The 72089-nt window shown below is 36.2% G+C and overlaps 1 protein-coding gene across 1 annotated transcript; it reads right to left on the bottom strand.

Annotated features, from left to right (window-relative positions):
- Positions 1 to 15354: 15354 nt before the first annotated feature.
- LOC129491644 (phospholipid scramblase 1-like) lies at positions 15355 to 42863 on the bottom strand. Its single transcript, XM_055296162.2, has 9 exons — positions 42767 to 42863; positions 37843 to 37997; positions 35070 to 35142; positions 33843 to 33879; positions 33224 to 33326; positions 31849 to 31891; positions 25244 to 25464; positions 19659 to 19820; positions 15355 to 15497 (listed from the first exon to the last, which is right to left on the bottom strand). Exons 1-9 carry the CDS (start codon positions 42861 to 42863, stop codon positions 15468 to 15470), a joined length of 921 nt encoding a protein of 306 aa, XP_055152137.2. The 3' UTR covers positions 15355 to 15467.
- Positions 42864 to 72089: the final 29226 nt, after the last annotated feature.

Below are 72089 nucleotides of genomic sequence, written 5' to 3'. Positions count from 1 at the left end.
AAAATCTTCCTCCACCTGCCCCAGAAGGAGACAGGTGACTCCCCTGCTTTTATTCTACAGTTCCCTCAGAATACATACCAATGTCATTATAATGACCTGCAGAGTTTGGCAGTTCAGACCTCATCTCTCATTCTCTCTAATTTCTTGCTTTCACTCTAGCCACCCTGGCCTCGTTTTGTTTTGTGAATATCTGCGGCATACTCCCACCTCAAGATCTTGGCAGATGCTACATCCTCTGATTGGAATGCTCTTCCCAGATGGCCACAAGTTTTGCTCTCTGATCTTTCTCAAATTTTTCCTTAAATATAAAACTTTTTCCTGATCATTCTACTTAAAATTTCAACCTCACAGTGTATGGGTTTTCCTAGTTTCTTGTTTTTTACCTAATGCACTTGTAAATTTTAAAAATACTTTTACAGATTGTCTTGTTACATGCTATATATCTTATTTCTTTAAAATTTGTTTGCTTACAAATGTATTTATTAAATTTGTCTTCCGCCTCCCCCAAGGAATACAAGCTTCAATAGTTCTAGAAAAGTAAACATAAAATAAAATAAAATAAAAATAAAAATTCATGCACTGGCAAGACAAATTTAGAATTTAAGAATAAACTTAAAAATAAAGATATTCATGAGAAAGTGAAATTTTAATGAATGTTTGAAATGTAACCAATGCTTTTGAATAGGATCACTAAAGAGAAAGTGAACTCATTTCAATTTAATGTATTAATTTAATACATAATAATCCCAGTTATGGGAGAAATAAGTTCCCCCACACAGGCAAGGAAAATATTGAAAATATAATTTAAATGATAATTCAAAGTAATGGAATCTGAATATCTTCCACATCAGTGATCCTGCACAAGAAGTGATTTTTCCAGTCCATTTCCATGAGTGATGCAGTCCATTTGATTAGCTTTCAAAGTGTAGCTTCTCAATGCTTTAGACTCACAAATACATGACAAGTGCTAAAAAGGTTTGCTAATCTATTTTATAGTCTTCTCTTGTTCAACCCACAGTGTATTTTTTTCAATCATAATTATACGGTGGTGTGTTGTGAATTTGAAGAACAAAGATTCAAAATATTTTGCATTTTAAAAATTGTCTGTAGGTCATAGAAATAAAGAGCAAAAATAATAGAATATTTTAAGATGTTTGATTATTTCCAGTGAAGATGTAGAATTTGATTCTATTTTTTAATTTTTTTTAGAATTATCATGTGTTACATGTGAGTTTATTGCTATCTGAATTGTTACAAAGAAAGAATCTCTGTCCATTTTCTATTTATTACATTTAGAATGTTAAATGTTTTTCTTAGTACCCCATCCCATCAATTTTTGTTTTGTTCATAATGTGTATTACTTTGGGTTCTCCAGAGAAACATAACGAATAGTATAAGTAGATAGATAGCTATAGAAAGATAGCTATGCAAATATATCTACCTTTAGTTTAGTCTATCTTTAGTTTATCTTTAGTCTCTCAGTTTCTAAGTTTTCCATATGCTTAGGAAATCCTCAGAATTAGGGCACATGGTGAGACTTATAGTTATTCTTTAACATTTTTCTGCAGCAAGGAAAAAGAAAGGAGAAATTTGGGGTTCTGAGAATAGACAAAGGTGGGTACTCAAGGAAGTGTGGAATCCAGGTGGCAGCTATTTCTTCTCCATTCAGATTATCTTGGTTACTTGAACATAGAAATGACAAAACTGGCACTTTGCCACTGAAAGGTTAATTTATCTTGAATGTTAGCATAATTTTAGAATTTATTATAATAAAAGAAAAGAAAAAGCATGTGAGGTGTTTTGTTTTCTTTTCCTATGACCTTCACGTGGTCAACTACTCTGTTATGCAAACCTAGGCTAGACTATCCAATTGCCTCCCACTGCCTGGTAATTTTTGTAAATTTAGAAATAATTATACATTTTCAGAAAAGTTGCAAGAATAGTACAAAAAATTTTCACACAATCCTCACCTACATTCCCCTATTTTTTCACATTTGCTTTATTATTCCCTTTAATACATACATACATACATATAAAATAATAATTTTAAATTGCAAACATGCTATTGCTGTACTCCTAAATACTTCAGTGTGCATTATCTCCACACAGGAACACTTCATTAATATTACCATAATTAACATATCAGGAAATTAACATTGATACAATATTTTACACAATCAATTGCTCCTTTCTGATTCCTTGGTTTATAATTTACTTTTAAACATTAGGACACACATACTATGAGGCAATTTTTTTTGTTGTTTTCACTTTAATAAGCACCAAATGTTATTTCAATTAAATTAAAATAGATCTATGTCATGGTTTTTATTCTTACATAATACTACACTATGAATTCACCAAAATTGGCCAATATGATCTCCAAAATTTTGTGGAGAAAATGCCCAAGAATATGCCACAAAATAGTAGCATACAATTAAAATGATAGTTGTTTTGCAATAGAGTCATATGAGATAGCCCATCTTCACTGGTAAACATTTTTATGAGTGCCATTAATCTCTACCTCTCTTGTGAAGCCACTTATTATACTGTATTGTTACTACACATTTATGCATCCTCAAATCCCACTAGACTGTTAGACTGCAAAATTAGTACAGGCAGAAACTGTGCCTCCTTCATTAACCAATGCATGGTGGATATTGAATCAACTGGTTGAATGAATAAGTGAATAGAAAGTATGACATAGAAGCGAATCTAGCTTGTTATGAAACCTTGTTATGAAACTGAAGGCCATCAGGAGTAATCCGCCTTACTCTCCTGTCTGACCTACCCAAACTGTTATCAACATGTATGTCTATACTAACTTTTCTTCTAATTGCAGAGGAGTAGGTGTGCCCTCCTCATGTCTCCTGCTTCTTATTCCATCCTTAGGTTCCAGACTCTTGCTCTGTTGGTCATACGTAGTATTCCTCTCCTGTATCTTCAACTATTTTTTTTGTTTGTTTTTTCTTGCCCATATCAAAAATGTAGGCTTTGCTCTCCCATCAAATAAAGCCATATCTTTTTTCTACTCCCTGTAGCCACCATCTAGTCTCTTACTTCCCCTTTTCCTGCTGAGCTTCCTAAAAGCATAGCTTGTTATATATTTCTGTTATCTTATCTCCCATTTATTTCTCAACTACACTTGATCTAGATTCATTTCTTAATACTTCTAAAGGTAGTTCTGGCTTAAACAATGACATGTATTTTCATATTTTGTGGACACAATTCCATCTTGTTTGACCCTCTGCTCCCTGACATCATTCTCTCTGGTTTCTATACTTTGGAATTTAGTTGGATTTAATGTTTCTTGAACGGACAAATGCATCTCCTGCATATATTTTACTAGAATTGAGTAGTCACCTAGAGAATGCCATGTAGATGACAGCAGAACAGGCCAAGACATATTGCTTGTTCCATTTTTTTTCATTTCATCTTGATATGGTTTGGTTCTGTGTTCCCACCCAAATCTCATCCCGAATCCCCACGTGTTGAGGGAGGGACCTGGTGGGAGATGATTGGATCACAGGAGCTGTTTCCTTAACGCTGTTCTCATGATGGTGAGAGAGTTCTCACAAGATCTGATGGTTAGAAGTGTGGCACTTCCCCTAATTCTCTCTCTCTCTCCTGCCGCTATGTAAGACGTGCCTTGCTTCCCCTTTGCCGTCTGCCATGATTATTTCCTGAGGCCTCCCCCCCCATGAGGAGCTGTGAGTTAATCTTCTTTTTTTTATAAATTACTCAGTCTCAGGTAGTTCTTTACCACAGTATGAAAATGGACTAATACACACCTCATTTTACTTTTATTAACATAAAGAACATTTTAAAATGCATTCTGAAAACTAATTAACAGCACAATGAGTGAATCATTGTTAAATTAAATGTTTCTATGTCGATTTATCTGGTAATTTTCTCTTCATTACTATGATAGCCATCCAAAGATAAGTTCCTTTTTATTTAACATGAGGAGGGCGCCAACAAAATTATAATGCTTTTGGACACAGAAAAATTTATGAGAAATGTTACCGTGTATACTGCAAAATAAGACTGAGCTTCGCCCATGAGCCAATGAAATCCATTATATAATATTTTCGTTTTGAATATTTCTTGTTTTCTGAATGTCTGAATAAATCTTAAATTGAGTAAATCAGGAGGTGACTAAGCTTCATGCTGGTAAGAAAAGAGGGAAGAAGTACTTAAGTCTACAAAATGTATGTGTTTAAAATAATTATAAATAATATTTTATAGAGAATAATTTGAAGAAAACATAATGATCTTATCACTAAATTCATAAAAGTATAAATTGCGGATTATATTTTTATATTTTTGATGACTTTGAATACCCAAGAATAGAAAAATAAAGTCCTTGCTTTCAGAAATAGGAGGTGTAGCATGACGCTTTTCAGATTAAGAAAAGTAGTATACTATTTCTGCCTCTCCCTTAGTTCTATTGTGCCTATATCTCATACTTCTGGCAGTGTTAATATCCATGGATTGGACATGTTACTTTACTGTCAGTCCTATACATCCCCAAGATATTGTGTTAACATTTAAGGACCTGTGAGTAATAGGTACACAGTTTAACGACTGAAACATTTGTAGTTTTATTCATATAGTCTATCTCAATCAAAACCAAAAAAGAGCCTCAAGATTACAAAAACTCCCAGTTAATACACGCATCTTGAATTAGCCTACATGCCAACTTGACCACTGATGAGGAGATTCTTCTCTTTCTCTTCCTCAACACCAACTGGTTATATGGCTCAGGAATAGTGATGTTTGGTTAGCTCTCCTAGCTCTGAGAAAGGGTTTCTAAGTCAGCATGTGAGTTTCAGTACAGCTACAAAAAAAGAGCATGAACTCTGGACGATTTAACCCCCCACTTTCCAACTCACTAACAGTAAGGTAACTTTGAGGAAGTTGCCAAACTTTCTTTTGCCTCAGTATTTTCCACTGTAAAAAAGGGGTCACATTATTACCTGAGAGGTTTATTGTAGGCTTAACTGTGTCAATAAATGTGAAGTACTCATGAAAGGAGCTGGTAGAAAGTAAATAATGTGCTAGCTTTTTTTTTTTTTTTTTTTCAGAGGCCTATGTCACTGATAATTTATCTTGGGATAGGAAGTTCAAGAGCCACATCAATGCTGATCATTAGATTTGTGACCTTGGGCATTTTACATGATCCATGTGACTTTATATTTTTCTCTAGTAAAATGAGATTAATAATTTCTGTCCCCATTATCCCACAATGACTTGATAGGTTTTCTCTTGTGAAGGCTCATAGTGGTGCAGAGTTTTTCTCGGCCTCTTTGTCAGGCTCACAACGGGGGTGCCCCATTTACTTGGCCAACTAGCTCAACCCCTTGAAGGAGGCAGCACATGAGTGGGTTTGTGAGGGATCGAGCCAGCCATTCTGGGCGCCAGCAGGAGCAAGCTCTGTGTGGCAGTGACCAGGTGGGGTGCCTGTGACCCTGAGGCCCCAGAAGACGTGAGGCAATGCTCCTTTAGTTCCGCTGGTTATGGATGGCTACGTGTTGACAGCTCAGTTGGCCCCCTGCCTCATTGTGTGGGGCAGCTTCCTTCCCCCAGAGAGGGCAAAGGGCTGGTGTGACAGACTTTTTTTGGGTACCTGCACTCGGTGGGTCCTGAGCAATTGTCTGCTGTCCAAGAAGAATGAGGTCGCATGGACACTTGAAGAATGCTGAACGTGAATAATTTTCTTGAGCAATGGGAATGGTTCTCAGTGGGAAGGAGAGCTGCAGAGGGAATGGGAAGGGCAGATAGCTCTCCCTGAAGTCCAGCCGTGTCTTCCCCAAAATCAAGCCATCTTTTCATCGCCAAAGTCCAGCCATCTTGTCTCCAAAGTCAAGCCATCTTGCTGAAGTCAAGCTGCCTCTCTCCCTTTACTGACCAAGTCTAGGGTCTTTATAGGCAAAGGATGGGAATGGGATGGGCCATAGGTAGTTTTGGAAAAGGCAACATTCGATTGGTAAAACTACATTATTCAGAAAGTACCAATCAGGAGAGAATGGGCAAACAAGGATAGAAATTCTCACTTTGGGCCACAGGTTTCAGGCTACTTTGGCTTGAATGTGGGATTTCACTGGACATCTGCCCCTATCTGCCTAGAATTTCTCTGTCTCTTGCCTCTACTAATGGTACACAACAGCAAACATCACACAACGCAGGTAGGAACTCACAGGCTAAGGCTGAGCAGGAACACACGTCTCTGGTTTTGCAATAGTCTGGAGAGATGTGCTTAGACCATGGGACTGGGTGCTGACAGAGGTCATCTGCTTTCCGCTGCTTTCTATTTTTAACTGAGTAAGTATAACAATGATGTTTCTTAGGGGAATAGATACTTTCAGGTTTGGAGCACGTTTTCTAATGATGTGCTGGAAAAAGCCAGCTCTCTAGCACTTGGAGATGGTGGAAGGAATTTGCCCGGCCACCCAGAGAGAATGCTCCAGCACTCCTTTTCTTCATATAATTAAAGGACAAAATATAAGTAACATATTGTTAAAATGGTAAAGCATTACATAAATTAATTAAGTCTATCTCTGAATACCAAAATGTAATAATGAATTACTAAAACGAAGAGTACGATTTTCTGTGTGGAGATTATAAAACACACATGAATATTATGTTCTTAATCTTCAATAGATGACTTCTATTTAAGTATTTTATTCATTTATTTTTAGAGATGAGGTCTCACTCTGTCGTGCAGGCTGGAGTACAGTGGTGCAATTATACCTGACTCTAATCTCAAACTCTTGGGCTCGTAGGATCCTGCTACCTCCTAAATCACTGGGATTACAAGAATAAGCCACTGCACTCAGCTATTTAAATACTTAAAAATCCAATCTTAAAATAATATTTTTAATGGTGAATCTTTAGCGCACAACTAGGGTGAGTGGTGAAATCAATCGCCAAGGAAATTAAAATAATAACTGAAAACGAACAAATTATTTAACTTTAATAAAATTACATTTCTAAAATCAGCAGCAATATTTGAAAGCCACTAATTTGGATACATTCTTTTTTAAATAATAAAATCAGTTTTTTGTATATTCAGCAGAAGAAAATTTACATGTATATTTGTATATAATATTGGAGCTTAAGTGGAAGTTTTAATTTGCATGGCCATATTTCAATGAGGAAGTAGAAAATTTTATAACTTGTTCAATATACAGTAGGTAATATGTGACAGAGCTAGAACTCAGATCTGCATTTGCTGTAGTTCAAAGCTATGGTTTCTCAGTCTAGAAATAGTTAGCTTGCTAGAATACACAAAGTGATACTGCCCTCTGGCGACTGCTGGCTTCATAGGCCTGATTGCCAGGTAGTCACATAGGGCCCTGTGCTTACATTAATATGCTGCTGTTTCCATCTTGAATTCTTAATAATATTTGAAGAAGGAACATCACATTTTAGTTTTCCCTGAGCTCAACAAATTATGTAGCTAGTCCTGCTTCTGGAAAATATCTTAACATCTCTTTAAATAGTCTCTGTGTTTGTAATGAATGTGATACAACCTATTCTAATTAATAAGAAAAATTGTCGCTGGACAACCACAAGACTGATCCATTTCTTTTCATTATTAGTAAAACAGCTTCACCTCTCGGATATCAGTTTCTCTTACCTATGACAATTGCACTTATTGACCCCAAATGTGCTTGCTTGTTGCTGAAGAGCTCTCCGCCCATAATGATGCTTTCTGAAAGTTCTCCAAAGGAAAATACTCTACTAAGCCCTTCTGTAGCTGCCTAGAATGCTCTTCATTTGGTTTATGCAAACCTCTTAGCAAACCACGGGGCAGTTGTAAATTCCTCTAGTTTACTGAGGGGATACTTTGGCCCTTCTTGCATCTGTCTTCAAAATACTAAGTCTATGGGAAAGACAGACAAAGAGGTGTTAAAACACTATCAATAGACTCTATCTCCCACCTGGAAAGAATGTGCAGTTTTGATCTCATTGTGTTTCTGAGGCACATTATGTAAATGTCTTTAATAGCCCTTATCACCTCGTAGAGTTGTTGTTGGTTTAATTCTGTTTCTCCTCCCCTACTAGGCTCCTTAAGTTGTAGGATACAGGCTTGATCGTCTAATTTTTTTTTTATCTTTAGAGCCTGAAATTTAGCCCAAACTTTGATGGAGTATTTATTAAAATGAAATGAAATAAAATGCCAAAGGTCCCCCTTTATTCAATGACTTTGGCAATACATATTTCAATGACAATTATGCATTTTTTCAGGTGAGCTATGTAGAAACTTCCCCAAACTAAAACTAATGAATCCTCAAAACAGATATGTAAGTGCTTCATTACCTAAAAGCAATGTTTCCAATTAGTTTCTGCTTGAGTTTTATTTTCCCAATGTGATTTAGCTAATGTTTTAGCTAAAGAGAAAGTGATCCACTTATTAGTGTCCTAGCATAAGATAAAGTGAATCACTATTACCATAAATCTCATGTAATTACATGAGATTGAACAACTAATGAAGATAATGTTTTTATGACATTTAAAACATTGGTGATTCTTTATTAAATTTTTTTTTCCAAATTTAAGAAATTTTTGTTCTCTCAAATTATTTGAACTTTACAGAAATTTGGTAAAATATACTTTTGAAAACAAAGATAGAAGAATTTGCTTTTTCTCCCTCTTTGACTCCACCAAAATTCAAAAATGTTCATGATTATTCTCATGACAGTATGGTTATTTGCATAAATCCAGTAAAAATCTGCTATCTCTGTATAGCAGGATACAATTGGAAACATTGATTATATTACCAAGTCTTTGACTGAAATATCACATTTGAGAATGCCTGGTTTCAAGGGTTCCTTACAGTACAGCCTTTTTATCTTCCTAGCAGATAAAAATGGTTACTTCTTGGCAGGCCCAGAAACCTTAAAGAGTATATGTAAAATCTAAAGTCTGCCTTCGTTTGGCTTCCTAGCCTCAAGAGGTTTTCTGAGATTCCTTTATAATCAACATAAAGGAAAAAACATATTTCCAAAGAAAAGTCACAATATACCTATTATTAAACTGTATCCCTGTGCATTGTTTTCAAGTTCTTGTTATCTAACAATAGACTAGACTAGATCCTGAATTCTTTTACATTCTTCCAATCTTTCTTTCATGGAGTTATTAAAATTGGGAACTGCTGTGTTCTTAATGCCTTATATGCTAAAACTACAATAATTTTAAGGAGCAAGACTTGTACCTAATATATTGGCCACACACAAAGTTTACCAAACCCACCTGATACCATAACCAAGAGACACTCAAATTGCAAACCGGGACAAGAAGTTGACATTTTCATGCAGTAGACAGTTTTCCACAGATGCCAGAGCAAGACTCCCTGTCATAATGAGACTCTTACCCCTCTTAATGCCTACCTTTTTCACCTGGCAGGATAATAGATATCTGATTCACTCAATTATTTGCCTTTAAGTCTAGATTCATGGCTCTAAACCATTATGCAAATGGAGATTGTTATATGTCTATTAATTTTACTTTGTATTTTCCATTTTTAAACTTTGTATTTGCCACTTGTTAAAATTCTGCAGAAGTACAACTCTTAACAAAATAATACTGGCCCAGCTCTTTGAGATGATAGCAAAAGACTACAGAAGAGACAAAATTGAACTTAACAATGAACTCTAGGTAGGCTTAGCCTGAGAGCCACTTCCTTCAAACCACCATTGTTGTTCAAAGGCAGTTAAAAGAGTTCTGACACTGACTCCTACTCACCATTCTCCCAACATGGGACCAGACCAACAAACTGGAATAGGTTCATTCTGGCACCAAGAGATAACACAAACCTAACTATAGGATGATTGATCAATGATGTTTTCAGAGAAATAGCTTGATCAATAGGGGGAAATGAGAAAGTTGTCAGAATAAAAATAGAGTTGCTTGTGTTGAAAATGAAACCTTAAAAATTGAGCCAGGGAAGGCTACGAAGAGAGGGTTCTCATGTATAAATGCCTGATAAAAATGATCACAAAAGACTTCAAATTCTGCATCCTTGAACAAGGGCTATTACAACTTTATGCAAAAAATAATTCTGAAAAGACATCTGTCTGGCAATTGCCTATTCAACATCAAACTAGTGTCACTCTTGTTACTGATTCTTATAGCTAAAGATAATTATATAAGGATTATGTGATCATCTTCATTTTTTCTTTAAAAATCTTTGCCTTCCTTTACTTCCCTGAATATGCACATAGTTTACTATGCACACATATGCCCATATAATACCCTACTCCCAAACAAATATCTTTTTCTTTTTTTCTGTTTGTTATTTAGGTTGACAAAGGTAACAGTATTAGCCAATGTACAAAATCAATTGTATTTCCATATACTAGAAACAAAAAACTAGAAAATATAATTGAAAGATGCCGTGTCCAAAAGCATCAAAACATTAGATATCTGGTAATAAAAGTAATAAGAAATATATAAGGAACATTTTTTTTGTACTGTGCTAACTACAAAACTTAGATGACAGAAATTGAAGGAGCCCTAAATAAAAGAGAACTATATCACGTTTTCATATTAGATGTTTCAATATTGTCAAAATATCAGTTCTCCATAAATTTATCTAAAAATTCAATAAAAATCCAAACAAAAGTTCCAGCAGGTTTTTTTGTTTGTGTATGTGGAAAGTGGGCGGAGGGGAGTAGCCAGATGCTATTGACTGTGTAATAAGTCTTTTAGCAGTGTTTGGCATTTTAGACTATTCAAATGTTTTACTTTGATAAATAAAAATTAATTTTAAGTTTTTAATGTACCTTCAATTTCCCTGCTATGTGACAAGCTAGATAGTCCAGAAAAGATCCAAAGATACAACGTTGAGAAACATCAGCATTTAATGAATGGGTACACAAGAAGATTTAATAGACCATAAGGATGAGTGGCAAGAAATATAAAAATATTAGAGAATGGATTTTCTGTAGACCAATGAAAGAGTTTAGGAAGGAATGGTCAACAATGCTAAATGCTGTACAGAATCCAATTAAGGTAAAACTTAAAAGTATCCCTTGGTAAAAAATAGGGTCATGGTAGAAATGCAAGAGAAATCACAGTGGACTTGTGGTGAATAAGACGCGAGGAAGTAGAAAAAGAAAGTAGAGAAAATTGAAGAAGTTTAAAATGAAAAAAAAAAAGCCAACAAAAATATTAAAGAGAAAGGTAGCTATGAGATCAAAGGAAATTTTGTTTAAAATAAGGTCCTCAGCATGTTTAAATACTGATAAGCAAAACGTTGTTGGGATTAGTTCCCAAACTTGGCTGTGCACAAGAATCACCTGGAAAAGTTCAAAAACTCTTAGTGCCTGTATGTGACATGGGGATAGCGATATATAAGAAACCTTTGCACATTCCAGTCAATTTTGTTGTGAGCCTAAAACTACTCATTTAAAAATATCCAGTGCCCCAACTGTACTTTAGATAAATGAAATCATCATATGGGGGTAAGACCAAAGCATCAGTAGTTTTTTAAAGCTCCCAGGTGATTCCACTGTGTAGATAAGTCTGAGAAGCACTGCATTATTCTAATGTTTTTCACAATTAAAATTATCTTGAGAATTTGTTATTAATAAAAGACAGATTGCTGGGTCTCATCCTCAGAGTTACTGATTGACTAGGTCTAGGGTAGGACTCATTCGTTTGCCTTTTTGGAAGTTCCCAGATTATGCTAATGTTGCTGACTCAAAGCCACACTTAGAGTTTTCTTATATTCCAGAGAGGGAGACTGAAGATAAAAGAAAGAGGATATACCTGAAGATTCCCAGCCATGCTGCATAAAGATGGGGTGATTTGGATGATTCCAATGGTCCTCTAAAATGTTTCATAAGCCTTCAAAATTTTCTCAACTTGCTGCGTTTAGCAAGCAGCTCACAGAATTCTGGCTGAAGTCTGGTAGTTCGCTCAAGTGCCAAAATTTTCAAGTGTGGTTCCGATTAGTAGTAGCAGCAGCTTCACCTGGTAACTTGTTAAAATGTAAATTATCAGCACACCCAAGACATACTGAATCAAAGACTCTGGGGATGAGATGCAGCAACCTGTGTTTTGAAAGACCCTCCAGGTGATTTTGATACATGCTAAAGTTGAAAACCACTATTTCAGTGAACGGCATATTTTATGTGTTTTCAAAAGCCGGTCTGTACATCTAATTCCCCCTAATAGAGGCTGTCTTTGCTTCTTGTGCCCTTGCTTCCACTTAATCACCCCTAATGCCTATCAAGTCATCTGAAGAAACTTCACTTGTGCTGTGATTTGTTATGGGAATGTCACTGGGTATAAGTGCTGTCAAAGCTTCCAGTCCTTAGGGTGCTAGACGAGCATCAATTAATCTGCAATGTTAGAGGCAAACTTTGTCCCTGAAACAATTTCACCTGTGTCAGGAAGCCTACGTGGTTTCTTCTTGAGCAATGTAACCAACTTCTAATCCTCAATACTCAAAACACAAAGGATGAGACTAGACCCCATAGTATATACTTTCTTCTCGTCCTCCTGTAACTGTTTTGTTACATGAAATGTATTGGTATAATTGAGCTGAGGACAGCTTTATTTTTTTCAACACAGCCTACATAAATGGTTTAGAACTGTGTTCTGGAACGTGAACCATGAAATTTTAATGTTTTGTGCTTAGTGTTTGCAAGCTTGACCAAAAAACAAGCATAAAATGTTCCATTAAAAAATTCTGTTAACAACTTCAACCAAACTTTTCTTCCTCTAAAAAAAGTTTTAATCTGTGTGAATGGGGGCAAACAAACAAGAAAACAGTGTGTGAAAATTTCTAACTTTCTTCATATGCAAATGTCCTGTGTGAGCACAGAATATCTGAACTACCAGCATTCAGCTGAACATGACTGTAACAGTACTGTCTAATATATACTAAGCATTCAGTATGTATCATGCATTGTAATGAAAATTCCCTAATTTTATATTCCAAACCCTGATTCTGTCAGATCTGCATAGAGAGGGAAAAGTTGGTCTGTCTTCCAGGGGATGTAGGCAGGGAAATTTCGTAAAAGAAATTGTGAACAAGACGTATAATTTGGAAATGAGATTGCTTCCCAGAATTCTGTAGCAGAAAATATCATGTTATTTATGTTCTTGTTTAAATTAATTTTGTTTCCAGTTTCTTTTCACTCATTTATGAGAAATTCCATTTTATGATTTTTTATTTTTCTTGAGAAAAAGTGGTGTGTGCCGTTTTCCCAATAAAATGTCCTAAAAGATTCCTAAGAAATGTTACAAACCATAGAGAACTGGGGTAAGCTTATAGGCTAGGGTCTTTTAGTCCCCTGGAAGGCAGGAATTTCCACTTCCTCCTGGCCACCCCAGAGTATGAGGTTCTTTATGTGAGTCTACCAGGACAGTGCACCTAATAAACATCTTCAGGCATACATGTGGGTCCATTTGCCTCTGGATCTCTGAAGAGGAGTAAGGGACAGATCCCTGGGCCTTGGCAATATGCGCCTCAAGTCTGTTCCCTCTCCCTTTGAGTAAGCCACTTCTGATGGCTTTAAATTTTTGATCCCATGTCTTTCTAGAATGACCTAGACTATACTCTTTTAAGCATAAATTTTTGCAAACAAAAATCTGTTTTGTTCTGTGGACAGAAATCCTAACCACAAGGGGAGGATTTATCCAAAACATTACATGGTAACCCTTATATAATTAGGGCTGCTCTATCCAGATACTTTTATAAGAAAGAAGAGTAGCTTTTCTGTGGAAGCATCCAGGACTCATTTTATTATATTTCACCAAGTCTTTATCTCTCTTGATCTTTAAGAGAGTGTCTGTGTAGTTCCGATGTAGGATGACCTGGTCTTCTGATATTATCATTCATTGAAACCAATAATACCTAGGCATTATCATAAATATTTTAATTAATTCAATAATGATATATAATTGAAAATATCCCAAATTCAAAGGTATTTCATAGGTAATATGAATAAAAAAATCACCTGTTAAATAGCATGCTAGATTGTTAAAAAAAAGAAAAAAGTCCACAATATTTTACAGATCTTCTCATCAAGAAGTGGGATCTCTTTCAACATACCTTGAATGGGGATTTAGCCATCTTACTTGATTTGGCCAATGGGGCATTAACAGACATGATGCAGAGGTTTGAAATGTGCTTGTTCATTAAGGATGTGTTCTCTGGCTCCCTGTGCAACCCACCTGTCATATAAAGAAGCTAAGCTAGATGTCAATAAGTCCAGAGAAAGAAATAAAATGAACAGTGGATGTGACTTTTTTCCAATGAAGTGGACTAAATCTGATAAGTAGAAATCCACAGTTTTTAAGGGAATTGTATAACATAAACTAAAAGAGACTAAGACATTTTAAAATGAAGAGACCTCTGTTTCCAATATTCGTAGACAGATAGAAGCCTACAAAAGCTACTCAGCTAAAAACATGGTAATTTCATTTAGAAAAGAAAAAAAAATGTTTCAGACGGCAGAGCCAAAATTCCAGAGACCAGAGTAGAACAATGGACTGGAAGGCCACTCCCAGGGAGCAGAATTTTCTCTGTCCCCAGAGTAAGGGGAACTAGAAACATATATCCCTTCTGATTCCTATAATTTCTATTGACCAGTGACTACTACATGAATTTTATTTGTTCGTTGTGGCTATTTTGACCTTTGCTCACTATTACATGTAGGGTGGGTCTTTTTTGTTTTCAAGGCTCTGAATCAAGAGAAGCTGCATCCAAGTATCCTCACTCACATTTACAAAAGGTAACAGATCACATTATACTGGACTTGAGCTTAATGCTATAATTGAAAGAGACTTGTTGGGAGTCCTGAGAGGGTTAAGGATATTTTGTGTTTGGGGAGAATGGAAATAATTGGAACCAGAGAGAAGGCAGTGATAAATTGTGTTGGGGGAAGAAAGGCAAAATTATTTTGCAGCAACTCTCATTAAAAAATTGAGTCTATTTTTCCACCCCTTGAATGTGGGCTTGGCTATGTGATTTGCTTTGGTCAATGGGATATTACTAAGCATAATAGAAGCAGAGGCTTGAAATGAGCTTGAACATTTGAACTTGCTTTCTTGTTGCTTTTGTAACACAGTCATGTGTAAAAGCTTTGGCTAGCCTCCTAGATGATGAAAAATATGCGACCTATTGCCCCCATTCCCCTAGCCAATAGCCCGATGTGTGAATGAAGCCATCTGGGATGAGACAGTCCCAACCAATCTGATAATTGACTCAAAATGCATGAGTGAGCCAGGTTCTGAACAGGAGAACTATACAACAGAATCCTAAGCTAAACACAATGATTATTTGAGGTTAAACATTTTTGATATCGTTTATTATGCAGAAAGAATATATATGAATAGTTTTAGTAAAATAAAACTTTATTTAGATATTTTCAGTGAAAGTTGCTTAGTTTTGTTGAGGGCTGGCAAAAATAAATGCCAGTAATATCTGACATATTCTTTCAGGGTAATTCTTATGGCCACAGTTCAAAATACATGTAGTCCTAGAATTAAAATGAAAAATAAATACAATTAGATTGGTTTAATAGTAGAAACAACTACAGGCATTAGACCTGAGAATGCTTTTTAAGGTCCCTGTATTATAGTAACATGATCACAAAACATATTAAAAAGCAGAAGTCTGAGGAGCAGACCCATGAGGAACCAACTTCCAAGGGTATAAGAATGACTGTTTGCCCTTAAATACATAAAAATAATAGATTTGTGCATCTCTAAAGGCCCTTAGAGATCAGCAACTAATTCTACCTCATTTTACTTATGTATGTTTTTTCATTCATCTACTCATTTTAGAAAACTGGAGGAAAAGAGAAGGAAAAAATTTATATTTTCAATAAATCCCAAAATCTACCGTAAGTGTTTTGGTACAAATTCCTCCAAGACATACATAATTGCTGTTATAATATGCTTATACCCTGGCTTTTTTCACTGCATAAAATATTCTGAGTATTTGTGTCATTAAAGGTCCTTAAAAGTATTTAGTTTTTTAGTTTGTTTTAATATCTGTTTATTACTCTATTCTAGAGATGTCTCATAATGCAGTTAGTAAGCCTCATACACATTTTATGTTGTTTTAATTTTTGCTGTTTGAGTGAAGTTTGCTACATAGAGTCTACACTGCTAGTTACTATGAAGATTGTACACAATTATTTGTCTGCATCTGAAAGAATATAAACATTAAATTTTTGACAAATGTTTTTAATTTATTCCTCTAAAAGTTGTACCTATAGCTCATGAGCACTTGATTCCTTAAATCTTCATCAGCATTCAGCATACATCATTAGAAATAAAAACTTTAATATATGATAAACAAAAAATGGTATTTTGTCCTTCATTTTTTGCTTCTCTTTTGTGTTTTTGGAAATGCTTTCTTAAGTTTAGTGGCTTTTATTCCCTCTTTGATAGTTATTTGAATTATTTTTCATAATATTTGTACATTTTCATTAAGTGCTTGATATTTTTCTTATTTAAATATCATTTTTATTAACGTAAGAACATTATTCCTTGGTCATATTTGTTGTGTATTTCCTTAATTTATTATTTTCCTGATTTCCTATATTTTCCTTAATTTATTATTTGCTTTTAAATATTTAATATTATGAGGTTTTATGGGGTACAGAAATTTAAACTATTTACATTTAGTAGTCTGTTACTTTATGATTTTCTTGCTTCGAAAGACCTATTTTGTCTGGAGTCTGAGTATGGGTACTGTTTATTTTTGTTTGCCTAATGGTTCAATATCTTCTTCATTATGCTTCTTTGGGTTTATTCTTTTTTTTTCCTAACTTTATAGCTTTAGCTAATTAATTTAGTTTATTAATTTTTCTCTTTTCTTCAATAATTATTTATAGCTATATATTTTAATATCTTTAGTTGCATACCAAGAGTTTTGACATGTAATATTTTATTACCTATTTTAAAGTATTTTAAATTTTTTGTTATGACTTTTTAAAAAATAATTGGGTTATTTACATTCCTTTTTTTTTTTTTTTTTTGAGACAGAGTCTCACTCTGTCGCCCAGGCTGATGTGCAGTGGCGCAATCTCAGCTCACTGCAAGCTCCGCCTCCCGGGTTCACGCCATTCTCCTGCCTCAGCCTCTCCGAGTAGCTGGGACTACAGGCGCCCGCCACCGCGCCCGGCTAATTTTTTGTATTTTCAGCAGAGACAGGGTTTCACCGTGTTAGTCAGGATGGTCTTGATCTCATGGCCTCGTGATCCACACGCCTCGGCCTCCCAAAGTGCTGAGATTACAGGCGTGAGCCACCATGCCTAGCCTACATTTCTATATGTATAAAACATTTAAAAATATGTATTAACTTCTAATTGAGTCTCGTTTGCTCATATGCTAAGGTCTAAATGATAGTGATTCTCTGTAATTTGTTGAGACTTGCTTCTTGGCCCACTGTTATATCAATTTTTGTAAACAATATTTATTTGAGAAAAATGTGTGTTGTCTAATTGGTAAAAAGTTCAGCCGGGCACAGTGGCTCACGCCTGTTATCCCAGTACTTTGGGAGGTGGAGACGGGCAGATCACGAGGTCAAGAGATTGAGACCATCCTGGCCAATATGGTGAAACCTCTTCTCTACTAAAACTACAAAAATTAGCTGGGCGTGGTGGCATGCACTTGTAGTCCCAGCTACTCGGGAGGCTGAGGCAGGAGAATCGCTTGAACCCGGGAGGCAGAGGTTGCAGTGAGCTGAGATTGTGCCACTGCACTCCAGCCTGGCGACAGAGACTCCGTCTCAAAAAAAAAAAATGTTCTAAATAAGACCATTAAATCAAGCTTATTCATTTTGTTGTTCAAATTTCAAATAACTTTACTAATGTTCTGTCTCTGAGATGTGAGTCAATTCCCCATTTTGATGATGGGTTTGTCATTCTAACTTTTTAACACTTGTCTCTATATTTTGAAGTTAATATTACATGCATACAAGTCTAGAATTATTACATCTTGTTTGAATAGAAGCTTTATCATCATAGTTACCCATTTTGTTTCTGTTTCTATTTTTTGGAGTCTTAATGTCTTTTTATGTTTTCCTGGTATTAATTTAGCTTTCCTAGCTTTCTTGTGGTTAGTATTTATCCATATTCTCTTTCTTTCAATTTTTTGGTCGTTAATTTAGGTTTGTCTTTTTAAAAGAGACTGCAGATACTTTAAAAATCCAATTTAACAATTTCTTTTCTTTTTTTTTTGAGACTGAGTTTCGCTCTTGTTGTCCAGGCTGGAGTGCAATGGTGCAATATCGGCTCACCGCAACCTCTGCCTCCTGGGTTCAAGCGATTCTCCTGCCTCAGCCTCCCGAGTAGCTCGGATTACAGGCATGTGCCACCTGCTCAGCTAATTTTGTATTTTTAGTAGGGACGGGGTTTCTCCATGTTGGTCAGGCTGGTCTAGAACTCCTGACCTCAGGTGACCTGCCCACCTCGCCCTCCTAAAGTGCTGGGATTAAAGGCGTCAGCCACCGTGCCCGGCCCAATTTAACAATTTCTATCTATCAACTGCTAATTACAGAAGGTTTACAAATAATGTCATTTTGTTAAATGTTGTTTTGTTATAATGTTGATGACAAAAATAATTTTATTCTATATCATTGTGCTTAAATTGCAGTTTCCAAGAACGTATTGATGACTGACATGGTTTGGCTCTGTGTCTCCACCCAAATCTTAACTTGAATTATAATCCCTATGTGTTGAGGCAGGGTCCTGTAATCCCCAAGTGGGGAGGGAGGGAAGTGATTGGATCATGGGGGCGGTTGCCCCCAGGCTGTTCTTGTGATAGCCAGTGAGTTCTCAGGAGATCTGATGATTTTATATGCATCTGGCATGTCCCGTGCTTGTCGCCTTGTGGAAAAGGTGCCTGCTTCCCCTTCACCTTCCACCATAATTGTAAGTTTCTTGAAGCCTCCCTAGCTATGTGTAACTGTGAGTCAATTAAACCTCTTTCCTCTATAAATTACCCAGTTTCGGGTATTTCTTTATAGCAGTGTGAAAATGAACTAATAAAATGACATTAAGTGAGGATTAGGAAAAAGGAACATAACCTTAGAGGGATCATCTAAAGTTCAATAAAATTTAAGAGCAAATAAAATGCTAAACATATCTGTGATTTTTTAAGAAAAATAATAGCAAATATTTAATCTGTGAATTTAAAAAGAAGCAAAACTAAAACACTAGTCAACAAAAGTATATAAGTTGTGAGAAAGAGATTAGAATTAAAATGTTTTTAAGGTCTTCGTATTGCTCAAGAGATAGAGCTAAATCAAATAGTATCTATAGTTTCCAAATTAACAATATATTACCATTTAAATAAAGTGTAACAAGCATATATTAATAAATTTTACATTGTAAGAGATAACTATAAGTCACACTGAATGAACCATATTTTTACTGTTTTCAGTGACAGTCTGATTTTTCATGAAGGCAAAGGATTTAAACCTGAATCATCATGTTTCTAGGACACTCTAATTTTTGCTTCCTTTGCAATGTGAATACTGAATCTATGATATCATTTGGGGACTGAGGATGGCCAGAAAGGCACAGTTTGCAGTTGATTCAGATGATTCAAGGGGAAATATTAGTAAAAGTGCAATGGTAATCTCAGAAAATATAATTTTCAGCTAAATAGAGTAAAAATAGACTCACAATGAGGAAAGTTGCTCCAAGCATCAATGCTTTAATTTTAACATCAAGATCAAATGGAAACTGGATCCCAAATTTCTCACCATTGGTTAATATTCCCCTTACAAATCCAGAGTACTGTTTTGAAATCTTTCCAATAACCATTTCCTCATCCAGAGTCAATAACTAAAATGGAAAAATATATAATCTTAGAAAAATCTATGAGATAAAAAGTTATTCATATACCAAATTTATTAATTATGACCTTGATAAGTTATAATCATACTGATTATACCCAACAATTTACAAAATATGCAACATGGACACATAATAGTCTGGTAAAATTTATAGGCAATTCCTATCTAAAAGTAGATTTTCAAATTGTATACAACGGATTATATCTATTTCTATGTCTATGTATATAGACATATATACTCAATTCATATAATTTGCTTTAATTTAATATAAGAATGAATTTCATTATAAAATGAAAACCACTAGCCTCTCAGCTCATTACACAGCTTCCCAACTCTTTCATAAGTGCTTTTATTTTCTGGTTCCCTTTACTTTTTCCTCATTTTTTTTTTCTCTGTTACTTATCTAAACCGCCTAGAGCATCATTTCTCATACCAACTCATACGAATTCCTTCAGAATAAGAGATACTCATGTAAATATAAAACAACAAACCTAAGATGAATCATATTACCTGCCTTGTAATGAAGGCCGTAAGGGAAGGGTAGGGTGCTATCATCTAGTACAACTGGGAGCTAATAAGCAGACTACACAGATGGTAAGGGCATGGTTTTAGAGTAAGCTGCTTGGGGACAGCATCGTTTAAGCTGAGACTTAGAGGACCAGAAGGAATTAGTGACAAGAGAAATAGGAAGACAGACAGAATTCCAGAGAAAGTTAACATGTGAAAAGGCCCCGAGTTACGAAGGAGCATAGCTGGAGTGAAGTGAGGGAGGGGGCTAATAGCAGAAAATTAGTGAGACCAGAGATGTTAACAGGGCTGCTCATACACAGCCTTGTAAGTAGTGCTAAGGAATCTGGGAAATGAGAGATATCAAAGTGTTTTAAATATGCCCAAAGTTCTTCACTCTTTTCAGAACTCTGAACCCACCATTCCCCCTCATTCTCAACAAAATATCTTATCCCTTCTGTTACAGAAAAAATAAAAGCTATGGAACAGGAATTCACACTCAGACACTAGCCCTACAAACCGAACATATTCATACCAACATTTCCTGCCTCCTTTCTGTTATGATGAATGCGCCATCTCTATATGAAGCTAATTCTCTACATGCGTCTTAGTCCCATACCAAATAAGAAACCGGGTTCATTAAGTATTCAGCCTCTGTTGTATCTCCATACTTTCTCTCATTCCGCTCTGTTCTTTTACAATCAAAGGGATAACGACATATTTTTCAGAAAAATACCTCCCCTTCCACCCTGTGCCTTCATCCAGCCAGAAACAGGATTTGGGTATTGCAGAGATATCAGTAATACAAGTACATGGTCAGTTCCTTTCTTAATTTTTTGGCATATTTCATAATAAAAATTTTTGCATTAATTTAAATTTTTTTAAAAAACAATGCAACGCATTCAGGTATCACTTACCTTTAATACTGAGATTTGTGTTGCTCCCTTAAATTTTGTACCTGAGATCAACACCTTAATTGCCTCACTCTAGTTCTGGCCCTGTAACTAGCTACTACTTTATCTCTTTCCTCTTACTCATAGCCAAAAGTATTAAAAGGATTGTCCACATTCATGGAAAAGATAACTTTCTTACAGAATCATGATTTCGGTTTCTTGCTCCTCTTACTTGGAGCTTACCCAAGAGTGCCAGCTTTAAAATTGTTTCACTTCAAACAGAAAAAATAGGAAGTGTATTATATAACTTTGACAAAGTTTTGAAGATATTACAATGAGTAGGATTTGCTGTATTATACCCTGAAATATAAAAAAATGCACAACAAGCATTTTATTATTTGGTGTCAGTAAAAATGGCTTTGGATTCCAGAGTTTTATGCACAGTCTACTCTGTTACTTTGGCTTTTAACTTAAAATAGAGTCCTATGTAGTCATATTGTTACTTTTCAAACCAACCATATTATTGACAATTAATTTGTAATGTATTAAGTATATTTTACTTAATCAGTATATGCAGATGCCAGTAAGAATCAGAATCACTAAAATGAATTGACATAATTCTAAGAAAGGAAGGAAAATCCGGTAGTATTTTAGTTAGGCTGTATCCACATTTCTTACTGGATATTTTAGATATTCAAACAAACAAACATGTTTTAGATGAAAGTTAGGGAAGTATGGCTTTTTGCACATCTACTATGATGTTAAACCAATACAATATTCTCTGTTGCTTAAGAATCTTCAGGTTTAGATAAATATAACAAGTTTTTTAATTTTATAAACTATATGAAGTATGTTTAGTAGCTAATTTCCCAAATTATTATCTGGATGTTGGCTACAATCTGAGAAGTAAATTAGTAAGCACACAAAAATTTTTAAAAATTGTGTTGAGTTTCAAAGTTTTATAAAAAGCAGAAACCGTGTCAATGAACATTAATATAACACATTATCTATAATTACACCAGATTAGGTCATTGTCCATTTAAATAAAGTTTAATTTTCTCTGTCAATATTCTTTGAGATATTAAATAACAAACTTTTAATACCTTTAAAACTTGCCTTATAAGCTACATAAACTTGCAGAGCTTTTAAATAAGGACACTGTGAATTAGTAATCCAATTTTTTTTAAAAAAGCAAATAGTTACAATATTTTCATAATATTCTTTTATTTTTCTTTAATTATATTCATTAATTATATGTATGATAAAAATCTAATAATTAACTAATTTTAATATGACATTAAAACATTATTAATTACATTAAAATTTAGATCCCTGAGACAGCTGAAGACCAACCATGGGCCTCTAATTTTCATTACCTCCTCCTTATTCTCATTTTTTATTTTGAACTTTGGCAAGAATGGGTGAAAGTATTGATAAACATATCCAATTGTTTCACCAGGAGGAGCTTCAACTTTTAGCTACAAAAGATTGAAAATATAATATTGATCCAACTGGATATGTTAGACTTGTTAGTAACACTTTATTTAGTTCCATACTACCTCTTAAATGAGCTTTTTGTATATTTTGACAGAACTTTCTGTATTTAAGGGATGCTTCATATTTGAGAATAAACATAGAAGCGAGAAGACCAGGATTTAGATGTTAGAGCCCCCTGAGCTAAGACCTGACTTCACTGCTTACTAACTGCTTGAAATGTGAAAAAAATCACTAAAGTCTCTGAAATTTACTTTCCATTTTCAAAAGAGGGATAATAATAATTTCCTTTTTAGGCATGTATGAGAATTACTTTTTAAATTGCCATGCCCAAGAAATACAACATAAACTCTAATCTCATCCAAAACTGCTTATTACTCAATATGCCAAGCACTTCCATAACTCTTTGCCATGGCAAATATAAATTTTGTCCCAATTTTTATTTAAAGCTCAGTTCATCAGACTCAACAGAGACTTGTTGAATAAATTATGGCATATCCATATAATGGGTTATTATTGCTGCCCTTTAAAGGAACAAAGAAGTTCTAAACACAGACGTAATCCTCAAATTATACTGTTATGTGTTTAAAAAGTAGAAGAATATGCTACTAATTATGTTAAAACACACACAGATATACACACATAGCATAAACATGCTATATTTATGTAATATACAAATATTCACAAAATAACTGTGGAATAATACATAAGAAACTTAGTAGTTGTATCTAAAAGGGGATGTAGGAGGCTTAGGAAGCAAGCATTTGAGAGAAATTGTTTCTCCTGAATATACTTCCATTATCTTCTGTCCTTTTCTTTTCTGAAAAGTAGAGAATTCTGGTCTTCCTTTCCTTCCTTTTCCTTCCTTTCCTCCCTCCCTCCCTCCCTCCCTTCCTCCCTTCTTTCCTTCCTTCCTTCCTTCCTTCCTCTCTCCCTTTCTCTGTCTCTCTTTTTCTTTCTTGCTTGCTTGCTTGCTTGCTTTCTTCTTTCTCTTTCTTTCCTCCTTCCTTCCTTCCTTCTTTCCTTCCTTTCCTTTCCTTTTTCTTACCACACAGTAGTATTACCCATTAAAAGGTAAAGGAAGACTGCTAAGTCAATATGATGGTAATGGTGGTATGGTTTCTACATCTCACCAAAAACTCTCATGGAAAAGGACAGAGCAAGTATACTAGCAAAACAAAACAAAACCACTGTCAAATTCTTTAGGCAAAATTAGATGGAAAAACAAAGCCTCAAGCCTCAGAATATAAGTAGATGTAGTGAAACACATGACAAGAACAAACTGTTTCTGAGATTTCCAGAATCCAGACAATAAATAAATACACACATTCATAAATTTATACATACAATAAAAAGCATACAGATGACAAAAGAAGAAGTAAAATCTGTATTTTCGTATCTATAATTGTAGGAAACTTTAGGGAATCTACATAAAAGCTACTAGAATTTAGAAGTAATTTTTGGCAAGGTCAGAGTAAAGTGTAAGTATAAATAGAGCAATAATTTTCTATATACAATATACTATATACAAGCAACAAAAATGTAAAGTTTAAATCAAAAATATTATTTATAATTGTATCTAGAAATATAAAATAATTAAATTTATTTGTAATATAATATTTGTAAGACCTAAGTACTGAAAATGACTATAACTGGGAGTTATTAAAGAAGATCTAAATAGAAGGAGAAATATGCCATAGTCATTGAGCAGAAGATTCAATATTAATAAGATATCCGTTCTTTTCAAATTAATCCATTGATTAAATACCCTCAATATCTCAGCAGAATTTTTTAATATGATAGGTTTTTTTTTTGTAAAATTTATATAAAAATGTGAAGGAAGTAAGAAAGCCAAAAAAGCTTTGACAAAACCAAAACAAAATAAGAAGGCTTGTACTACCTGATATTAAGACTTACTCTACAGCTGGTATTATGCCAATATTATGTTGTCCTGATGATTCTAGCTCCGTGTGTGTATATATTTGTATGTATATACATAGGTAGAATAATGGAAGAGAGTAGACTCTAGAAATATGTAAACATATACATTGGCAATTCATTTTCAGAAATGTTGCCAAATCAATCCAGTAGAAAAATAATAGTCTTTTACAAATCATGGTGTTTAAACAACTAAATATTAAAGTGGGAAAAAATGGATCTCAACACTTTCCTCACATGAATACAAAAATTAACTCAAAATGGAAGTAGATTTAAATATAAATATAGAGTTTCTATAGGAAGCATGAGATAGAGTCTTTGCCACTTTACAATAGGCAAAAAGCCTTGGATGGATGCTTAGATAGAAAACATCTAAAGATTTTATGACCTTCATTGCCTAGAAAAAATTTGCAACGTTGTGGATGGTTCGCACCCTATAGGTATGTGGTACAAAAATACAATTATCTCTCTGATGTTTTCCATTCCAGACAATTCTTTGCAGCCAATCCCAACGTTTAGACTTTATCATACTGTCCGGCATTGAGGCTTTTTTGATATGATGGTATAAATATTTACTTACCTTTTGTAGGCAGCATCTACTCCAGCAACAGCTACATTTCAGAGCCTTATGCAGAGCAAGTACATCTCTACCTACATTATCATAAATTGTCATAGTAAAAGGCCTTGAAAATCCACAAAAGTGTCGAAGGAAGCAATTATTTCTCTCTTCTGCAAAATAAATTCTTTGTCCTTGATTGTTCAAGATTTCATACGTTTTACTAGTTTCAAATTTTCTGAGGACTAGAGAATAAAATAATTCATTAATTTGTTAGTAATACTGATGTAAGATGTATGTAAACAGGTATCAAATTACCTTCAAATAGGAAATTATATTGGATAATAAACTGCTTGAATTTAGTTAACTAACTTTAACTGGTATCTTAGTCTTCTTATGAAGAAAAACAAGAGATAGGCTAGGTACTCTCTGGCTCCATTTACTGCTAAAATTCTATGCATAGCTTTTTGGTATCCTTTTTGAACTTCAAAGAAGTTGACCCATTACTATTATGTTTAAGTTATGTTAAATTTTATTCTTCATCTTTTCCTTATTATAGAATTTTAAAAAGATTTCATTAGAACTCCATTCTGAATAGTAGAAATAAAAAAATTGTACTTACACTAAATTGAGAGAAGTAGGAAATACTCTCATATACTATTTATATAAGATAATAATTAAATTTACCCCTTTTGCAAGCAAATAAGAATATTATTATCTTTTGTTTTAATAATTTTACTTCTGTTATTATACAAACAAAACAATCCTAAAACTTAAAAAAGAAAGTTTTAGGCATCAAATGTTCACTACTGCACTATTTAGAAGAGAAAAAATAAAGTGGAAACATAGTGTCCAATAAGAGGCAATACTTATTATCCCCTATTAAGGATTACTATGTAGCTCTTTAAAATGCTGAGTTTTTATGATAAAGAAAAAATAACATTAAGTGACTAAATATGAAAAATCGTGTGGACAATAATTAAAAGTGATTTTTAAAAAACTAACAAAATAATAATTTTAAAAACCTCTTCAGAGGAAATGTATCAGTAGTTGTGCATGGATGATTTTTTTCTCTCACTGTTATTTCTGAAATGAGTATACACTTAATGAATACATGTTAGTCTAACATACATTAAACATTCTGATTTTTTTTTTTTTTGAGATGGAGTCTTGCTCTGTTGCCCAGGCTGGAGTGCAGTGGTGCAGTCTCGGCTCACTACAACCTCCACCTCCCAGGTTCAAGTGATTCTCCTGCCTCAGCCTCCCGAATAGCTAAGACTACAGGCGCGTGCCACCATACCCAGCTAATTTTTTGGTATTTTTAGTAGAGACGCGGTTGCACCATATTGGCCAGGCTGGTCTTGAACTCCTGACCTAATGATCTGCCCACCTCTGCCTCCCAAAGTGCTGGGATTACAGGCATAAGCCACTGTGCCCAGCCTAAACATTCTGTTTTAATGCTAAACTCTGAAACAGGTTGAGTATAGAATTTCTTCATTTTTAATGATTCTGCAGGCATTAAACATAATTATGTTTCTATCCTGTGCCAACATATATAAAAGGTACACATTTTCATTTGATATGGAAGACTAAATCATGATTCATAACTTATTAAAATAATATTTTCTAATTGCTTTAAAAACCAATTTTTAAGTAGCAATTACATATGCATGGCACAAACTTTAAAAAAGCAAATGGGAGTATAAAATTAAAAATAATTTCTTCTTCCCGACCTACCCTATCCCCATCCTTTTCCAATTTCATATGCATCCTTTCAGAGATATACAAAGCATATAAAAAACTTCACATATGGTAAACACACACACATACATGCACACTCCTAATTGTATGCTCTACTTTGTAATTGTTGTTTATACTTAGTGATATACTCTGAAAATATTCCCGGCATATCTGTAGAGCTAATTCTTCTAAATACCTGATGGTGTTAAATTACATGAAAGTGTCTTCACTTAGAGTGGTAGTTCTCAAATTTAAGCCTGCATCAAGGTCGCCTGGAGGGCTTTATAAAGCAAATTATTGACCCCAACCTGTGGATTTTCGGAATCAACAATGGGTCTGTAATGGAGCTTGAGAACTTGCATTTCTATCATGTTCCTAGGTGATGTTGATGCTGCTGTTCCAGGGACCACACCTGGAGATTCACTGGTTTGGAGAAATTGTTCCCTATTCAAGGATGTTTAGATTCCCAATATTTTTGCTATTTTTGTGACTTATTAAATTATGAGTTACTGTGGCTATTTCTCTCCTTTGAATTTCCACAATTAGTTTTTGCCTGTCTCATTAATTTTATGACTCTATACTATATATTTTATTTAAGTATTGTCTTTGTTTATTTTGTGTCACTATAGCAGAATATCACACATTGAATAATTTATTTAAAAACTCGATTTATTTCTCACCATTCTAGAGGTTTGGAAGTCCAAGACTGAGGAGCTGGCATCTGGTAAGGGCCTTCTTACTACATCATGTTAAATATGAATTCTAAATTTCTCTTCAAAGAATTAATATGTCAGTATGTTCAATTCTTTGCCTTCTACTTTTAAACTTAACTTCCTCGTAAAGCAACCTTTTCCTATTACCTGCTCCAACCTAACTCATTCTCCACCTTGACTCATTCCGATTACCTACTCCACCGACTCATTTCATAACCATTTTTCCCACCAAACCACTCACCCCGTCACTCTCTTTAAATTAGTCAATCGGAATTAGTTTAGCCTGTGAGTTCTAACCCTAGCCAATAGAAGAATGATACAGCAGTAGGGACCACATGCGTCAGGGATAAGAACCCCTTTCCCTCCCTTGTCCAAGTGTGTGCTCACCATTGCTCCATCTGTAAGGGCACACCCTTATATAGAAGTACCTTGCCTTGCTGAGAATTAAAAAGAAAATTTTATATTCGAGTGCTATTTCTTTTGCAGCACCAAAACTTTATTTATAACAATCATAATATGATGGAAGGCATCATATGGTGAGTGAACATATAAGAGAAGGAAGGAAGGGGTCCAAACTCATCCTTTTATTAGGAATCCACTCCTTCAATAACAAGCACACTCCTGCCATAATGGCAACAATCTATGCATGTAGGAAGAGCCCTCAAGACCTAATCACTTCTTAAAGGTCCCACATCACAACACTATTGCATTGAGAATTAAGTTTTCAGCACATGAAGTTTAGGGGATGCATTCAAACCACAGCATTCCACCTCTGGCCCCAAATTACATTCTTCTCACATGCAAAATACATTAATTCCACCCCAATAGCCTCAAAGTCTTAACTCACTCAAGCATCAACTTAAAAGGTCAACGTCTAGAGTCTCATCTGAATCAGACATTGGTGAGACTCCAGGCACGATTTGTCCCAAGGCAAATTCCTTTCCAGCTACTAGCCTATGAAATTAAGTTATCTACTTCCAAAATACAGTGGTGGAATAGACATAGGACAAACATTTCCCTTTCAAAAGGAAGAAATAGGCAAGAAAAAAAGGGGTTAACTGGTCCCAAGTAAGTCCAAAGTCCAATAGGAAAAATAACATTAAGTCTTAAAGCAGGAGAATGGTCTCCTTTGATTCTATGTCTGGCATCCTGGACATACTCAGGGTGGAGATGTTTGACCCTTAAGGCCTCAGGCAACCCTATCCCTGTGGCTTTACTGGTTTCAGTCCACCCAGTAGCTATCATGAGTTGCAGTCTCATGCCTGCACCTTTCTCAGGCTGGAGTTGCTTGCTAGTGACCTTACAGTTCTGTGGTCTCCAGAGCTGCCCACTTTGACCACTCTACTGGGCATTGCCCTAGTGCAGGCTTTCTGTATTGACTTTGCTCCTGTGACAAGTCTCTCCCTGGGCCCACAGGTTGTCTATGACATCCTTTGAAATCTACATGGAAGCTTCCATGGCCCCACAGCTCATTTGCTCTGCGCATCTGAAGACTAAGCACCATTTGGATGTCACCAATGCTTACCACTTGTGCCCTCTGGAGTTGCAACATGAGTTGCACTTGGGCCTGCTTGAGCCATGGCCAAGGTGGCCAAGGAGTACTTCAGTGAGGTATGGGGACTAGAGAACTGTTATAAATAAATTTTTGGTGCCACAAACGAAATAGCACTCGAATATAAATTTAATTTTCTCAGCAAGGCAATTTTACTTCTATAGAAGGGTGTGACTTGTGGATAGAGCAATGGCAAGAGCACACCTGAGCAAGGGAGGGGAAGGGGTTCTAATTCCTGATGCAGACAGCCCCTACTGCTGTGTCGTTCCCCTATTGGCTAGGGTTGGACCGCACAGTCTAAGCTAATTCTGATTGGCAATTTTAAAGAGAGCAAGGGTACGAGCCAGAGTGGTGGGGTAAGTAGTTTGGCGGGAAGGACGGTTACAGAACAGGTGACTCAGGATGATGCAGGTCAGAGCAGATGACCAGTGGAACAGATGAGAACTACTGATTAGAACTGGCAGGAAAGTTGTTTACTGAAATTAGAGGCAAAGGGCTGAAGAGAACCAGGAAGTTAAACTTTAAAATGGAGAACAAAGAAAAAGAGAGCTGAACATACTAACAGACTGATTCTTTGAAGAGAAACATGGAGTTCATTATATTTAACAGAACCAAGACAGCCCTGAGCAGTGAGCTTGTGGAGTGTTGTTTGGATCCATCTTCCAAAAACATTTGGTGCTCCTGGAACTCTGGGCCTGGGATGGGAGGGGAAGCCTCAGAGCTCTCTGAAATGCCTTCAATGCCATTCTCCCATTGTCTTGATGAATAGTACCTGGCTCCCTTGTATTTTTACTAATCTCCTTGGTAAACCACTGCTTGGCTACACTTTTGGTTTGCTCTCCTAAACATACCTTTTTACTCTTTATATGGCTACTCTATGAAATCTCCACATTTTTCCATTCTGTTTCTCTTTTAATTATAAATTCCATTTTAAGTCATTTCTATCCTCTTGCATCTTACTATAAGTGGTTAAAACTAATCATGCAGCTCCTTCAATATTTTGCATAGAAATTTCTTCTGCTAGATATCCTCATTCATTATGCTTAAATTCTGCCTTCCCTAAAGCTCAAGGGCATGGACACAGCTCTGCCAAGTTCTCTGCAATTGTGTAATAAGAATGGCCTTCACCCCAGTTTTCAACACCTTGTTTTTCATTTATATCTACAACTCATCAGAATTGCCTTTACTGTGTGTCTTTCTACCAATGCTCTGATCACAGTCACTTAAGTAATTTCTAAGAGGTCTCAGACTTCCTTATAGCTGTTCTCTTCTGGGTCCTCACCAGAATCACCCTTAATTTTCCATTGATGGCAATCTAGCCTTTTTCTAGCTTGCTTCTCCAAACTCTTCCAGCCTCTACCCATGACCCAGTTCCAAAGCTGCTTCCACATTTTCAGGTATCAATTTTCTGTCTTAGTCTGTTTGGTATTTCAATAAAATAATACCACAGACTGCATAATATATAAGGAACAGAGATTTATTTCTAAAGTTCTGGAGGTGGTGAAGTCCAAGAAGGTGGGGCTGGCACCTGGTGAGAGCCTTCCTGCTCCATCATATGGTAGCGGAAGGCATCACATGGTAAGAATGTGTAAGAGAGAGGGGGAGGAAGGAGATCAGATGCATCCTTTTATAGGAATCCACTCCCACAATAACTAACCCACTCCTGAGATAAAGGCATTAATTCATACATAAGGGCAGAGCCCTCATGACCTAATCACCTCTTAAAGGTCCAACCTGTCAACATACTGCATTGATGATTAAGCTTCCAGCACATGAACTTTGGTGAACACATTGAAACCACAGCAAATATATTCCTCACACTTCAGAGGAAGCTCTTCAGTGCAAGCCTGGATCTGACTCTTCCTTGATTCTCTCAAAATGGCTAGCATGTGCCTTGTTTATTGTAATTACATATGGTGTTTCTGTAGTAAATGATCTTGCATAAAATAAAGCAATTTAGTATAATTCAGCAAGAAAAAAACCAAAGAAATCATTCTTTTATAATATGCCGAAATGGAAAAGCTTTCATGAGTTAAATAAATCATAAATGCTCATTTTAGTTTTAGAATCGCTAACGCATAAGAAAGGCAATGATAGTACTATTTTTTTGTAACTAGACACTCATTTCCATGCATTTTAGTTTCATCCACATAAAAGAAATACTCATAACTAAGTTGAGATAAAGGTAAACAGTTACATTCTAAAGGACAGTGTAATTTTTCAGACTTGGGAGCACGGTTGGACTATCCAGAAACTTACCTGCATTCTGCTTCTATTAAAATTTCTGAAGAATCTGGAATTATTGCTTCTCTGAAATACCTGTATTTGAGGAAATCGGGTGGGAAAACCATTTCAAGAGTTATACCCATGTTTAGCATACTAAAAGGGCAGACCAGAATTTTCAGGAATGATCCTGCAGCCAGTATTTTTTTCCTTTCCCATGAGAAGACTATTGCTACATTTACCTTCTCATTATCTAAGGACCTTCTATACATTCTCTTCACGTTTGCAAGGTTTAGATTTCCTCAGACTTAACAAACACTTTAATTTATGGAGGTTGATCTAACTACAACAAAACAAGTTGTATCTTAAAGAATTAATATATCAGTGTGTTTGGTACATACCTCCCAGAGGATCAAGATGTTGACACACTGTTAACTGATTTATCTATTGGAGTAAAAATAAAGAAGGTGGGTATGAAGTACTCAAACTACATTTAAAGCACATATTGACACATAACTTAATATTTACATTTCGGATATTTAAAGTAATTGATCCATTGTCAACATCTTTGATTTTTCCTGTCACTTGTCTTATATATCATAGTAGTCTAAAATTAAATTTTATTTTACTTCACCATGGAAACAGGCAAATGAAAAATTATTATTACAGTCTATAAGGTGTTTTGTCTTGTCTCTATTGTCAACATACTCAATAATTTGGTTAACAAAAAGTTTAAAATACATGATACATATTTTTGAAATTCAGATAATATCTGTACTAAATCATTTGAATATTTTAATATAGTTTTTATCCAAATGCCAAAAGGTTTTGTTATGTTTATATCATAATTTATGACAAGATTATAATTAATCACTGAAAATGTAAACAACCTTTTCAAGAAGTTACATATATACTATTTTATTTTTAAAGTATTACAAAATAAAATGTGGCCAATGATTACAGACAACTAAATTGTCAAAGTTAATTATTCAAGAGACAATATCACAGGAAATTAAATCAGAATTGACATCATAAACTTCAATTGTATTCAATCTAGTACAGAATAAGAGACATTTTCCCAAAATTAGTGTTTATATTTTACATTTTCATACCAGGCTTGTAATGCACAAGCAATAGATGAAGTGAGGATTCTCGAGGTTAATATAAGTTACATTCTCAAAATACGATTTCCTATTTTAAAAGTAGGCATTTATTTATTTATTTTTATTTATTTTATTTTATGTTTTGAGACAGAGTCTAGCTCTGTCACCCAGGTTGGAGTGCAATGGCCTGATCTTGGCTCACTGCAACGTCCGTCTCCCGGGTTCACACCATTCTCCTGCCTCAGCCTCCCGAGTAGCTGGGACTACAGGCACCCACTACCACGCCCGGCTAATTTTTTATATTTTTAGTAGAGACGGAGTTTCACTGTGTTAGCCAGGATGGTCTCTATCTCCTGACCTCATGATCCGCCCACCTCAGCCTCCCGAAGTGCTAGGATTACAGGCATGAGCCACTGCGCCTGGCCAAAAGTAGACATTTATTTTTAAATGAGATTCCTAGGAAATAAATTTGTAAGTAACAATATTATAATATGTAAAGCGTAAGTTTACTATCTCAATCAAAAATAAAAATTTAAATGTAAATAAAATATAAAAATCTTAAAGTTACAGTATTTTAATACACAGTCAAAATATTTTATAACAAATTATATTCTGGAACGACCTAAATTCATGTTATTATGGATCAAGTAAGTTGAGAAACACATTTCCATACCTGATGCAAATACTCCAATCCAGGTGGACAGCTGGTTATTGTCTCTGGTGTAGACAACCAGGGTCGTAGGTCATAAATAGCCATAATCTGGATTATGTAAGTGCTTTAGAGTATGACAAATTGAAAATATTTAGCCTTTTATGTTAAACATCTAACATTATCAAAACATATTAGCCTGGTTAGAGACAGGAATATACAACTACAGTTTTAGCTTTTCTACATTTAATGGTGTAAACATGATTCATCGTTTATTTTGTAAATTGTTTTTAATATATGTGGTTTTACATATGAAGTCTGTCTCTTATCAAATACCAAAAAGGGTCGCATATACTTTCTTTTTTATAACATTCATTCATCTTAATTTTTTGGTTGTTATATATTTCTTAAAGAATGTTCCATTAGCCTAGAAACTATTGTTTATTCACTATTGTATTTTTCATGCCAAATAGGCCAAAATAAAGATTCAATAAGCATGAAAAAAAAAGAAAATTTATGTTTCTGGGATAAATTCCTAGAAACACATAATCTCCAAAAATTGATTTAGAAAGAAATTGAAACCCTGAACAGACCAGTATTAAGTCCTAAACTTGAATCAGTTATTTAAAAAAAAGAAACCTACCAACCAATAAAAACCTTCAGACCAGATGAATTCACAGCTGCATTTTACCAGACATACAAAGAAGAGCTGGTACCAATACTACTATAACTGTTCAAATAAATCAAGGAGAAGGGACTCCTCCTTAACTCACTCAATGAAGCCAGCATCACCCTGATACCAACACCTGGTAAAGAAACAATGAAAAAAGAAAACTACAAACCAATATTCCTGATAAACATAAACACAAAAATCCTCAACAAAATACTAGCAAACCAAATTCAACAGCACATCAAAAAGTTAATCACAATGATCAAGTAGGCTTCATTCCTGGGAGGCTAGGTTGGTTTGATATATGCAAATCAATGTGATTCACCACATAACCAGAATTTTTTGAAAAAGATATAATCATCTCAATAGACATGGGAAAAGCTTTTGATAAAATCCAACATACCTTCATATTAAAAAACCCTCAAGACTAGGCATTGAAGGAACATGCCTCAAAATAATAAAAGCCATCTATGACAAACCCACAGACTACATACTGAGTGGGCAAAAGCTGGAAGCATTCCCTTGAGAACTGGAAAAAGGCAAGGATGTCTACTCTTACCACTCCTATTTAACACAGTAGTAGAAGGCCTTGCCAGAGCAATCAGGAAAGACAAAAAAAAGGGGGCATCCAAATAGGAAAATAAATCAAACTATCTCTTTTTGCTGATGATATGATTCTATACCTAGAAAATCCTAAAGACTCGGCCAAAAGGCTCCTGGAACTGATAAGGGACTTCTGTAAAGTTTCAGGATACAAAATCGTGTATAAAAATCAGTAGCATTTCTATACACCAATAATGTTTCAGCTGAGAGCCAAATGAAGAATGAAATCACATTTACAATAGCTGCAAAAAACTGAAATACAAAAGAAAAACAAAATATTTGTGTCATTTTATTACCTAGAAATACATCAAACCAAGGAGGTAAAAATCTCTACAAAGAGAATGACCAAGCACTACTGAAAGAGATCATAGATGACACAAACAAATGGAAAAACATCCCATGTTCATGGATAGGAAGAATCAATTCTGTTAAAATGGTCATACCCCCCCAAAGCAATCTACAGATTCAACATTATTCCTATCAAGCTATCAATGTCATTTTTCACAAAACTAGAAAAGATTATCCTAAAATTCATATGAAACCAAAAAAGATCCCAAAGCCTAAACTAAAAGAACAAAGCCAGAGGCACCACATTACCCAGCTTCAAACTATAGAAGGCCACAGTAACCACAATATTCTGGCACTGGTATAAGAACAGACAAATAGACCACTGGAATAGAATATAGAATTCTATTAAAGTTGACAAAAACAAGCAATGAGGAAAGGACTCCCTAGTTGATAAATTGTGCTGGGATAACTGGTGAGCCATATGCTGAAGAATGAAACTGAACCCCTATCTTTCACCATATACAAAAATTAACGCAAGATAGATTAAAGATTTAAATGTAAGATTCCAATCTATAAGAATCCTAGGGGAAAATCTAGAAAACACTATTCTGGACATCGGCCTTGGGAAAGAATTTATGACTAAGTCCTCAAAAGCAATTGCAACAAAAACAAAAATTTACAAGTGGGGCCTAATTAAACTAAAAAGCTTCTGCACAGCAAAGGAAACTATCAATAGAGGTAACAGACAGCCTACAGAATGGGAGAAAGTATTCACAAACTATGCATCCCACAAAAGTCTAACATCTAGAATCTATATGGAACTTAAACAATTAAGCAAGCTAGAAACAAATAATTCCACTAAAAAAATGGCAAAAAAAAGACACGAACAGATACTTCTGAAATGAAAACATGCAAGTGACCAAAAACATATGAAAACAATGCTCCACCTCACTAATCATCAGAGAAATGCAAATCAAAACCACGAGATACCATCTCACACCAGTCAGAAGTCAAAAGGCAACAGATGCCGGCAAGGCTGGGGAGAAAAGAGAGGGCTTATACATTGTTGGGGGACTGTAAACTAGTTCAGCCACTGTGGAAAGTAGTTTGGAGATTTCTCAAACTTAAAGTAGAATTACCCTGACCCAGCAATCCTATTACTGGATATATACCCAAAAGAAAACAAATTATTCTGCCACAAAGACACATGCACTTTTATGTTCATCACAGCACTATTTACAATAGCAAAGACATGAAATCGACTTAGGTGCTCATCGACAGTGGCTTGCATATAGAAAATGTGGTACATACACATCATGGAATACTATGCAGCCACAAAAAATAATGAAATCATGTCCTTTGCAACAACATAAATACAGCTGCAGGCCATTATCTTAAGCAAATTAATGCAATAACAGAAAACCAAATACCCATGTTCTCAGGTGCAAGTGAGAGCTGAACATTTGATACTCTTGGACATAAAGATGGCAACAATAGACACTGCGAACTAATAAAAGGCAGAGGGTGGCAGGTTTGAAAAACTATCTGGTGGTATGCTTTGTACTGAGCGATGGGATTAATAATACCCCAAATGTCAGCATCACGGAATACACCCATGTAATAAACCTGCACATGTACTCCCAAATCTAAAATAAAATTTGAAAAAAAATAAAAAATTGAAAATGAAAGGCAGAGATTGACAGATTGGATTAAAACAGAAAAATACAAGTATATGCTGCCTAAAAGAAACACACTTTAAATATAGAGACACAAGTAGCTTAACAGTAAAAAGATGGGAAAAGATACACCATGTTAACATAGTCAAAAGATAGCTGGCGTGGCTATATTAATATCAAAGTAGATTTCAGAGCACAGATTATTACTCGAGATAAAGAGGGTCATTTCATAATAATTAAATGGTTAGTTTAAGAGAATACAATCCTAAACAATTACACACTAACAATAGAGTTCCAAAATACTTGAAAAAAAAAATCAAGAATAGAGAAATCCACAATTACAGCTAAAGATTCGAACAACACTACAAACCAATTTTATCTAATTGACATTTGTATAATACTGCACCTATCATCAACAGAATAGACGTTTTTTTCAAGTGCGTACAGAACATTTACCAAGATATATTCTGGGCCATACAACAAGTCTCAATAGATTTTAAATTATTCGAATTGTATGATATATGTTATCTGTTTACAACAGAATTAAATTTCTAAAATAAGCAACAGAAACATATCTGGAAAATCTTCAAATATCTGAAAGTTAAATAACACACTTCTAAATACCCCATGTTATAAACAAGAAATCAAAAAGAAAATTAGAAGGTATTTTGAACTGAATGAGAATGAAAGGACAGCATACAAAATTTGTTGGAGGCAGCTGAGGTAGTATTTAGCTTATGTAGCTTGAGGTAGTATTTAGCTCAGTTTATGAAGAAATAATTTAAATTATTTTTACAGACATGACTGTCCTTGGAGAAAATTTTATAGAAGAAACAAAAATGCCATGACAGTTGTTTTTCTTTTCTTTTTTTTTTTTAAATCTTCAGGGGGGTACCTTTTAAGACCTCCAATGGATGTCTGAAACCTCAGAAGGTACTGAATTATATATACTATATATACACTACCTTTTTCCAGTGTATACATACCTAAGATAAAATTTAATTTATAAATTAGGCACAGTAAGAGATTAACAACAGCTAATGTTAAAATAGAACAATTAAGTAAAATAAGGGTTACTTGAACTGTGATACTACTGAAATACCACAACAGTTGATCTGGTAAATGAGATGGTTACTAAGTGACTAATAAGCAAGGAGCGAATACATTTGGACAAAGGAATGATTCAACTTCTGAGCAGAATGGAGTGGGATGGCAAGAGATTTTATCACACTACTCAGAACAGCGCACACTTCAAAACTCATAAACTGTTTATTTCTGTAATTTTCCATTTTTGAACCACAGATGACCTTAGGTAACTGAAACCATAAAAAGTGAAGAATAAGGGGGAACTACGGTATAGCTACTATGTGAGTTTAGGAAGGTTGCAAGATACAAGACCAATGTACCAAGACTCCTTGCATTATGGAGAGAAGTATAGCCACCTGCACCTGGGTCTTCTGACAAAAGGAGGGGGCAGAAATGGGAGTCAGGGAAGTGAGGATAGCATCTAAGGACAGGGGCTTCTCTTGTCCTGATTTAAGACGATCAGGCAGTGGTGTGTCTTCAAATAAAAACAAAGACGAGTCTCACTCTGTTAACTGTTTGTCTCTCTAGAACAGTGGATCTCAACCAGGGGTGATTTTGTTCTCTGTGGGATGCTTGGCAATGCCTGGAGATATTTTGAGTTGTCATGATTTGAGAAGATTGGGAGTTGCTACTGTCATCCAGTTGGTAGAGACCAAAGATGCTGCTAAAACTCCTACAGCACATAAGACAGTTCCATCACAACAATAATATAATATTAGTTTGGTACATTACTTCTAATGGCAAAAACCACAATTACCTTTGCACCAACCTAATAATAATAATGGAAAACATTTTCTGGAAGTTAATTCGTAAATTGGTTATATATAATATTGTCAAACAGATCTTAAAGCAATGGTTCGTGTCACTTAACTGCACAAAAGATTTAATCACACACACACGCACACACGTGCACGCATGCATGCACACACCCAGCTTATGCACTAAAGTTCAAATTTCTAAGCTTGACATTCAATATTACTCTTGATCTGGAGCCTACCCCGTCTATCAGTTTAATCTTTCTCTATGATCTCCTTATGTAACCCAAAGCGTGTGTCTATGTTACTGTCAGACTTAAATATTTTTGAATGCCATACGGCTATCTCCCTTATTTTCCCTATCAATTTTTGGCACACTCAACCCCATTCCTGATAGTGAATTAAGTCTTCAGCTGGACCTTCTAATGTAAAATGTTCAAATTCAGAAACTAGCTACACTAAAGCAGAATTACCCACCAGAATACATCAAGTCTGTACCACTAAGATAATAATAATTAGCTCTTGGGATTGAAGGATAAGAAAATGATACCATGTATAAATCACTATGAAGATGTTACCATTATGATGTCCCTACCTCATAATAGCACTCAATGAAATGTCTGTGTCTCTCCTATAATTAAAAAGGCATTCCAAGTAGGAAAATAGCTTTTGCAAATAAATTAAAGTAAGGCTATTTACAGTAAAATAATAATAATGTATCACAATAGAAGCTTATTTCTCACTCACATAAAATCCAAAACAGATGCTCCTGCTTGGTGGCAGGAGTGGAGGGTCGGCTGTGTGGATGAAGGAAGACTGCTTCATAGCTTCACGCAGAGCCGTAGGCTGGACGTCTCCATCACCTTCCACATGTGGCTTCCATGATCATCCTGTGTGTCAACATCCAGTGGGCAGATGGGAAAAGAGAAAGCACGGGGTATGTGCCACCACTTCATAACCACTTGGCCAAGACATGGTACACATCATCTCAGCTCATATTCCACTGGCAAGAACTAGTCACATAGTCCCCTGGATGCAAGGGAGGGTAGGACTGGAAAACGAGGGCCCTGGCTGGGCAGAGCTTCTCAGCAACAACCCTACACTATGGAAAGGACATTAGCTATCTTTACCACAGCAAAGCACAAGGGTATAGGAGATGAAGCAAAGACAGAGAGCAGTGGGTAGGCTTGCCTGGCTAGAATATGAATTGGAGCTTCGTGGCAGATGAGAACAGTTAGGTAAGGAAAGACAGCCAGATAACAGGAGACTCATGACTCTATCATTATCAGTGTTTTCTATTTGAGAGACAGCTGTGAATCCGACCTTGAAGAAGAGTCATTTGATAAATAATGATGTTTAAAACAGGCACTGTAGCCTCAAAGTAATTTTTGTTTCATTACGAAATGAATCTGGTTTTTATTCAGGCATATCTTCCTTATGTGGAAATTCATAACTTTAAAAATGAATCATTGCATCACTAAGGACTCTTTTCACAGCATTCTCTTTTCCCTTCCAAGTACCCTTTTCAATCAATGTACTTTCTCCTTCCTTCAATTGCTTCTATGGGCTTGCAGAATCTGCTGCTGTGTTTGTTCCTTTGCTGTTCTCCTTTAATTGCTGTCTCTGCTGTGTCTGGTTCTCCTCCTTCCTTTTGGCCCAGACTATTTATTTCTAAAACCCATCAGCATTCTGTGAGGGTTAGGATTCATTTCAGAGAAACTCAAAGGAATTACCTCTGGGTGATTTTTCAGCCCAGGTATTTGGTGCAGTTAAAATGTCATTTATTTCTCTAGACTTGCATGATGTTGTGCAAAACATGAAATTAATCTTAACTACACAACATTCAACTCTTGACATTTCAAGACCTTTATTAAAATGTTGAAATAGGATTTTCCTTTAAATATGTTAATAGAAGAGACTTGTTGCTTTCCCTATGTGATAACCTTCTTCAACTCCCACATCATCTTTCATTACCCAAAGAAACACACCTTTGATTTTATAACGGAAGTCAATGGAAAAAAAACTTGCTATATAGAAATACACATTTACAGTAAAGTTTTTTATGCTGATATTCACTCAGTAATAGAATGTATACCCATATAATCTATTGTTCTAGCTTTCCATAGATTGCAAAAATGTTGTCAGCCTGATGCTAGAATATCACTGCTATTAGTGTGCCATCTAGTGGCTGATGTTGTGATATTTTCCATTCTTTGTTGAGGCAGAAGAAGCTTTAAGTGACATATGGAAAGTCCAATGAGATTCCTTCTTTGGTACAATGCAGGGATGAGACAGTTGTGTAAAGCCAATGGCCAAATGTTGAGTCATCTGATGATGTGTAGAGGATGGTTTGTAAATTCCTACTTAGCCAATATAATTAAGAAATGAAGCTATTACAAGAACAATTAAATATACTTGTCAGCTTGCTGTATCATGATGCACAAACCATATGTGCATTAACCATATACCAAGAACCAGAATATTATAAAATGCATTGGATCCTAAATTTAAATTAGATTTAATTTTACTCTTGTTATTCAGATGGTACTTTAGGAACTCATAGGTCTAGGCTTTGAATACTAATTCTCATTGTGTAGTATACAAAAATGTATGTTTGAGCTTTCTGGTTGCTTGGATTTAAAACTAAATGTGGTTTTGTTCTTATAAAGGATCAAACCTATCATGCGTCATGTGAGTGGTACCATATCCACCATTTTAGTTGATTCTTTGTAGTATTATAACCATAATCGCATGATCTTATATATTGCTTTATTCCTAGTCAATATTAAAGGTTGAGAGATAATGATAATGATTTTATCTTTTAGTTATAGAATTGCCTTCAAATGCCTTGTTTTATAATCATCTCAAAGTCAAACAAGAGATTCCTTTAATAGTTACGTCATTTTTCATAGGCAAGTAATGAGGGACTGAATGGTTTTGCTGTTGAAGACAAAAGGACAAAAAAAAGTAAAATCATGTTCTCCAAACATATACAGATAGTATTGAAAAGAAGTATAAGAATTAGTTATTGTATGTTTGCCCTTGGAAATAACAGTTATTATTCTGTTATTATTTTTAAACATCTATTGTATTTATTATTATTAAAGGGGCAGTTATCACTAATGCAATCATTTCAGAAAAATTTTCTTTAAAGCAAACACAGGAAAACAGAAACAAAAACCACCTCCATTTAATTAAGTTCTTAATATGTGCCATGTGATTTACATACTTTACATACTTTTCTTACTTAATCCTCACACAACCTGATAAAGTTTCATTTTATAAAGGAAGAAACCAGGCTGAATTATTAAATAACTTATTTTAAGCCACATTGACAGTAAAGGGCAGCTTCTGGATAAAACCTAAGTGTGTCCGATTTTGAAGCCGTGCTTATAAATGTGACCAAAAATACTTTATAACCATGTCAAGAAAACATGCATTGTACCTACTACTCTACAAAGTCTAGCCAAGAGCAGAACTGACATGCATTATCTTATTTGCCATAGGCAACTCAACAGGAAAGCGAAGTATAAACAGTTAACTCAGACTAGCATATTATGTAGGGTTTTATACTGGTTGATCTGCCATTATTCCAGAGGCAAGACTACGAATCACTTGGATAACATGATCCTCCAATGTCGAGGTAGGTAAATAACTTGTGAGAGTTTTTAAATGATGCCATCACCACCGCAGAAGAGTATATTTACTCCTTCTGCTTTCCTTAAAATGGCTAGCATTAGGCTCTTTATTCAGAAATTTTTATATTATAACATACCTTATCTTATATCATTATCTTCTCCCAACAATCTATTAGGCCAATGTGCTAGATCAGTAATGTTACTTTAAGCCCCTCTCAATCTTTTTTAAAAGTTGTAAACAGATCACTGTGCCACATAAAGATTAAAGTGTGAAGACTGAAACTTCAAGAATAAATTTTAATGCTGTGATCACATAATATATAAATTTTGCCAAACTACTTTTTGAGCTGCATGCTAATTAAATACAATGCTTAACAACCACTGATACACACACACACACACACACACATATACAGAACTACTTTTACATAGCTAAACCAAGAAAAGGGAAATCTTGTTAGCTTGTTTCTAAATTCCTGGATTCATAATTCAAGGGCATTATGATAGATCTCCTTTGCTGTTCTCCCTATATCCACCCCTCCTTCCCCAAACCAATGGAACCTTAAGTTCATTCAGGTGGCTGCTGAGATCTTTCCCTCTGTCAGAGTATTTATGGGTGGGTTTAAACCAATCGTGATTCATCCCAGGGCCAGGGATAAATTATGATTGGTCTAAACCAGCCTTAGTAATCTTAGTAATCTTGTAACTTTGTCTGGGAATGAAGTGACAAATTTTGATCAATGAGATGAAAGCAGAAGTTTTTGAATGAGCCTCCAAGGCTTGTCTTTCTGATTAACATAGATAACATAGAAAAGAACTTTTGTCTTCTGATTAACGTTGATTAAACTTACAGAAGACAGCCTTTGCCTTTCTCTTCTCTTCTGCCTGCAATGAAGGCATAGCCCCTGGAGGCACAGCAGACATTTGTGACCGTAAGATGATAAGCATGAGGACAAAAGTCAAGTTTTATTTTGTTGAGATGGAGTCTCATCCTGTGGCCCAGGCTGGAATACAGTGGCATGATCTTGGCTCACTGCAACCACATCCCCGGTTCAAGGGATTCTCGTGTCTCAGCCTCCCTAGTAGCTGGGACTACAGGCATGCGCCACCACGCCCAGCTAATTTTTGTAATTTTAGTAAAGACGGAGTATCACCATGTTGGCCAGGCTGATCTCGAACTCCTGACCTCAGGCGATCTGCCCACCTGCACTTCCCAAAGTGCCAGGATTACAGGTGTGAGCCATCGCACCCGGACAAAAGTCAATTGTCTAAGGATGATGCAACCGGGTGATAGGTCTCTGACAGCATCGCTGAGTTCATTGAATAGCTGTATCACGACGTTGCTTACCTTTGGATTCCTTGCAATGTGACACAAAGTTTTATTTATGTAAGCTATTGTTTGTAGGGGTTTCTGTTACTTGCAGCCTCATGTATTAGGTTGAACCATATGATATTTTGTAAACAAAAATAGTTGAAGCTCAGCAGATTTGTACGATTCAACCAATTTTATGAATTGATGCAGAATTCAAGACCCTTTCACTTCTCCAGCAATCAAAACCCCTCCTTTTCCTCTCTCCTGCCACCTGACACCATGCAAAATAGACCTTTATATATATATCTATTTCTGACATTTAGTCAATGATGTGCTAGTAAACTAGTTTGTTGGGAGGAAAAGCCCTGATTTGTACAGTATTTATGGTATAACTACTCCCACTGTGCCTCATTTTAAGCTGCCAACTTGAGGTCACTGAACAAGGAGTTGGAAAGAAATGCTCGCAATCAGCTCTCCTGAGCTGCTACTACAGCCAGCTCCAGCATGCCACTGCCCACGCATTGGCCGAAACTCTGGTACAGTGTATGATGGGCAGAGCTAATGTTAGAAGGTAATTTATTATCCTTACTATTATTCTCTTTGTAGCATTGAGACAAAGATACAAGAAAAATATAATATATCCAATAATCATATGATATATATGCTATGTACATATTAAGTACACATAAAATAATTATAAAGTACAATAATTATATCATATAATTAGGATATGGGGAAATTGACAAGATAAATGTAGATCTTTGCCCTCTGATTCATTTAGATCTAGTAAAAAAAGCTAAATAAAATATGTCAGAGTAGCCACCAAGGAGACATAAAATAGTATGAATTTTTCCAACAAAATAATTTATAATTTTGATATAATTATAATTCTACATTATAGCTTTATTATAATTTATAAGAATTTATAATTTTACCAACAAATTAATTAATATGAATTTTTACCAACTAGCTCTTCTATTGCCAAACTTTTATCAGTTATCCCTAATGGGTAAGAAAGAAAACCAAGATATCCTTCACTGGTTATTCATTTTTTGAAAAAGCTGTATTGTGTTGCAGTTAAAGAAGACGAAGCATTTGACTTCCATTTGGAACAGTGACCTTTATAAAATACCGCCCTCCCTCCCCCAAATCCTCAGCCCCCAAACTCATTTTCTCTAGCTGTTGAATGCCAAAAATCCATTTAGTTTTCAAACATTGCCTTTTTTCTATTAGTTTTAGGTAGCTGGTCCAAGAAATGATTGAGATTCTTCCCAGTTTAAACTTAAGATGCTTGACTGTACTGCCAGTACCAAATGCAAGGTCTCTGCATTCCTCGTCACCCTGTGCCCAGTCTCCGTCTTTTATCATCTTCTTTTAACAATCATAGTAATCCCAAATAAAGTGAAATGGAACATATTAATAGTTCCAATACTCTTGGGGAATTTTTTTTGGACTGGAGTTTATATATAACTTTGGCTGGATTATCGACATGGACTATCCTGTCTGGAGAGACAACTCAACATTAATAGCGCAGATTCGAGCATTCAATGATCCTATACTTTGTCAAGCCAGAAAACTGTGAACCAACCTAGATCTGTCCTCTCACTCAACCTCCAAGTCTAATCAGTCAACAGAAAGAATAACAAATATATACTAAGCACTTACTATACAGCAGGCAGAGTTAAATACTCTTCGCCTATTATTTAATCTCCACAATCATCTGCTGTGTTGTGTTACTACACCCATTTTATAGATGACAAAACTGAGATACAAATAAGCTAAGCAACTCATCCAAAGTCATGGCACTGTGGTAGAGCCTGCAAAATTTGAACCCCGGTAGCCTATCTCCAGGGCATGCCATCTTTACACTCTATTATGTTAGCAGAATTATAATAGATTCGTCTGCTTAATTACTTCTCAAATAAGTTTGTCCCGTCCTCAATACACCTACTGACTTAACAGTAGTTAGAATCATCGTGAGACCTTGCCTGGATTTACTGTGATAGTCTCCTAACAACTCCCTGTCTCTGATCTTCTCCCCACTCTAATGCATCCTCTACCTAGATGACAGAGTGCTCTTGCCAAACTGTAGATCTGAGTAAGCTCCTCACTGTAGCCTTCAGGATAAAGCTGAAACTTCATCTCTTAATAACCCTGACTCTGTGTGTAGGGGACCCTGCCTTCCTTTGTCCTCACTTCCCTGCACATCTCGACAGGGCAGCCCTACTTAACAGCCTGAGTTTTCCCAAACATATCATCTTCTCACAGCAACAGCTTCCTTTGGACATACCTTGCTTTCTGCCTAAAATGTGCTGACTCTGTTTTTTTCTTCTATATGGCTAATTTCTAGTAGTCCTGCAAATCCCTAGAGAAGGAGCATCTCTCAGCCCTCTACTATTGATCACAGTATCCTGGCCATCGTCCTCATCATAGCTGTCCTCAAAGAGCTCTCAGTTCAGGAGGCAGACAAGTAAACTGATAATCCAAACAAGCGGGCAATAGCTGTTATCAAGCCACAGATCTTAATATTCTATAAAGCATAATCTTATAGTATTCGCAAAGAAAAATATCATTATTTAAATTGTTATGTTTTAAACATGAAAAACACTTAAACTAGTCAAAAAGTTTTAGGCAGACCGGGCGCAGTGGCTCATGCCTGTAAACCCAGCACTTTGGGAGGCAGAGGCAGGTGGATCACCTGAGGTCAGGAGTTTGAGACCAGCCTAGCCAACATGGTGAAACCCCGTCTCTACTAAAAATACAAAAATTAGCCCGGGCATTGTGTCACACACCTGTAGTTCCAGCTATTTGGGAGGCTGAGGCAGGAGAATCACTTGAACCCAGGAGGCAGAGGCAAAGATTACAGTGAGCTGACACCATGCCACTGCACTCCAGCCTGGACAACAGAGTGAAACTCTGTCAAACAACAGCAACAACAAAGTCTTAGGTATTGGCTGCTGTATCTATGGAGTAGCCATCCATTTGTTTCTTTACTTCTCTAATAAACTTGCTCTTACTTTACCTATGGACTCGCCCCAAATTCTTTCTTGTATGAGCTCCAAGAAGCCTCTCTTGGGGTCTGGATCAGGACCTCTTTCCAGTAACATCTTCCTGGCAAACCACAAAGGGACTATACAGAAGAGACCCGAACCCAAAGGAAAATTATCTGCTCAGCACAAATTGCCTGACTTTGGGTAAGTGGTGAAGTACATTTTATCCTGGGTAAAGGACAGAACGGGGTTAGAGACCCAACTTATGAGATTTAGAGTTCTTCCTAAGATTTAGGGGGTTAGGGATCTCCCTTGGTAAAGTCCCTGTTCATTAAAAATGGATTTGACACTACAGGATGTTAACTGCTATTCTCTCTGGAAAAAGTTTTAGCTATGATGTGTACTTCTAGATGTACCTGTGCTATTCTCTTCATTTGGAGTATGGTAAAATATTCTTACAGCAGACATAATTTTAAGGAAAATGTATTTCCCTCAGTACTTGTAACTTTTTGTTTATTCATTTATTGGGTGTTCTTGCTTTAATTTCTTTAAAAAGCGAAAGGTACAAAAATAGCCATAAAAGCAATATCAAAGGGCACTTTATTTTTTGAAATGAACTAAGTGCTACATGTTACTCTACTTCATGAACTATTGAGATTTGATCGTGGACGTGAAGTAGGGTGTGGAGAGTGATTGATTGTAGGAGAAGAAGCAATACACTTCATAGGTTGGCAGTGCTGGAATAAGATTATCTACCATTAAATGAGAAGTAAGATAGTCCAAAACTGGAAACAGTGTGTGAGGTTAATCTGCATTCCTAGGCTAGACTCTGACAGATTATGAGGCTCCCCCACTTAATGCCCCTCACACTTCTCTCTCTCAATAGTCATTTTGATATTTAATCTTTTGTGCAGCCAATCAATTGATTAGTAATTTGCTTGTGTACATTAAAGGCCAGGAGAAAGAAGTTGCACTATACCAAAACCATGTCCTAGTTTAAAAGGTACCTAGATATAGACTGTCCAAAACATTTTTACTTAAAGTATGTTCAGGGAGTGTTGAGTAAGAGACAATATAATTGAGCAAGGTATGGGCATTCTTTGGAAGCCAAGGAGAGAAGAAAGCAGATGGTAACAAACGAGTACAAACCATAAGCTTTCCCCTATTATAGAAAGTCAGAAATACAGGGAGGCTGAGGCAGGAGAATTGCTTGAACCCTAGAAGCGGAGTTTGCAGTGAGCCGAGATCTTGCCACTGGACTCCATCCTGGGTGACAGAGTGAGACTCCATCTCAAAAAAAAAAAAAAAAAAAAGGAAGTCAGAAATGCAAATATTTATGAAGCAATGTAGAAGTTGCAGGTTTCAGAAAATGTTTCGTCTTAAAACTTTTTGCAAGACTGCAGCCTTGTACATGTTTTGGCTGGATATTAGCTACTGGTACTTGAAATCTAGTCTCATCTTCCTTTGTATGCCCTCTGTATTTTAAAGACTAGACATCTAAAAACCACATTTTTTAAAGTCACTTGGAGCAAAGGTTTTAAATGTGATTTGGGTTCTGCTAATGACATACAGTTGGCCCTTCATATCCATGTGTTCTGAATCTGTGGATTCAACCAATTGCAGACCTAAAATAGGAAAAATAAAATTTCTCCAAGTCCAAAAGGCAAAAGTTGAAATTGCCACATGCCATGTAGTAGACTAAATCCATGTCAAGAAAGTAATGTGTAGATATTGCATTAGCTATTATAAGTAATCTAGATATGGCTTGAAGTATATGAGAGGATGTGTGTATGTTATATGTAAATATTATGCCATTTTATATGAAGGGCTTGAGCATTCATGGATACTGGTATCCATGAGGAGTCCTGGAACCAATTGCTGTGAATAGCAAGGGACAATTGTGTGTTCATATATATCTAGAAAGTAGAATTGTGAGGAAGACCACCTTTGTAGCTATGAATGCTGACAGGCAAGTTTGCTAAAACATAAGTGCCTGTGGTAGCTGGACTCCATGTTCTCATGTCTAGTTCTCAGCTTCATGAGTGTGAGCAGCTGTGATGGCAACAGCAATAGCAGCAATGGTGGTTAAACCTGAAACCCATAGTTCGATGGTAGTCCCATAACCTTTCAATGATTTTGTAAGTGTTTAATTGTCTACATTAAATTCCCTCCTAATTGAAAAACCTAAATAGATTTATATTTCATGCCCTGAATGCTAATATGACATCCAAACAGCAACCTGAAGAAGCCCATTTATTGGAAAAAAAAAACAACCTATAATTCAACATTTGTGACTAATCAAGATATGACTAACTCTGCCATACCTCCAGTATTCAAGGTCAGGAGACAGAGTCCAAAACTGGCATTAAGGGTTACTGCAGGTCTATTTATGCTTGTGATACTTCCATATACATCCTGTGGTTTGAAGTGTGTGAGGCAGAAACTGCATTGAATAGGGTATGGGAGAAATCTATGTTTATGGAAAGAATGACCTCTGAATTAATGAAGGACTATTATAGGAAACTGTGTTTTTTATGGTCATTGGTAGTCTCCTCTTCTCCCTTCATCATCTTATCTGCTAGATCTTTCTTTTCCAGACCTCTAAATGTTGAAATATTCCAGGGTCCACACCTCGGATGTCTCTCTGCACCTATACTCACTCCTTCAGTAATTGAATCTGGTTATATGGCTTTAAATGACATCCTCATGATGATGACTGTAAGTCCTCAAAGTCAGACACGTTCTACTTCACCACATGGTTAGTTTCTTCGTGGATGAAGTTGGGAAGAGGATTGTAGGAAAAATCATATTAACTTCAGAAATGGGGCTGATAGCTGGGCATGGTGGTTCACACCTGTAATCCCAATACTTTGGGAGTCTGAGGCAGGTGGATTGCTTGAGCCCAGGAGTTCAAGACCAGTCTGGGCAACATGGTGAAACCCTGTCTCTACAAAACAGATGAAAGTTAGCTGGGTGTGGTGGTGCATGCCTGTAGTCCCAGCTTCAGGAGGCTGACGTAGGAGGATCACCTGAGCTTGGGAGGTCAAGGCTGCAGTAAGCATGATTGTACCACTGCTGCACTCCAGCCTGGGTGACAGAGTGAGACCCTGTCTCTAACAACAAAAAAAAAAATAAAGAAAAAAAATAGAGCTGATAGAATAGAATGTAGTCATCAGATTAGAGGTCAGATGAGAGAGAGTCCTGCTAGTTTTACCATTATGTACTTGCATAATACATATTCAGTTAGGTTAAAACACTGAACTGAATCAATGAGAGGACGAAGTAATACGGTTTGGATCTGTGTCTCTGCCCAAATCTCATGTCAAATTTTAATCCCCAATTGGAGGTGGGGCCTGGTAGGTGGTAATTGGATCATGGGGACAGTTTCTCATGAATGGTTTAGCACCCTCCTTGTTGGTGCCATTCTCGTGATAGAGTTCTCATGAGATCTGGTTGTTTAAAAGTGTGCGGCACCTTCCCACTCTCTCTATTCCTCCTGTTCCAGCCATGTAAGACGAGCCTGCTTCCCCTTCACCTTCTGCCATGATAGTAAGTTTCCCAAGGCCTCACCAGAAGCAGAAGCCTGTACAGCCTGCAGAACCATGAGCCAATTAAACCTCTTTTCTTTATAAATTACTCAGTCTCGAGTATTTCTTTATAGCAGTGAGAGAACGGACTAATACACAAAAGTTATGCGTATGCAAAACTGAAGTCAGTATTTTGCTCTCTGCTTACTGTCTCTTTCATAACATTCTTTAGTATGTACAGAATACTGGGTTCAGGAGTCCATTGTATTCTGGCTGGTGGCCCCATAATGTTGAATTACGGCATCTTACCTATCTGCCAATTTTCTATGCTTGATTTTCTCTACCTTTGACCATCATCATACTTACCAAAACTGTGTCTATTCCTTCAGAGAACTGTTTTTGTTTAAATATCCTGAAGGAAAGCCATCCTAAAACATAGTCACTCTAAAGAATGAAACATTCTTAATAGTTTGATGTGTCATTTCTCTCAGAATTTGTATTTTTAACAGGGAACACTGCTTTGTGCTTTGATTTTGTGTAGGCATCATAATTGTGGAAGGCCTCTAAGAACCAAAACTGTCTACCTGATAGTCTGAACAGTGAGAAATGAAAACACATCTACATCTACATTAGAAAGACTTCACAATTCCTCTGACTTCATCAACATCACTTTATTTTTCCAAGAGTCTTCTGCCCAGGCATATAACTTGAATGTTCACTACAGGAACTTCCCAAAAGACTCATCCTCTCTTCAGTGGAAAACGTCAACCAACAGCTTGCACTTAAGATTCTTTGAATCCCTCCCCTTAGCCATCAGTCTTAGACTATTGTATCCTGATCCTTACCCAATCCTGAACCCCATTTTTAAAGACCCACCTGAAATCACAGTTTCATTTTCCAATAAGTTGGGTTTTTTTCCCCCCACTCGGAAACAATCCCAAAGTTTGTGAGGTGGTGCTCACCCTTGCCAAGGTAAGTAAGAAACTCAGGTTTGTCTTGTCAGTGGGTTATGTTGGGGTCAGTGGTTAAGCTCTTTGGGGAACCAGCTTTTGACAGCTCCAAAATCTTGCATTGAGAAGTCTGTAACTATTGAAAGGAGAGGTCTGTACTTGTGAACCAAAAACATGTGAAATAGGCCTCAATCAATTTAGAAAGTTTATTTTGCCAAGGCTAAGGACATACCTGTGACACAACCTTGGGAGGTCCAGGTGACAGGTGCCCAAGGTGGTTGGGGTACGGCTTGGTTTTATAGATTTTAGGGAGACATGAGACATCAATCAATATGTGTAAGATGTACATTGGCTCAGTCTGGAAAGGCGGGATAACTTGCATAGGGGGCTTCCAGGTCATACGTAGATAGGCGACAAATGGTTGCATTCTTTTGAGTCTTTGATCAGCCCTTCACTGAATACACAATCTGCATGTGAGACTCGGGTAGAGGAATAGTTACTTAAGCCTTAGTCTGGCTTGATGAATCTGTATTTTATAGGTGAAGGAGGTATATAGCTTTTAAAAATCTTTGTAGGTATCTTATTTAGAAATAAAATGGGAAGCAGGTTTGCCTGATGAAGTTTCCAGCTTGACTTTTCTTTTTGGCTTAGTGATTGGGGTCCTGAGATTTATTTTCCTTTACAACCTTAAAATCATCAGACACTGCGTAAATGTGAAGGCCTAGGCTGATTTTTTTCGAACTGGATATTATGAAAGGTACAAAGGTTGAGTCTATAAACTTCAAAGCTACCAGGATAGACTAAAACTTCATAACCAATCTACAAGATGCCAGCATTCCATCAGTGCTTAAAAATCCAAGAATGCACATGGGTCATTACAGTGTTCAAGTTATTTGAAAGGAAATGCAAATATGGTAACATTTCATTTGGAAAAAGAAAAAGAATATATATGAGCTACCACAAGTTTTCCAATATCTGTCTTTAAACCCCTAAGAGCTAATATGTAACCAATTTAAAGAGAGAATATTTGGTGACAGAAGGTGGGGGTTTTCCTATTCAGCTTAATGGTAATTTTTAGAATTTCCTATTCAAGAAGCCACTAGATGGCCCTAAAGCCCACCTTTATCAAAACACACAGAGAGCTGGCAAGAGCAGAAGAAAAAAATTTAGCCATTTGCTCATAAGTTAAAACTGAAAAAAGATAATTCATACAAAGACATAAGGTCTATCCTGTGTTTACTTAAAGTTTTAAGAAAATCAAGTTTTGCTACAAAACTTGGAGCATTTTTCTTTCTGGGAACATATAAGTACATATCATAATAACCAACTTCTCTACAACATGCATGATTTTTGCTGGTGCTAATATACTAGTGGTTAGATTTTCCAAGATTGATCGAATTATTAGAGCTTCTAAGCAGAAATTACATTGTAAAGAAATCCAATACATAAGAAATAGTGAACTTGAGTGAGATTACAACTCAGTTGAGTTGTTCAATCAGCATAAGAAACACAAGAAACAATACTACACAGCCTCTTTCACAACCATGCACTGACACAGTGCACAGAGTGTTCCTGGCTCCCATGGCCTCCCATATCCTACCCTGGCACTTCCATTCCTTATTGGTTCCTGCGTTCCTGTCTGCTGCTCTGCGGGGACAAGGACCGTGGCTGTCTTGTGCAAGGTTACCTCTCCATCACCTATTGTAACTGGTCATTGGAGCGTTCCTGGCATGCCAGCGCCAGGCACAGTGTGCTTAAAACATATCCACCAAAGTTTTACACGTTACTTAGAAGTGTTCCATGTTATTTGTATTTAGAGCTATAAATCAGTTGGTTTATTCCAATCAGAAATACAAATGAGATAAAGGGACAAAGTTCCACAATTCTGTTGATGCAAAGTAAAGATAAGGTATTAGCCCAGGTAGAGTGGAGAGCACAAATTCATCAGCAGTAGCAAGTGGAAGCCAGGCGTGTCCATGAGAACAGTGGGAGTCTCCTGGGAATTAGGGGACATCTTGGAGAAGATAGTAGGTTTTTCCACAGGGCATAAAATGAGTGTTCAAGCCACTCTGATTAAAATCTTCAGAGGCAAAAGACCCTAGCAGACCCAAAGTTACTATATAAGCATTTTAAAATAGAAACTGCATACAGAAGTGGCAGCTGAAATACAAATGACAAGAAGGCTTTGGGTAAATTGGCTGAAGAGCTTTGTGATGCTGAAGGAAATGGAATCAGCCACAGGCAACAGAGAAGGCAGATGGGGAAAGACAGAGTCCTGAGGAATAACCTTTTGCAAGCACATCTGCGACGTGACACAGCCACTGAGCATTCCCTGAACATAGCCGATAAGATCAAGAGTGAGCATTTCTTAATCAGTCATTGCTCTAGAGTCTTCAACACAAATGCCTAGATTTTTCTGGTAACATAAAAGCTCCTTTCATGAGTGAGCAGCAAGTTGATAAGGAGAGAAAAATTATCCTGCCCTTTTCTCTGTTTTGTTTTTCCTATCACTCTTCCTATTAAGGTTAATTTTATGTTTGAGAAGAGCATATGTTTTCATTATCAGGAAAAAAATGTCTGTTTTTAAAATGTATTAGCATATTTTATTTGTTTTTGTCATAATGCACCCAGAAATAAAAGAAACCACAAAAGTCCATGTGATGGCTCATGCGAGTTTATTTCTCTTGGGTATACTTGGTTTCTTTATAGGAGCACCACCCTTCTCCCCACTGAACCAGACACCTGGGGAAATCTTTCCATAGCACTGGTTTCTGATTTGCAAGTTCACTCATCACAATTTATCAAATGAAGTGGGTTCACTCATCTAACTTCTACTGAATGCCTAGTATATGCTGTAGATATAGAAATAAATAAGCCCAGAGTCCTACCTACAAAAAAGTCATGTCTACTGAAAGAGAAATAAAACTAGTGACTATAAGATATTGTGGTAAATGTTGCAATTAAGGTTCACATCTTGTAAAGCTTTGGGCTGCATGCTATATTTATTTCTTATGAATCCATTTCAAGGCAAGAAAACCCAACCGATACTCAGCTAAACAAGAAGACATTTATTTGTCTCAGACAACACAAAAGGCAGGGAGGTGGGCAGTCCAGGGCTGGGAAAATAGCTCCTTCATGTATCAGGGACCCGGGCTCGTCTGTCTTTACCACTCCTCCACCACCATCCGTGGCTTGGAGGCATTTGTCTTCATATTTGCTGCCTTGTGGTTGTAAGGTAGCTGCTACATCTTGAAACATCACATCTGTTCATGTTCCAGGCAGGGAGAAGGGGGAAGAACAAAGGGCAAAATGAGGCAGGTTAGCCCATTTTTTGCTTTTTTATCAGGAAAACAAAAAATTTCCCAGAGACGCCAGCACAGACATTGTTATATCTTATCCATCAGAGCTGTGTCACAAAGCCACGCTGGCCAGAAGGTGGCTAGCGAGAAGCCGGCATGGGATAGGAATTAGGCTGGCGGACCTACAGCGTGAGACACTAATGTACCCCACATGCTCCTGTTGCTGTCTTCTACCCATTTGAGCGACTACTGTCCTCTCTATTCTGCAGGCTGGCTGGGAGAGCTTAGGCAACTGTCCACAGGTATGCCTATGGTTACTGCTCTCTCAACAGAGTTCACTGGAGTAAGATGATGAGGGAGGAAGTTCATCTTTTTCAGGATTTACCCCCTGTTTACATTCAGTCTTTCCATGTTGAACTAGAAATTCAAAGAGGAGGCGTCGTGTCTCCTTAAATATATATATCCTTCCCCTCTCTGGAGATCAGGCTCTGTTTTAGACTGTGGGGAATTCAGTAGCCCCAACTCTGTTTTCAGATGAGGTAACTGAAACCTCCCTGCTTCAGCAGTGGGATTCCCACTACCTGTTTACAAGACAACTGAATATCCCCTGCCCCAGGTATCCTCTACTGGAACTCCGATTACCCCATAAGTTGCTGTTAAATCAGTGAATGGCATTCATTAGGCACACATCATGTGACAAGCACTGTATCATATTCCTCTAATTCTTCAACAACAACTTTATGAGAGAGTTACTAACATCATCTATTTAACCATGAGGAAGTCAAAGCACACAGAAGTTAAGTCATTTGTCCAAGGTCACATGGCTAATATGTAGTGAGGCAGGGATTCAAACTCAGGCATTTGGCTTCTTATAGAGAACTGGGCAAGGGATCTTAGTACTAAATCACCTAACCTCATCTAGTGGAAATGACATTCTCAAGAGCTCTTCAGGCTGCAGACACCAGGCTTCTGTAACTAGCTCTAGGTCAGTTTGGAAAGGTGCATGGTTAACACTAATAATTTAGGAATATAAGGCAGCTTAAGATTTTAATTCATTCATTCTTCAATAAATATTTATTGAATCCCTGAAATGTGCTAGGTTTCACTCCATGGCCTGGGGATTCACCTATGGGCAAGAGAGCATGGTCCCTTACCTGAAAGTTTACTGTTTCTAGGGAAGACGAGGAATTAAGTGAAATTTGATGAGTAATATACTGAGAAAAATTCAAGGTACTATAAAAGCGTATTACAGAAGACATTCCTATTTTGGGGATGGATGTAGGGAACTTGTCAGGGAGTGCTTTTTTTTTTTTTTTAGGCAGAGTCTCACTCTGTCACCCGGGCTGGAGTGCAATGGTGTGACCTTGGCTCACTGCAGCCTCCACCTCCTGGGTTCAAGCGATTCTCTTGCCTCAGCTTCTCAAGTAGCTTGGCTTACAAATGTGCACCACCACGCCTAGTTAATTTTTGTATTTTTAGTAGAGACGGGGTTTCACCATGTTGGCCAGGCTGGTCTTGAACTCCTGACCCCAAGTGATCTGCCCGCTTCAGCCTCCCAAAGTGCTGGGATTACAGGCATGAGCCACCGCGCCTGGCCATCAGGGAGTACTTCTAAGAGGAAGTAACATTTAAGTTCTCTGATATGTTGAAGTTAGCCAGACAAAGATCCTGACTGGAAAGATCCTGACTGGAAAAAAGAGGTATATGTGTTTGTGTAGTTCTAGAGCCAGGAAAACCTAGTTTGCTGAAGAACTGGAATGAATTGCAAAACCCCCTGTGGTAAAAGATACCTGAAGAGGTGGGCAGAAGTGGAGTCATGAAGAGCTCTGTGACCTTCTAAGCCAACTTAAGTTCAAGTAATTTGTTTATAGATTCAATTTTTTTTACAGTTAGAATCACAATGTCCCCAGTAAAGAAACCATAATATAGCTCATGTTGTTTTTGTTCTTAATTAGCTTGTTAACTTCATGGTACATTGACCACTTAAAAATGAGATTTAGTCTTCTCATTAACTTTAAAATGTCTGGAAATGAATTGCTTAATATCAGAAAACATTTCTTATGCTTTTTAAGAGAGGAAAATAGGTGAGCGTCTATTTATTATCTGGCGATGTCTATGTGCTGGGGTCTTGGTTCTCCCTATTTCATGATTCCTGATAAAAGACTTATGCCTCAGTTCTTGTAGCCCATTCAGAGACGAGGTTTAGGAGTGAGTGCCACAAAACAAATTAGAGTTCTTGACAGAGTACGGAATTCCAAGTCTTATTTTCAGGCACCTAGGCATCTGTGCCAATTGTGTGAGTTGCACTAAAGACTAGTAAGTGTGTGGTCATTGCTCTGCTAAATCTTGGATATACAAATTTAGGGGGTCTTAACACATGAACAGGATGGGGAACAGGCAGAGAGGCAATGCTGTGTTTGCGAGGAACCAAGAGAGGAAAAGACTTGATTCCTGAGTTGTCTGGATATATGCTGTCCAGAAAGTGGGGTGAATATAGTACCCCATCCTGAGGAGATTGGAACTCTGCATAGCCAAGAGAAATGGCCCTATAACAGGTAGCCAGAAGCTCAGGGCTCTCTATTCACAGCCAGAATAGAGGCTGTCACAATCCTGGGGAAATTTGTTGATTTCTTTATTCATTCATGCAATAAATATGCCATAGAGACAGGGCAGTAAAACACACAATGACAACAACAAAACAGACAAAAACTCTGCCTTCATGAAACTTATACCCTGGTGATGCAGATAGAATCCAGTAATATTTAGTGAAAAAAAAATTCATGACCACATTGGGTTTATTCCAAGAATGCAATTTTGTATTTTGGTCTTATGTGAAAAAATCAGTCAACAGAATGAAAGAGAATAATTACATGTCACCTCAATAGTTGCACAAAAAATATTTAGTAAAATTCAATACCCAAGCATGATTTAAAAAAAAAACACTCTTAGCAAACTCAAACTATAAGGGAATTTTCTTAACCTAATTAAGGATATTTACAAAAGAACCTTTGATGAATGTCATGCTTAATAGTAAAATGTTGAAAGCTTTCTTTTTAGGATTTATAACAAGACAAGCATTTGTCTTTTATTACTACTTTTATTCAATATGAAAAATTGAAGGACACTGAAGGCCCTAGCCAGTGCAGTATGAAAGAAAAATAACTAAACAACAAAGTTATTGGAAATAAAGAAATAAAACATCATTATTCACAAATATGATTGTATCTGTGGAAAACTGTGTGAAAATCACTAAAATTTAAAAGCTCTTGGAACCCTGAAAATATTTTAGGCTCTGAGAGAGATGCGACTGTGATCTGAATCACATGTAGTTGCAACCTCTATTCTCAGATTATAGATTAACCTGCTTTCTTGTTTTTCTTGTTCTGTGCAATCACTAGAGAGAATTAAACAATGCCAGAGACAAAACCTCCTGCCTTCTTCATTAATGACCCTTGTTATAGGTCAACTTCCCCATTTTTGTCTTGATTTGCTAGATAAGATGACAGAAAACTCATGACTATTACTCCCTCTGGAAAACAAAAGGAAAAAAGGAAGAAAAAAAAGTTAAATATGCCCTTCCCAGAATAAACACAGCCTATAACCAATCAAATTGCTGTAACTATGCACCAACCTTATATGGAAAAATGTTGTAATCCTGCTAAAAACTCCCCTGTCTCTGCCTACCTAAATGAAACCTGAAGTTCCTTACTTCAGAATACTTACTCTAGTCCTCTGGAGTTGGTGTTTCCAGGCAGGCTATCTTCAAATGTTGCTCTTGAATCAACTATCTTTAGATTAGATTCTTAACATTTTATTATTTTAGGCTGACAGTTGAAATCAAAAGAATTCATAAGTGAGTTTAGTAAAGTTACTAGAAACAATATTTAAAAATTTATATGAATTTTATATACTAGCAATAAAAAAACAAAAAGATGTTATTTATAATAGCTTCAAAAATATCAAGTACCTAAAAATAAGTCTAGCAAAAGATATGCAAGGCCACCATGCCAAAAACTGTAAGACACTATTAAGATAAATAAAATAAGACCTAAATACTCTAAAGACTATATTCATGGATTGGAGAAATCAAATTGTAAAGGATAATTCTTCCCAGATGGATCTAGATATTCAATGCAAACACCTTTGATTTTTTTTTTTAATGAAACTTGACAAGTGAGTCTACATTTAACTAGAAATTCCAAGGGTCAATAGCTAAGAAATGTTTTACACGAGTAACAATGGATTTCTGATTACCAAGACTATAATGCTTCAGTAGTAATACATTGGCACAAGTTAAGAGATTGGATGAGGATTATAAGGATAGACAAATTAACCAATGAAATAGAAAGACAGCCAAAAACAGACTTAACCACACATGGGTGCTTGATTTATGAGAAAGTTGGTATCATAGAGCAGTGGGGAGAAAGGGATCTTGTCGATAAATAATATTGGGACAATTAAATATCCATATTAAGAAAAAATTTGACCCCTGCCTGACACAATAAATAGATATTAATTTTAAATTTTTAGGCATAAATATGAAAGAAAAAAGCAAAAAAATTAAGATGATATAGTAGGAGAATAGTTTCATGATTTTAGAGTAAGAAAAGAATTAAAATAGGGCATAAGAAATGCTAACTATAAAGGAACCAAACCACATAAGTACATTGAAATTATTAACTTCTGTTTGCCAAAAGACATCTTTAAAAATGAAAAGGGAAGAGCAGAGTGGAAGAAAATATTTGCAACACAAACAAAAGTTAAAAGTCTCTTACCTCAAATATATAAATAACTTCTACAAATTAATAAGAAAAGATTAACAATTCAGTAGAACAATGAGTCAGAGCAAATCACAAGAGGCTATTCAAATGGCCAATAAATTCTATGATAATAAAATTCCTCAAAAACAATCAAAAAGTGAAAAACAAACTGGACCCAGAAGGGCAGAAGCCTGTGGTTGAAAGGAAAACAGAATAGGGAGAAGGAAGATCAGCACGGCATTGAGAGGGTATACCGGCGCTGGATTAAAACAATATGGGTGACGTTCAGTAAAGCTCCACTATTTTTAACTGGCATTTTTGGGGCCAGCCACTGAAGTGGGAAGGTTTATCCCTTTCCTGTGGGTCTTTGGATTTTCATTAAATCTTTCCCTACTCCCTTAAACAAATTTTGCCCTTCTGTCATCTAGTCGACTTCCTCTCTGTTGGTGGCTAAATGGGATCATCCGGGAGGAAACTTAAGGCTACTTCATTTCCATTTTAAGTGCCTTTTGGGGCTGAACAGAGATCTGCAGTTGATTTGTTAGCCGGCAGAAGTGTGGACAGTGAAAATTGCAAATTGATTTTTTCTTGAAGGGTCAGCTATTGGCTCACATTTTCAGGTAATCAGTTATGATGCTATCAATAAAGCCACTTGCAATAGTGGCCATCTAATAATAGCAAATGTAGATTACCCCACACATTGTTTAACTCTCTAAAACACTAGCTTGTGGCTGCAGGTACAAAACTTCAGTGAGAAAATCTTGCAAAAACATTTGGTGCAAAATCAATGATAAAATCTTTCACAGCATTTTAAGAGTAACTGTAAGAAGAAAGCAATTATAGTTATTCATTTAATCGCTTTTCTAAATAGAGTCCACACCTGAGCTGAACTCTTCATTTGGAATGAAATAATCCATTTGAAAATTTTACTCTGCATTAGATTTTATCCCAAGTGACCCAAGAAGCACTATCTAATATGACTAGCAACCACACATCTATAACTAGTATAACTCTAACTATAACTTTGTAGGACCTATTGAAGTGGTTGCCTTATACCTATTAAAATATTAAATAAGAATGAAACCAGTTATTCTTTGGAAGATTCCAAATAATGTTGTAGAAACTTCTATTCATTTATATATTTCAAAATATCTTCCGTAAAGTGGATAAGATTTTTAAAAAGATGTATAAGGACCAATTTTTAGTGTGGCTCAACTGGACTCAATTCTGGAAACCAATTCTTACATATTATCAATTATTCATATTAGTATATCATAATATATATAACTTTTGACACTGATTTATTTATTTTATTTGACACTATAAAATAAAGCAACCTAAAATAAAGTCAGTATTGCCTTGGAGAAATATTCTGTTAATCTTTACATTTTGAAAGTGAATGCCACAGGAGAATGACGAACAATAGAAAAATTATTACGGTAATGAAAGAAAATCTAAAGTACTCCCCTAAGTGCTTAGAACTAGACTATGCCTTGAAACTGTTTTTGAGTAGAAACTTGCTGAATATTGAGTTACAATGGTGCATTTGATCTAACAAAAAAGAAGAAAATATAAAGAATTAATCGTCTCAATTCCAGAGAATATTGTATATAGTTGTGAATAAAAACACCAACTGGACTGCACTTTTTTCATATTAGTTCACATTCACAAAGTTCATAACAGTACAATATGACTCATAGTCGTTCATTACTAGCACCTTGAACTACAAAGAAACCCACAGAATATTCCTTGGCAGCTCTGGCTTCATGGATATATGACTTTGCATTTATACACGAATCTTAAGCTTGGAAAGTCAGCCGAGCACAGTGGCTCACACCTGTAATTCTACTACTTTGAGAGGCAGAGGTGGACAAATCACCTGAGGTCAGGAGTTGAAGACCAGCCTGGCCAACATGGTGAAACCCCATCTCTGCTAAAAATACAAAAATTAGCCAGGCATGATGGTGTGTGCCTATAATCACAGCTATACAGGAGGCTGAGGTGGGAGAATAACTTGAACCTGGGAGCTGGAAGTTGCAGTGAGCCAAGATTGTGCCACTGCACTCTAGCCTGAGTGACAAGATCCTGTCAAGGAAGAAACAAAGAAAAAGAAAAAGAAAAAGAAAGAAAAGAAAGAAAGAAAGAAAGAAAGAAAGAAAGAAAGAAAGAAAGAAAGAAAGAAAGAAAGAAAGAAAGAAAGGGAAAGAGAGAGAGAGAGAAAGAAAGAAAGAAAGAAAGAAAGAAAGAAAGAAAGAAAGAAAGGGAAAGGAGACCCTGCAGTATAAAAAACTGAACTGTGATTTATCCATATGTTATGCCCCTCTATTTCATAAATATTAAGAAAAATCATTTTGAGTGTGATTAAATGTATATACACAGAGCCAAATATTTTCCTTTCAACTATTTTCCCTTCCTTCCCCCTTCTTCCTTGGACTTTTTTCCTTAACATTGACTATGGTCTATATATATGTGTGTGTAGGTCTAGTACTGAGCTCTCTACGATGTTCCATTTACCTTTCCTTGTGCCATATACAATGTTTTAATTACTATAGCTTTATAATAAAGTTTGATATTTGATCATACAAGTTCCCATCTTGTTCTTTAGAACTGTCTTGGTTATTTTTGCTCCTTTGCTAGTCTATATAAATTTTAAAATCAACTTGTGATGTTGGGATTCTAGGAGTGTTAATCAATTCATGAGAATTGACATCAATACAATATTAAATCTGACTATCCATGAATATGGTATATCTCTTCATTTGTTTAGGTTTTATTTAATGTCTTTTAATAAAGCTTTATAATTTTTACCAGATAGGGGCTTACACATCTCCCACTAGATTTTTTTTATCTTGGATAAAATATATATTTTTATTGTAATTTAAAATAGTATAAATATTTTTAAAGTTTTTTACTTTTTAAATATTTGTTTACAGTTCATCTTTGAGGTAAATATATATACAGTAAAATAGACAAATACAAGTGCACAATTTGTTAAATTTTGACAAATGCAAACAAATGTAGAGGTAAGAATGTTTTACATAGTGCAATTTTTTAATAACATTTTTAGTTGATCATTGCTAGTGTATAAAAATGCAATTACCTTTTTATTTTGTAGACAATTATACTACCCTTAAAAATGACCAGTTTGTTTTGTATCATTCTAACTCCTAATTCCTTTTATTTTACTTTTTTTTCACATTACTATACCATCTAGGCCATTAGTAGAGTGTTAAACAAATGCAGCAATAAAAAACATCTTTACCTATTTTATATTAAACTTAAAATTTTTCACCATTAAGTATAATGTTGCTGTAAAGTTTTTTGATAATATTTACATGATTAAGAAATTTTTCTTCCATTATTAGTTTGCTTAAGATTTTCTAAACCATAAACAGATATTAAATTTTATCTAATACAATGTGTCTACTTAGCTCATTATATAGCTTTCATTCTTTAATATGTTAATGGGGCGGCAGGGTGCGGTGGCTCACGCCTGTAACCCCAGCACTTTGGGAGGCTGAGGTGGGTGGAACACAAGGTCAGGAATTCAAGACCAGCCTGGCCAAACATGGTGAAACCCTATCTCTACTAAAAATACAAAAATTAGCCAGGCGCAGTGGCGGGCACCTGTAATCCCAGCTACTTGGGAGGCTGAGACAGGTGAATCACTTGAACCCGGGAGGCAGAGTTTGCAGTGAGCCCAGATCGTGCCACTGCACTCTAGCCTGGGTGACAGAGCGAGACTCCATCTAAAAAAAAAAAAAAGGAAGAAAAAGAAATATGTTAATGGGGCATGAGTTGTTTAGCCAACTGCATAGTTTGAGGTGGCATAGTCCACGCAAGACTGTCCTCACTTTTGGCAGCAATTGCAAGTTTAGGGGCTTCCTAAAACCACCTTCAGGTTAGCTAATCCACAAGGACTCCTGGAACTCACTAAAAGTTGTTATAATCCAGGTTAGAGTGTATTACAGGAAGGATACAGATTAAAGTCAGTCAAGGAGGGGCACCTAAAGCAGAGTCCAGGAAAAGTATCAAACATGTAGCTTTTGCTTTTATTTCTCCATGGAATCCTGGACACATTACTTCTCAAATATGAATGTATGACAATGTGCACAAAATATTGCTAATGAGGAAAGCTCAGCAGAGCCAGGTGTTCAGACTTTTTATTGAGGCTCCATGATGTAGACATGGGTGATTGCCCATGTGGCTGATTTCAATCTTCAGCCTCCACCTCCTCCAGACATGACCCAAATCCCCCACGCTAAATCATATTTCTGGTCTTTCTGGTGTAGCCATTCTCCATCTTAAATCATATTTTTAAACAATCTGGTGACCCACGGCTCACAGCCAAACAAAGACACTCCTATCAACCATGATATTCCATCGATTTACCCATCACCTCTCAGAAGCCAAGGACAAAGACCAGACTTCTTTTTGGACAAAGTTGAATTCTTCACTATGTGTGGGGTGAATAACATAATTTAACTTTCTAATATTAGATCAACTTTGTATTCCTGAAATGAATTCAACTTGATAATAAAATATTTACTTTTTTATACATTATGTAATTCGGTTTTATAAGATTTTGTTTAGGATTTTTATATCTATGTTCATGAATAAGACTGGTCTGTAAGTTTTCTACTTTATGCTGTCCTTGCCTAGTTTTGCTATCAGCATTATGCTAACCTTATAAAATAAGTTTGGGGATGTTTCCTCCTCTTCTATAACCTAAAAGAGTTTTTGTAAAATTGAAACTATTATTTATTAAATATTTGGTTGGACTTGTCCTTTAGTAATTGGTAGTACATATTAAGGAAATAGGCACGTTAATGGGCATGTTCAGGAAAAATGAGTGTCGAATTTTATCTCTTTTTTTTGTACATCTTTTAAGATTACCTTATAATTTTTTTCTTTACAATGTTAATGTCATATATTCATAGGTTTTAAATGTTGAACCATTTACTATCTTTTTGTTTTGTATGTTGCTGGACTTGATTTGCAAATATTTTCATGAAATAATATTTATAAGTATAATGGACCTACTGTTTTTATCTTGTATTACTCTTATTATCAAAATGATACTAAATGTATAAATAAACTAAATAATTTTTTTCTTTTTTCTATAGTAGTTCGTATAAAATAAAGATTGTTTCTTAAAGATTTAGTACTGCCATAACCAATTACTACAAACTAGGTGGCTTAAAATGCTAGAAATTTATTCTCTCACATGTTTGGAGGTCAGACTTCCAAAATCAAGGTGTCAGCAGGGTTAGGTTAGTTCCTTCTGGAAGCTTTAAGTGAAAAACATTCCATGCTTCTCTACTAGTTTCTGGTGTTGCTGGCCATGTCTTGGAGTTTTTTGGCTTGTGGTAGCATAGTTCCAATATCTGCCACCAGTTTCCCATCACCTTCTTTCCTGTGTGTCTCTCCATGTCATCTCTTCTTACAAAGACAACAGTCATTGGATTTAAAATTCAACCTAAATCCAGGATGATTTCGTCTTAAGACCCTTAACAAATTATATCTACAAAGACCTTACTGCCAAAAACATGACATTTTAAAGTTTGGGTGCACATTACTTTGTATGGGATACTATTCAATCCCTTCCAATTGCTTGAAATACAAAAATATGCCAGGTATAATTCCAAAGTATAAAAGAAAAACAGTCTTGCTAAATGAGACTTTTGAATTACTTGACACTTTGTCTTGGATCTCAGGAAATGAAGTATATTTGAGGTATAATTGCTTTAAAAAGTACTCCACTGGATAAAAGTAGATGAGTAGAGAAGAAAGAGTGTTAACAGCCATTAGTGGTGGCTTCTGGGAAGGACAATTACTGATCAGACCATCTGTTAAGGCTATCAGACAGTTTCATGTGCAAATGTAAATAAAACTAGTAACATCTCCACGGAACATTAAAAAATGCTTAATCAACATTGATTCGATATTGAGAGTCTTCGTCTGTTTTGTGTTGCTGTAACAGAATACCCAAGACTAGGCAATTTGTACAGGACAGAAATTTATTTCTCACAGTTCTGGAGGCTGCAAAGTCTTAGATCAAGGTACCAGTAGGTTTGGTGTCTGAGGAGGGTCCAGTCTCCACAGCCAAGATGACGCCTTGAATGCTGCATCCTCCAGAGGGGAGAAACTCTGTTCTTTACATGCCAGAAGAGCAGACAAGAGAGAACCCACTCTTGAAAGTTATTTTGGTAGTTGCATCAATCATTCATAAAGGTAGAGTCCTCACAGCCTAACCACCTCTCATTAAGCCCCACCTCTCAACACAATTGCATTGGGGATTAAGATTCCAGTACATGAATTTGGAGGGGCCGAAACATTCAAACAAAAACATTGAATTTCTGCTAGAACTAATAACTTTGTTAGATGAATAATAGAAAGTAGATCAGTACCAATAAGCATTTCACTCAAGTCAGCCCCAACCCCTTTCAGTTGAAAATAATTTAGAGTGATTTATTGGCATGATTTAACTTTAATCAGAAATTGAGAAGTGAGTAGCTATATTGTAATATTTAATAATATACTTAAAGATATAATTATACCAACTTCCTAGATTATTGTCTCTTGTTACTATGTTTCTCTGGAAGCATTTTTCTTGGATTTCATAAAAGGTTCTCTAGACGAGGAAGTAGTCTAGAGAACAAACTTAAAACAATTTGCAATTGTTTAAAAGCAACATTTCATAAATTCTAGTTATAAGAACTTCCAACCAAAATCACTGTCAGAAAAAAATATATGGGCATCCTCTAGGGCCTCTATGGGATGGAGATTGCTGAGATCCCTTTCATCTCTAAGATTCTGTGAAGTCCCTGAGTTATGGAAGAGTGAGCTGAGAATCTCATCATTCCCAAGTGAAGGGAACTAAAGCAGGTGATTTAGCAATGTGGAGGGTTATGCTTCAAGATCTTGTTGGAAACCCATATCCCAAGGAAAAAGGTGGCCCAGGTAACAGTAACACAGAACAAAATAATAGAAAGATACCAGTTTTGCAGGCAGGTAGATCAGTCTTTGAATCCTAGCTCCTCCATCTCGGTGTCTCTGTTCTGTCATATACCTTAATTAAAATTCAAATGAGATAAAATATGCAAAGTACCTGAACATTAGGTGCACAAAAAATGGTAGGTGGTATTGTGACTAGGAAAGAGAAACAAAATTGCTGCATAAATGGCAAAAATTTTAGTCATCAATTAAAACTACTTACAGAGAATGTATATACGTTTAAGATTTATGATAATCTTTCTCATTATAAAGAGGACTGTATCAGTCTAAAATTGTCATAATATGGAAGTCATTTGCACATGTCAACATGGCAACACCCCTAGTTGTGTGCTGTTCATGAAAATACATGCTGTTCACGCTGCTTCTGAGAAATGGAGTTATTATTGGTCTTTCCTTCTCCATTTCACTTCTCAAACAAAAGAATATTTCACATACATTTGTATATGTGTTTTTTTTGGTTTTGTTTGTTTGTTTGTTTTGAGATGGGGGTCCCCTTCTGTCACCCCAGCTGGAGTGCAGTGGTGTAATCACAGCTCACTGCAGTTTCGACCTCCCAGGCTCAAGCGATCCTCCCACTTCAGCCTCCCAATTAGCTGGGACCACAGGCACATGCCAACATGCTCAGTTTTTTACTTTTTGTAGGAATAAGGTCTCACTATGTTGCCCAAGCTGGTCTCAAGCTTTTGGGCTCAAGTGATCCTCCTGCCTTTGCTTCCCAAAATGCTGGAATTAAAATCATGAGCCACTGCACCTGGCCACATTTTTATGTTAAAGAAAATATTCTTTCTTTCTTTCTTTCTTTCTTTGAAAGAAATGCCTCGGAAAAGTGTAGTGTCATTACTTTTAAAAATTATAATGCTCTCATTCATATTGAGTTATTTTTGCTTGAGTGGGTCAAATGTCAGCTTTCTTGGTGCAAGACTTTATTGAAATAATATGATATTGGTGCCTGATTTTTCAAATAGTTCTGTTGCCTTACGTACTTTAAAAATATAAAAGTAGCATAACATTTGGTGAGTTGAATAAGGCTAGTTTTCATAAATTCATACTATTGGGGGACAATTTTCCACGGGTCTCTCAACATTTCAGCACACCTGGCAGAAGCACTGATTGCCTTTTGTTAACAGCGTATCCTTTCGAGGATGTTTGTATAGAGAACAACCTTGACAGATAGATAGTGTTTCCCTCTGGAGCAAAAGACAACCATGTATGCTGCTAGTATAATAAGTATTTTTCTTATTGGAGCAAAAAACAGGTATGCTTACTGCCCATTATAAAGTAGGTCAGAGTTCTCCTTTAACATAACCCACTGCTTGTGCAGATATCATCTAGCCTTTTTTCTGATGCCCTTCAGAAGTTGGGACTTGAGGAACTGATACAAAATGCTAATAATCTGGCTACCACTGTTGCTGTGAATAATAAACTATCCTTTGTCTCTGACCCAGGAATCTTCTGCTTTCTACCAGCATCCATGAGAATGTGGCAGAATAACTAGCTTACAGATAGGGTAAAAATATCAGATGCTTTGAAGTTCTTGACAAATATCTGAAATATTTATTTAATGACCGTATTAGTCTGTTCTTATGCTGCTGAGAGACTGGGTAATTTATAAAGGAAAGAGGTTTAATGGTCTCACATTTCCACATGGCAGGGGAGGCCACACAATCATGGCAGAAGGCAAAGGAGGAGCAAAGGCACACCTTACATAGTGGCAGCCAAGAGAGCGTGCGCAGGGCAACTCCCATTTGTAAAACCATCAGATGTCATGAGACTTATTCAACACCATGAGAACCGTATGGGGGAAACCACCTCCATGATTCACTTATCTCCACTTGGCCCCTGCCCTTGACATATGGGGATTATTACAATTCAAGGTGAGATTTGGGTGGGGACACGGCCAAACCATATCAATCACTAACAAAAGGAACTAAAGGAAGTCTTAAGAAAGTGAGTGAGGACCTTGGGAAGCTCTTTTCTCCATTTTGCTAAGTTCACATTGAGAGAAATGTATCCATCTCTTTAATACTGAAAGCCCTGGAAGAGGGGTAGGAAGAAAGAAATGTACTGTAAAATGGGAAAAGCCTTACTATAAAGAAGTCTGCATTAGGATCTAGGAATTTCAGGACCTTGTATCAAATTCTAGCTCTATTAGTGGAGCCTTGACCGAGTCGCTTAGCCACTCAGAGGTTGAGTGATGTCATTTTTATGGTCCTTTTCAAGTTCTGAAGTCTATGATCATCTACTCTTGAAGCTGTCATGACTCCCTTAAAAGGAATTTTGGCTATACAATCTCCTTGTGAAAGGTTATGTCTTAATTAGTTACAGTTATAGTACCTAAGTTTTTAGTGTCTGTGTTTTATATCAGACTTTGTTACTCACACAGTGCCAATCACTAGAACCCTTTTGGTGATTTAAAAATAATCCACACCTTCAATACAAAGCTATGTACAGATTTAGGTCCAAAACCGTCAAAGCAATCCAGCTGAAATTATGAGATTTGGAAAAATGTTATTTCTGAAGAGGGGTAGTTCAGTGGTTAGGAATGCATATTCTGAAGCCAAACAACAGGATCTCCTAACTTGGCTCCCCCACTTACTAGCAGACCAGCCTTGGGCAAATTACCTAACCTCTTTGTGCTTCAGTTTCTTCATCTATAAAGCAGAGATATTTATTATATCTATAAAGCATCAAGAAACAGGACCTGGTACAAAGTAATTTCTGGATCAATGTTAGTAATTTGCATGAGATCATGTCAGAGGAGATAATTAGTTCTAACTGTTAAAAGCAACAAAGACACAAAACAATAATTCTATCAGGGTAGACCATTGATCCCCCAATTGCTTTCTCAAAAGCTGATTAGCATAAGGTGATGAAGAGACACTTTCTGCAATTCCATCTCTAGCTAGGGGGTGGGGTACATGAGACTCTGGTGCTACCCAAGTCTGACCTCTTCCTTTCCCACTTTCTTAGCCACCTTAAATAGTAAAGGCAATGTTAAATCTGGGTAATCTTACTAAGTACCCAGAACAAAACCTGTTTAATGAGCTTTGGATGAATCAAGAGATTCAGCAAATGCTTTTCCCTTCCAATCTAAAATATTTATATTTTTTAAGTACAAAAGATAACAGAACTGCTTGAAAAATAACATACCAATTTCATATTTTCCAATGAAGTCTTACAGCAAGAAAGCTGATGTTTGACCTACTTGAGCAAAAATAATTCAGTATGAATGACAGCATTATAATTTGTAAAAAATAATGGGTCTTACCAGACATGGTGGTTCACGCCTATAATCCCAGCAATTTGGGAGGCCAAGTGGGTGGATCACTTAAGGTCAGGAGTTCGAGACCAGCCTGGCCAAAATGGTGAAACCCCATCTCTACTAAAAATACAAAAATTAACCAAGCGCGGTGGTGGGCACCTGTAATCCCAACTACTCGAGAGGCTGAGGCAGGAGAATCACTTGAACCTGGGAGGCGAAGGTTGCAGTGAGTTGAGATCGCGCCACTGCACTCCAGCCTGGGCAACAAGAGCAAGAGTCTGTCTTAAAGAAAAGTGGGAGTGGGGAGGGAGGGGTGCGGTCTATGCTTTTCTGAAGGATTTCTTCCAAAGAAAGGTTTTCCAGGGAAGTAGAGTTGGGCTGCTGCCCTCTTATGGTTCTGATGACCATTATGCCTTAAGATCATGCAGAATAAGGACCCACCTCCCCTACCTCACTATGGTGTGATAAAAATAATAGCAGTGATAACTAGCATAGCAGTTTGCAAAGCTCTTTCATGTGTTTCTCATTTGAGCTTCACAACAGCACAGTGAGGTCATAAGGTAGGAAGAATACATGATTTAAAATAAGAATTCAATTGTTTGGTAACTTACCAAAAGGGTAAGTTCCCACCATATTCTAGGCACTATAATAGGTGACGGAGGTGCCCTGGCAACCAAGACAGTCCTTGCCTGGCCTCTGCAATTTTCTTGCTATGTGATGTGGGGCTAGGCAACCAAACTCTCTGTAGTCATTACTTATGCACAGGATTAATACAAGCAACAAATGGGAGACAGGAGGTAAAAACTAGTTACAAATCATAAAGCACTAGAAAAATTATGGCTTGTATTAGCTATGGAGGCACAAGATTAAGCACTTTACATTATGTTATTTCATTTAACCCTCACCAAAGTGACTATCATGATTTACATTTTTCAGGAAAAGAATCCTGAGTAACTTGCACAGGACTTGCATTGGTGTGTGGTATTGCTGAGGCCTGAATCACGTCTCATGGACTCCACATTCCATGCTCTTCATTACTTGAGGACATTTATACCTTGTGGGGCCTCATGAATTGATAAGTATCCCTGATGAGGAAATATCCAAGGGAGGAGTGATTTCCCCATAACTACTTATGGAATGTTCAAACCACGGCCTTTTCATTCAAAAACCCAGATATCCTGGTAGCCTCAGCTTTTTGGCTCTAAGTCAAGCCTCGTCATAAGTTTGTACTTGTACCTAACCCTTTTTTTACTAAAAACATTGATTGGGGTAGGTGAGAATTGAATGCCTATAAACACAGTGGGGCTGGGGGTTTCTTTGGCATTCTGATTATGACCTTTTCCTTCTGGCCTTTTATATTAGCAGGCTAAACAGGCAAAAATGCATAACCCCATGACTAATTCACATTCTAGCATATCTAGAGCAAAGCAGCAAAGGGCAAGTGTGACAATTTGTAAAGTCGTGAGTATGTGTATGTGTGTGTGTACAGCCAATTGTCTACTTTTAGAAACCAGAAGCCTATTTAACACTTCCTAGAACCTGGGATTTTTCTGAAACAAAGAATCAGGTTGATATTTTTATATCAACTTTTAAAAATTCAAAGAAATCAAAACCGTAGTACACAGTATATACACGAATGATAATGAGACTATGCCTAAAAACACAGGAGAAAAAAATAATTATAAGCAATAAATAATTTTGAGCCACTCTAATATGGAAGATTGGCTATAAAATCAGCTCATAAAGTAAAAATTACATGTAGTAAAATACATATGTTGAAAATGCCTTTAATCACCCACGGAGTATACTGACCATACAAGATATTTTAAAACAAATAATGCATTTAATTTCTTTGTCAATGGCTATGAAAACTTTAAAACCATTCACATGTTCTTTCCATAGGTTTTGGAACTTCTGCAGCTGATTTTCTGACTTAACTGTAGCTCCTGTGCAAGTCATAGCATTGGTGGTGCAGAGAAATGTCTACTCGAGCTGTATTGTTAATTTAACAAACTTTAAATGTATGCATGACATGACTTCATTTTACCCTTAAATATTTTCATTATTAAACAGGAGATGATGAAAAATAAGCCAACATATTGAATTTTAAAAACAACCACTAAACAAACTTAACAAGGGACAAAAAAACAAACAAAGTTAAAGACAGATATTAATGAATCAGAAAAAAATTTGGTTGAATTAACCAATTCAAAAGCAGGTTTCAGAAGATGATAAAATAAAATGAAAAGGTTTTGAAAGCTCACCAAACAACTACAATATAAGCCCTATGAAGGCACAGTACCTGGCCTATAAGTACACAATAAATATTATTTAAATGAATGAATACATTTAAAAAATCAGGAATAGGAAGAGACAGAATAAGAGTGAGATGTTTAGTGGCCAAGACTAAAGGTGGTGCACATAATTTCTGCCCATATCTCAGGGACCAGAGCTCAGTCACTTGGCTGCCCTGGACAAAGCTTGTTTCTGGGAAGAAAATGAAATGATTTGGTTCTTTGCAATGCCTGGATATTATTTCCTCTCCTGTATTAGTTTGTTCTCACTCTGCTATAAAGAAGTGTGAGACTGGTTAATTTACAAAGAAGTTTATACCCAGTGAAACTGGGTAATTTATAAATAAAAGAAATTTAATTGGCTCATAGTTCCACAGGCTATACAGAAAGCATGACACCTTCTGGGAAGGCCTCAGAAAACTTTCAATCATGGCAGAAGGTGAAGGGGAAGCAGGCATGCCTTCCATGGCTGGAGCAGGAGGAAGAGAGAAGTGGGGAGATGTCATACACTTTTATACACCCCAATCTCACAAGCACTCACTCACTAGCATGAAAGCAGCACTGAGGGGGAAGCCTGTGTCCATGATCCAATCACCTCCCACCAGGCCACACCTCCAACATTGAGAAGTACAACTGAAGATGAGATTTGGGTAGGGACACAGATCCAAACCATATCATTCCACCTCTGGACCCTCCAAATCTCATGTCCTTCTCATGTTGCAAAATACAATCATGCCTTCCCAACAGTCCCCCAAAGTCTTAA

The sequence above is a fragment of the Symphalangus syndactylus genome, chromosome 10 (genome assembly GCF_028878055.3).
Source record: "Symphalangus syndactylus isolate Jambi chromosome 10, NHGRI_mSymSyn1-v2.1_pri, whole genome shotgun sequence".
In the NCBI taxonomy this organism is placed as follows: domain Eukaryota; kingdom Metazoa; phylum Chordata; class Mammalia; order Primates; family Hylobatidae; genus Symphalangus; species Symphalangus syndactylus.
The sequence above is the reverse complement of the archived record's forward strand: the minus strand, read 5'-3'. Positions and strand labels throughout refer to the sequence as shown.

What these genes read in the sequence shown, in the direction of transcription:
- LOC129491644 (XM_055296162.2), bottom strand. Translation starts at nt 42,863, where the DNA reads ATGCTTATCATCTTACGGTCACAAATGTCTGCTGTGCCTCCAGGGGCT. An exon ending in CCATAATGCAAGGAGTCTTG is followed by an intron (nt 35,143 to 37,842) that starts GTACATTGGTCT and finishes ATTCTATTCCAG; the next exon opens with TGGTCTATTTGTCTGTTCTT. An exon ending in GATTGGAGTATTTGCATCAG is followed by an intron (nt 31,892 to 33,223) that starts GTATGGAAATGT and finishes TTACTCCAATAG; the next exon opens with ATAAATCAGTTAACAGTGTG.